This window comes from Coenobita brevimanus, chromosome 58, assembly GCF_032717465.1.
Source record: "Coenobita brevimanus isolate Jiangsu-jjx chromosome 58, ASM3271746v2, whole genome shotgun sequence".
Classification (NCBI taxonomy): Eukaryota; Metazoa; Arthropoda; class Malacostraca; order Decapoda; family Coenobitidae; genus Coenobita; species Coenobita brevimanus.
Genome location: NC_137011.1, coordinates 34,418,450 through 34,490,538, shown reverse-complemented (window position 1 = coordinate 34,490,538; position 72,089 = coordinate 34,418,450). Strand labels below are relative to the sequence as shown.

The window sequence follows — 72,089 nt, the reverse complement described above, 5'->3', positions numbered from 1 at the left end:
AATCGTTGGCGGGTTAATGCATTTTTACCACTCCATCCATCCAGCCAGTCTGACCCTCACCCCCTCTCCTCCTCCCCCCACCCACCTTCCTTGCCTGGCAACCCCCCCTCCCCTGCTCTGCCTCTCCCTCACCCTACCTGCCTTTCCCTCCTGCCTACTTCTTCGCCCTTTCTTTACCCCTCTTTCCCTTTTTTCTGCCATCATCCTTTGCCTCATTCCTCCAGTCTCCCTCCTTCCTCCCTGCTTTACCTCTCTCTCTCTCTCTCTCTCTCTCTCTCTCTCCCCCACTTCATCTCAACTGCTTTATCCGTTTTTCCTGTTTCTCTCCCTTCCTTACCTCTGTTACATCTCGTTATTTTTCCTTCCTCTCCTTCCATCCTCCCTCTCTACCCTTCTCCATGCCATCTACCTCTGCCCCTGACCTTATTCGTTGTATCTCTGTGTATCTGTTCCGATAGATGCCATTCTGTGTATCCATATCTCGCTCCCTTGTTACACCTGTTCTACTCACCTACCTCGACTGCCATGTCTCTCATCCCTCCCCTTCCCCCCATCTCTCTCCATTCTCTCTCACCCATACCTATCTCTCACCCTTTCCCTTTCGCCTCCCTCTCTTTTTTCTCTCCCCAGTCTCCCCCGTCCTAACGCTATATTATCTCTCCTTTTTATCCCCCGCTTCACCCGGCTGCTTCTTCCCACCCTCTCTCACCCCTTCCTACTTTTCGTTCCTCACCTCGCCTCACCTCAGCTCACATTACCTCAATTCACCTCTCCTCTTCTCCTCTATCTCCTCTCCTCGCATCGTACCCCTTCTTCCTCCCATACTTTATCCCTCGCTTCCTTTCCTCACTTCATCCCTTTTCTTCTTCCATCAAATCATCCCTCAGGTTCTACCGAATGTAGGACGTTTCGGCCACGGACGTTTCGGCCATGGGCCACCAACCTAGGACGTTTTGAAGAGTGAAGTGTTGTGATCCTAACCAAACCTAACCTAACCTAACCTATGCCCAAAACGTCTTAGGGTGGTGGCCCATGACTCAAACGTCCGTGGCCGAAACATCCGAGCACGGTTTCTACCCATACCTCACCCCCTCTCACACCATCCAACCTCACCCTGTATTTTCCTTTCCTATCCCCCTTCCTCACCCTCAATTACCTCTCCTACTTTACCCACTTTCACCCCTCCTGCCTCTCCTTCCCCACACCCATCTTTACTCCTCTCTCCTGCCTCTACTCCCTCCTTTCTTCCCCATTTCCATTGCAGCCCTTGTCTCCTCTGCCTCATTTTCCCTCCACCATCTCTCACTGTACCCTCCTATCATTCACTCATTCTCCTCTCGTATTCTCGCTCATCCTTTATCTCTTATTGCTCATGTTTTCCTCTACTTTCATTCATCCTGCACTATCGTCTTTCTCTAGCTCCTCTTCTGTTCTTTCCCATCCCTTATCTCCTCTACTCATTTTCTCTTCACCCTCTCACGGTCATTCTCTTATTGTGTTATTCTCTCATCGGTCATATAACTTTTGCCACATTTTTGTGTCATCTTCACCCATTCTCACCTGACTCACATTTCCTATCTTTTTCCCTGCTCTCTCTCTCTCTCTCTCTCTCTCTCTCTCTCTCTCTCTCTTTCACATTTTTCCTTCAGTCCTTCCTCACGTCTTTCCCTTTTGACTCTGTCTCATCTTTATTCTTCCTTCATTACTCGTACATTCATCTTTGTTACGTGTATTTATAGTTTTCCTTCCTTCCTTCCTTCCCCAGCGTTCCTCTTCCCTTTGCACACACCTTCCTCTCTCCTCCTTCCTACCTCCCCTCCTTCCTCCCTTCTTCACACATACCTCCCTACCTACTCCCTCCTTTCTTCCTCATTTCCATTCCATCCCTTGTCTCCTCTGCCTCATTCCCTCCACCATCTCTCACTGTACCCTCCTATCATTCACTCATTCTCCTCTCGTATTCTCGCTCATCCTTTATCTCTTATTGCTCATTTTTTCCTCTACTTTCATTCATCCTGCACTATCGTCTTTCTCTAGCTCCTCTTCTGTTCTTTCCCATCCCTTATCTCCTCTACTCATCTTCTCTTCACCCTCTCACGGTCATTCTCTTATTGTGTTATTCTCTCATCGGTCATATAACTTTTGCCACATTTTTGTGTCATCTTCACCCATTCTCACCTGACTCACACACCCCAGTCCCTCCTGCCTCCGACACACCCCAGTCTCTCTCTCTCTCTCTCTCTTTCCCCAGTCTCTCCTCACGTCTTTCCCTTTTGACTCTATCCCAGTCCCTCCTGCCTCCATTACCCCAGTACTCTGCTCCCTCCGACCCACCCCGGTCCCTCCTCCCTCCCACACACTCCAGTCCCTTCTCCCTCCCACACTCCCCAGTTCCTCCTCCCTCCCACACACCCCAGTCCCTCCTCCCTCCCACACACCCCAGTCTCTCCTCCCTCCCACACACCCCAGTCCCTCCTGCCTCCCACACACCCCAGTCCCTCCTGCCTCCCACACACCCCAGTCCCTCCTGCCTCCCACACACCCCAGTCCCTCCTGCCTCCCACACACCCCAGTCCCTCCTGCCTCCCACACACCCCAGTCCCTCCTGCCTCCCACGCATCCCAGTCCCTCCTGCCTCCCACGCATCCCAGTCCTTTCTCCCATCCACCCACAAAGTCCCCAACCCCTCAAAAAAAAAAGAAAAAAAGCTTGACCTGTAACCCTAACGGAAGCTTTTACACACACACACACACACACACACACACACACACACACACACACACACACACACACACACACACACACACAATCGTTCCATTGCTTGTGGTGTTATAGCAGTATTATTCCTCAACAAACGCACAAATTGTTGTGGTCCTGTTACCCTGTTTTTGACGTGTATTTTTTTTCCCGGCGTTCATTTCATAGCTGAGATCCCGGGTGCTGTGTGTGTGTGTGTGTGTGTGTGTGTGTGTGTGTGTGTGTGTGTGTGTGTGTGTGTGTGTGTGTGTGTGTGTGTGTGTGTGTGTGTGTGTGTGTGTGTGTGTGTGTGTGTGTGTGTGTGTGTGTGTACTAGAGAGAGAGAGAGAGAGAGAGAGAGAGAAGAGAGGGAGATTTTATTGAAGGAAGAAATACTTGCTGCAATATTACACATTTTGGCCGGATTAGAGAGGATTGGTAAATGGAATTCGCTGCAAATACATGTGTGATTTTTTCCGTGTTTGTTGATGTGTACTGGTGTTTGTTTTGTTTGATGGTGTTTTGGGTAAGTTTGGAAACACTTTTATAATTTGGAAATGTTCGTTAGTGATGATGTTTGAAATGTTTGTATATGCACTATTTACCCCAGGCTTTTTGGTGTATGAATGTATGTACTTTGTGTGTGTGTGTGTGTGTGTGTGTGTGTGTGTGTGTGTGTGTGTGTGTGTGTGTGTGTGTGTTTTGAGGAAATATTTTGTGTGATATTCATGTAAATACACCTGTCATTTGTCCTGTGTTTGACGATGTGTGTCTGTTTATTAAATGAGTCTCGTTAATGAAGTCTGCGCGGCATACTGTAAATGACTGTAACTGTAAAGCGGATTGTACCGGTAATTGGTCCTCCATGATTTATTGGTGATTTTGCCTCACTGTAGCCTATTTCCCGTAGCTCGGTGGCAGAATAACATAATACTGTTGCTTTACGCCCTTTCCCTTGCACATCTTCTTGACTAGCATCATACTCGTATTCTAATGTTAATATTTTTCTGCAGCTCGTTAGCTAAATATGAAAATACTTAGGTTCTACATCCTCTTCTGTACTGCTTCTTCGTGACAAGTGCCAATAATTTTTAGTGGTAATCTCTGCTGTAGCTCAGCATTCAGTATGGAGGCGTGGCGGTTATACCCGAATTGAAATTAAGTACAGTAGAGCTGATAAGCAGTTTACGACAACACTCGTTGATTTTATGTCAGTGTTGCTCCAACAGGCTATTTTGTTCGGCTTAGAATCAACCTCTAATAGTGACTGGGCTACATATAGTTTCAGTTAACACCTTCAGTACCACCTGTTTCAACTGGGATAAAAAAAAAAAAATCATATGATGGTAGCAAGATTAAATGAAAAAAAGACATCAAGATGTCTTCCTAAGCTGAATGCAAGCGTCTGATTGTAGCAAGAAAATTGTTACACACACACACACACACACACACACACACACACACACACACACACACACACACACACACACACACACACACACACATTTTAACCAATGCACTTTCGTTACTAACATGAATTTTGGCCTTATTCAGTAAGGATTTGACTGACGTTAGTAGTGGCATTGACAGGCAGATGAATCGAAATACAGTATATACCTAGTGGTAGTAAACCATGTTCCAGTGTGATCATTAGCAGTAGGTTTCATTGTTTAGGACACCAACAGAATTACGTATTGACTGAATACTACTGGAGGTATTGACTTTGTAAATGTCAAACTGGCAGTATTAACAGACTGACCGAAAAATGGCTTTTCAAACGAACTTGCAAAAATGTGCCCTTTGGGGAAGGCGTGGCTCAATCTATAGAGAGGTAGCCTGCAGTCCTACAGGACCCAGGTTCAAATCCCCGCTGGGGCAGGGAACAGTTTAAGGATTAGAATTTCATAATATCAGACTTTACTGATCTACCAGAAGTCCCGCCGACATGTCGTAAAAATACCCCTACTAATACCAATACACCAGTCCTGTATGAGACAGCCCTAGCATGTATTTAATATGGAAGGTGGGTGTTAGCGCCGAAGTGGTGACATGTAGAGGTGTATAATATGTAGGAGGACTACTGGGCCTTGGGAGCAGGCTGTGAAGCCTTTGCCCAGAGTCGGACACACACACACACACAAAAAAATCCTTCATCCCGAGGTGTTTTCCCTAACTTGAATGAAATCATCTGAGTCAGCCATTTTGGAATACAGAAATTACGTCCTCGGGGACAAGAGAATTATGGAGAGATTGTTTTTACCTCCTTCCTCCAAGGGGTCTCTCGTAAAGTGATTAAATTTTTCTGCCAGTAGCCAAAATAAAATACAAAATAAGTCTTCGGGCTCAAAGGATCTGCACCTTTGGTGCAGGAGAATAACTCATAGAAGTCTAAGGTCAGCACGAAGCAAGATTTCACGTATAGGCTAAAACCCGTACTGGCCTACTTCATGCAGAAAATGCAAAAGTGATTTTATGTCACAGATCTGCAACATTCTCTGCTTTTACCCTATCGTAAATCTTCTCCAGGAGCACATAGTACCCTCACACCGTCGCTTGCTGCAGGAAGAGCGGAAGGGACTGTGGTGCCATTTGTGTGTTGCCCAGCACATAAATACAGGGAGAACACAGACTCCCAGGCAAAAATACCGGCTTTAAGCCAATACACTGATGATGAAGCAAGCAGCGGGGTGAAGTTTTAATGCAGGATAGAAGGGAGAAAGAGAGGGCATTTGATTTTAATATTAACATTTTCTTTCATGCTTGCGTGCTTGCTTTCTTGCTTCTTTCTTTCTTTTCTTGTATGTAGGCTGTATATTTTTAATTAGGTCATTACAGACGGAATATATGGGAGCAACGTGTGCTTACCAACCATTCCAATCACCCAGTGCAGTGTGTTTGGCAGACAAGCGCTAGGGCTGGGGTGGCTTTCAGCACTGGTAGGGAGGTACTTCACGTTGGGGTGGTTAGTTAACGTGAACTCCAGGGCAAGTTTCCTGCACTGTCTCCCATTAAGCTCTTATCTAATTAGAGGTGCCAGAACTTGTGTTGTCACTCCTTTAAGTCCCTCCCAGTACTCTGACCAACCAGTGGGATGTGCCAGTGCCCGTGACGTCACATCCCACGGCTCCTTTCACTCTGATCAGCCATGAGGTGCCACAACTGGTAACATCATTCCTCTAAGCCTCGTCCGCTGTTTACACACACACACACACACACACACACACACACACACACACACGAGAGCAACTTCAACGTAGATTAGCGAGCCCAGGAAAGTGAGAAACAGAAAAGTGAAATACTGGGCGCATTTTTGTCCGCCACTGTACCTGGCTCGAAGATGACGGTGACAGTAGTGGGGAGATTCACGGCCGTATTATGAAAGTCGAGAAGGTGTAGGCCAGGCCCTAATGTAGGAGGGTTAGTTTCAAAACAGCTATGAAGATAAGTCGTGGTTAGGCAGCATTGCATTGTGCATACCATTGTCACCAACCAGGTGGATAGGCTAAGGTTACTTTATTGTCTTTTATAAGTGTCAACAGTATTGTAATAAAAAAATCGGGGTTTGTCTCTCCCTCCACCATCTCGGGTTCAGTAATATGTCCGTCAGGCTTCCAGAGACGGGGTTGGAATGTGATCCAGTTTCCAGGTCAAATGTCAGGTGGAGATGGGGAATTGTACGAGGAACGTGTGTTGCTTTGTGTGTGTGTGTGTGTGTGTGTGTGTGTGTGTGTGTGTGTGTGTGTGTGTGTGTGTGTGTGTGTGTGTGTGTGTGTGTGTGTGTGTGTGTGTGTGTGTGTGTGTGTGTGTGTGTGTGTGTGTGTGTGTGTGTGTGTGTGTGTGTGTGTGTGTGTGTGTTCGAGAGAGAGAGAGAGAGAGAGAGAGAGAGAGAGAGAGAGCAAAGAACGGGAAGAGAGAGAGAGAGGAAAGAAATAGGAGTTGGTGGTAGGAACGAGAACAGGAAGAGAATGAAGAGAGAAGGAAGCCATAGAGAGGAGGTGGAGGAGGAGGAGGAAGAGGATGCTGAGGGAGGAAGAAAGTCAAAGCCAGAGGAAGGAGGGCAAAGAGGAAACGAAGGAGAGACGTGTGAGAATAGACTTAAGAAGGAGAGAAGGAGAGAGAGAGAGACTGTGAGAAAATGAAAGAGAAAAGCAGGGAGAAGGAGAGACGATGAAACTAAGGTGGAAGAGAGTAGAGGAGAATGAAAGGGCAAGGAGAGAAGGAGAAAATGTAGAAGAAGAGAGTAGAGAAGAATGAAAGGGCAACGAGAGGAGGAGAAAAAGTAGGGATGATAGAGAGAGAGGTGGTTGATAGAAGAGAGGAAAGAGGAGGAGAGAAAGAAGAGGAGTAGGAAGAACATTTAGAGAAGCCGGTACACAAGAAACAACAGTATCAGCAACAATCATTATATTTACATAGGTTAATATATAACCCCTTCAGCGCGAGGACTTTTTTCTTTACTATTCTTGTCACATTCAGCCGATCAGTATTGTGTTCAGTGGAGACGTCTGGTAATGAAGGGATTAGTGGAAGCTGTGTCGAACTCTTCCAGTTCGGAAAGTCCCTCAGTAACTGAATGAAGTCGTCTGGAGGTGGAAAGAGTAAAATAGGTGAGTACACCATTGTGTCCACTAATTAACAGTAAACAGACGTAAAGCAACAACAAGAACAACAACAAGAACAAGTACGCAAGGATGAATATAGCGTTGCATATCAGTATTTTTGGATACTTAAACCAAACATGTCTTAACTTTCTTTGCTCGTTGGTTAGGCCCTGATAAGTCATAGCCTCTCCTTACAGAAGTTCAGAAACAGGAAGGCAAATGATAATAATAATAATAATAATAATAATAATTATAATTATAATAATAATTATAATAAAAATAATAATAATAATAATTATTATTATTATTATTATTATAATAAGAAGGAGAAGGAGGAGAGAAAGAAGAATGAAAGAAATATATAGAGGATATAAACACAGCAGAAATCATGAATAAACACTACTTCTTTTATTCGTCAAGTAAAGACAAAATAAATAAACGAGAAGTGACTTAGAAGAAAGGAGAAGCAGAAAATGAGTATGAGGTGAGAGAAATCAGAAAAGAAAGTGAAGGAGAAGGAGACAAAGAAATGGAATACAGAGGAACCTAAAATGTGAAAAAGCAGAAGGAAAAAGAGAACGAAGAGAGAGATATAAAACAAACGAGAAGAAGTGAATAAAGAAGGGGAAAAGAAAGAGAAATGGCAGAAGAGAGAAGACTTGATGAGAATTCCGAGAAACAAAAATGAGAGAAGAAAAGGGAAAAGAAAAAAGAAAGATCATCGAAGAAGGAAAAGAGAAAGAAGTGGAAGAAGCGAAAAGGATAGAAAGAAAAAGAGGAAGGAAGAGAGGAGAGAGAAATCGGAGAGAGAGAATGAAACAAGAAGCGGTGCCAAGGCACAGCAAACCCGTCTCAGGCAGTTATTTTAGTGCTGACGTATAAACACAACAAGATATCTAGTCAAAAGTGTCACATATCAGATTTGGAGTAAATCGGGTGAAAATTGAGTACAACTCTCATGTGTGGGGAGGCTACCCACATACAGCTCTTCTCAATAGGGTGGAGTCAAAGGCTTTTCGTCTCATCAGTTCTCCTTCTCTTACTGGCTCCCTTCAACCTCTGTCTCTTCACCGCACTGTTGAATCTTTATCGCTTTTTTATCGCTACTTCAATGGTCACTGCTCCTTTGAACTGTCTGCTTGCATCCCTCCACCTCTACGACGGGTGCTACGCACCCGTCTAGCAACAAATTTTCATCCTTTTTCTGTCCAGCTTTCTAATGCAAGAGTTAGCCGTTACTTCCAGTCCTTCATTTATGCAACAGGTCAGCTCTGGAACTGTCTCCCGCTGTGTGTATTTCATTCGTCCTATGATATCCAGTCATTCACACGCAGTGTGTCCAGGCATCTCGAAATGAACAGATCTTGAATTTGGCTCTCTTTTGTATTGTTTTTGTTTTTTCTTGGAAGGAACAGTTTGCGGGCTTGTGGCCTTTGGTTCCTTCTTTCTTGCAGAAAAAAAAAAGTGAAATTTTAGGCCCGACCTGCCAGACAATGACCCCCCCAACCGCTGACTAGGGGGTGACCCCCCTGACGTAATGAGGCATGTTACAGGATGCAGATTTGAATGATGCACCTTCAGGTTTTGGTTTCATGTCGATATGACGAATTTGAAAGGAGTTACGGTGAAAAAATGATTTTTACCTGTCCCCGTTTTTTACATTTGGGGGGCCTACAGCCTGTACCCTGGCTTAATTTGGCTCAAAATTCAATCAGGTGATCAGAAGGTCATAGCCCATCGTCTTTGTAATTTTAGTCAAATTGGCACCAGAAGTTTCCGCGTAAAGTTGTTCACAGACAGAAAAACAGACGGACAGACAGACAAACAAACCAAGTGAAAAAAAATACCCGTCCCCGAGCCCCTCCGGGGCGGGGACGGGTAACAAGATAAGGACAAAACAGTATCAGCGAAGAGGAAGAGCTGAGAAGTTAAAGAGGTAAAAAGAGAGGAAGAAAGAAGAATGTGTGGAAGGTGATGGCGGTAAGGGAGGTAAGGAAGTGTGTGGAGGGAGGAAGGAGTTAAGGAGGAGAGTTCCCAGACAGGTAGGAGTCCCAGGAGAGGTGGAAGGAGGGTGGGAAGGAAGGAAAGAAGGAAAATTAGGAAGTGGGAGAGAGGGAGGGGGAATGGGCAAGACAGACAGGGAGGATAGGTGTGAAAAAGAGCTGAAGATAGAAAGGCAGGGAAGGAGGGAAGGGACGCAGAGTTGTAGACAGGGAGGGAGAGAAATAGGGACCTGGAGGGAAGGAGAGAAAAGAGGGAGAGGGAGAGGGAGGAAGGGAATGAGAGCTGGAGACAGGGAGGAAGGGAATGAGAGCTGGAGACAGGGAGGAAGGCAAAAAGGGAGGGAAGAGATAGAGACCTTTAGAGAGAGAAAGGGAAAGGGGGAGGTTGAGAGGAAGAGTTGGAGACAAGGAGAAAGGGGGAGGAAGAGGAAGAGAGTTAGAGAAAGGGAGAGAGGAAGAACTGAATAAATGGAGACAGAGGGAGCAGGTGAAAGAGACAGAGGGTTAGTGAGAGAGAAGGGACGGAGGAATCAAGAGAAGGAGGGTGAGCTGGTGAGGGAGTAGGGAGGAAGGGTATGAGACAATATTAGAGAAGGAGAGAGGAGGGGAAGGATAAGGTGAATGAGTGGGGGTGAGTTTGAGAAAGAGGGAAGGAGGGGGTGAGGGAAAGGGGAAGAGGAAGGAAGGAATGAGGTCACATGCATAAGATTGTGTGTGTGTGTGTGTGTGTGTGTGTGTGTGTGTGTGTGTGTGTGTGTGTGTGTGAAAGAGAGAGAGAGAGAGCTAAGCCAGAAGGGAGAGGCGTCTCTGGGGAAACACTGGAGAAAAATGGGAAGTGGCAGGTCGAAGGAGGAAATGGAAGAGAAAGAGAGAGAGAGAGAGAGAGAGAGAGAAGGGGGCAGACTATTCCTGAAGCTCCCGAGGTTATGTTAGAATTTCTTTTTTCTTTATAATCACGTTAGTTAAGAGGAAAATTTAGTGGACTTTATAATTTAAGAGAAAAGAGGAGGAGAAAGGCTTGTAAGGTGGAAAGTGTGATGAAGACTCTCTCTCTCTCTCTCTCTCTCTCTCTCTCTCTCTCTCTCTCTCCCTCCATTTCCTTCTCTCCATTTCCTTCTCTTAATATTTTAAGTAACCCAGTCATTTTCTCTCTGTCATCACATACACTCCGCCTTCCTCATCCTTCTCTATACCCATTTTCCTCTCCCTTTTTCTATGTTTTTATGTACTTACTTTTGTCTGCATTCTACATTCCTTCCATATTGTTTGATTGTCTCTTATTCATTCTCCTTCACGTATACATTTCCCTCTTGCCATTCCGTAGTGCTGTGTCTGTGCCTTAACCCTCCCAGGTTCCGCACTTCTCTGCTGTTCTATTCCTGGTAACGCCACGCTGTTTTGTTCTGATTACGGTGGGTCCTGGGAGTCTGACATGCTTCAATATTGGTTTCCTTTTCCTTCCTCATTCTTTGCATTATTTTTCCTTCTTTCCTTCCTTTCTCTCATTTAACTCATTGTTTTGTACTAAATCAGTGTTTGCTCTTTATTTTCCCTCGTATTCCATTTGTATCACTCGTTCTTCAATCCCATGTTTTCTTCTTCCTTTCTGTCATCTCACTTTATTTTTCTCCTTCCTCATTTTCTTGTTCTTCTTTCTCCTCCCTCTTGTTTCCATCTTTTCAACATTTGTGAAAAAATCTCTTTTTGCCTTCCCTCATCCTCTGTCCTGCCGCCTACTGTATTTTCTCTGTCCTGTGTCCTTTTTTATTTCATCCATCTTCCATTTTCTTCCACTGCCTCCTTTCTTCTCTCTCTCATCCCCCCCCCCCAGTTGTTTTTTCTCCTTCATACCCTCTCGGACCCTCTCACCTTCTACCTTCCCCCGCATCCTTCCTTCCTTCTTCTCCTCCTCCTCCTCCTCCTCCTCCTCCTCTCTCTCTCTCTCTCTCTCTCTCTCTCCTCACTTTCTTTTTCCTTGTATTCAGTTCCATCCTTCACCTTTCCTCGCGCGATACTTTTTATTTCTTCCTATCATATTTTCTCCTTCATTCATATTCTCTCTCTCTCTCTCTCTCTCTCTCTCTCTCTCTCTCTCTCTCGCTCATCCTACCCTTTTTTCTCTTATTTAGATGATCATCTTTCTCCTTCATTTTCTTTCCCCACTTCTCCCCTCTCCTTCCATGTCTTCTTTCTTGTCCCGTTCTTTCATTTCTTTTTTTCTTCCTTCCACCTTTTTCTTTCTCTGTCCATCTCCCTCTTTTCCTTTTCTCTCTTTCTCCCCTGTTCTCCCTCCTCTTTTTTTTTTTTTTTTTCTGTCACTGTCGTTTTACTCCAGCTTTTGTCAGCATCCTCACGCTTCATCTCCCTTCCATATTTTTCCCTTTTCTCTCTCCCTTCTTTGTCCCTCACACTCCTCTCTTCTCTCCCTCCCTTCTCCCCCTCCCTTCTCCCTCCTCACATACACCTCCCCTCTTTTTCACTGGGTTCTCCCTTTGTCTTTTCACGTAATTCATTTTCTACCTTTTTCCCCTTCCCTCCACTCTCCGTTCCTTCTTTCTCTAACCTTCCTTTCTCCCATTTCTCTTCTCTTCCCTCTTCGCACTTGTCCTTTATTCTACGCTCATTTCTCTCCCTCCTTCCCCTTCCTCTCTGCTCCACTCCCCGCACCCTCATAGCATGGCCAAGCACTACTTCCTCACGCTAAGTGTCGCCATGCCCCCTCCCCCATCTCTCTCTCTCTATCTCTCTCTCTCTCTCTCTCTCATTTTCTTTTCTCCCTCTTCCTTTTCCTTCGTTCACATTCCCCTTTCCCCCCATTCCTTCCCTTCCCTGCTGCACCCCATTTCCCTCCTTTGCTCCTACCCATCCTTTCTATATTCTTTCCCTCTTATCATTTCCTTCTCTCCCCATTTCTTCCTCTCTTTGAGTCCTCCATCCCTCTTCCTTCCCCCTCTCAACTCTTTTTCCTTCTCTTCTTGTATACTCTTCCCTCTCGGCCTCCCTCCTCTCCGGCTCTCACTACCACACTGTACTCTCTTCATTCTCTTCAGTCTCCTATCTTTCCCCCCTGCACTCCATTTTTTTCTTCTCTTTCCCTCTCTTCTGCTTCCCTCACTTCCTCTCTATTTTTTCCATTCTCTGTTTATCATTCCATCGCTCTCCTTCTCCCTATTCCCCTTCTCCACCCCTAACAGGGTTGGAACAAATCACCGATTTTTTTAATAATAATTTTTTTTTTTAATTAAAATCGGATTTTTTAAAAATCAGATTTTTTTTAAATTGTGATTTTTTCCCCCCAACGTTGTTTGTGCCATTGGGAATTCCGTTAGAAGAGTACCATACTGGGTCTTTTTTTCCTCCCACTTGCTGCAATGCGTCCATTAGGCATGATTATATATCACTGTTCAAATAAACAGACTTACGAAATTGAAAATAATAAACGTGAATGGGAAGTGAGAGTAAGGCAGTGCATCACAGGCTAGCACTTCTTGGTATGGGGAAGGTTACTCACACTCAGGGTTGGAAAGAATGGCATATATATACAGTACAGTAGGTATATATATATATATATATATATATATATATATATATATATATATATATATATATATATATATATATATATATATATATATATATATATATATCATTCTTTAATATTTTATTTAGATCAGATTTTTAAATTTAAATTGATTGTTTTACTTAATTGGATTTTTTATTTTTTACTTTTATGAAGACTTTTTTTGTACTAAGCCTTTACCAATGTTAAATGAAATCATATTTTGGTATCATACATTTATTATCCAAAAGTTGGTATGCAACTTGAAAAGACATGATGCATTAAAGGCTTTCCTAACCGGAGCACTTATTATTATCAAGGAGCCTTCTTTCCTCTGTTTTGTAATATTTGCCTTGTAACAAAAGGTAATCGCTTGTGCCTGACTTGATCAAGATCAGTACAGGAAGAGTACAGGCCAAGCAGACTTGATGCGTCTGTACAATACACATCCATCACATTCTGTCGTCTTCATTTTTACTGTTTATATTAAAAAAATCAATTTTGATTTAAATCATGATTTTTTCACTCTAATTTAAATCATTTGATTTAAATCATAACATCCCGGACCCTTAATAATCCTTGCTGTGGAATTCAGTGCTGTGGTCAGACTTAGTACACTTATGGTGGGTCACATTGACGGGGCAGTACATTACAAGGTAAACACTGTGCTGCCATTTGATGTACTGCATCGGGGCATTACAACATAATTAGAGGGTGGAGGAAGGAAGGAAGGAAGGAAGGAAGGAAAGATGCAATGAACGAAGGAAAGCAGGAAGGAAGGAAGGATAGATGGAAGGAACGAAGGCAGAAAGGAAGGAAGGAAGAAGTAATAAAGAAGGAAGAAGGGAATGAACAATCAGCTGAAGCAAAAATAAATCAAGAAGGACGGAGGGAGGAGTGAGGAGAGAGGGGATTAAACGAAGGAGAGGAGAGGGGCAAGGGAAGAAGGGGTACAGCAAATGAAATACCAAAAAAGAAGAGAAGAAGGGAGAGGAAGAGAGGGAAGTGAAATAAGAAAGAAAAGAGAGGGAAAAGAGAATGAGGAAAAGGAGAGCTAAGGAAAGGAGTGGATAAAAAGACATGAAATGAAAGGGGGCAGGATGTGAGAGGCAGCGTGTAAGGGGGAAGAGAAAGAAACATGGAGAAAAATTAAGGAAATGAAAGAATGACCGAATGAATACGGGAAGAGAGAAAACAAAGGAATTAGAAGAGTAAGACTGAAAGAAAATAGAAAAGGTCAGGAAGGAAGGAAAGAAGGAGGGAAAGGATGTGAGAGTGGAAGGGAACAGGAGGAAAGACAGGAGAAATTGAACGATAAGTGATGGAAGGAATGGGAAGTGTGGAATAAAATAACAGGAAGCAAAGAGAAGCACAACAGGTACATATGGAAATAAGGGATAGATGGATGGAGTGAGAGGGAAAGAAAAGGAAAGGAAGAAGCTGGGGAGTAAAACAAAGAGGACGTTAGGGTGCGAGAGACGGGGGTGTTAGAGTGGCCATAATGGTGAGCTGGTAATCCTGATGCCGCAAGTTTGAAGCCCTGGGTATCAAGATGTTATTGAGATATAATTCCCTCCGACAAAGAGAGTATGTTTTCACCCCTGTTGGTTTGTTTGCTTGGCAGTTAGCAGGATTACTCAAAAACTAAAAGAGATTTGGACCAAAATTGATGGATAGATAGCCCATGTCCCAGGGAACAATCCATTAACTTTTGGGATCGATCCAGGTCGTATTGCACATTCCGGATCCGGAAAACGCTTTTTGAGAAAACCTAACCCATTATGAAGAGTAGTTTGGAAATTACGTGGCCCATGTCGAAGAGATGCGCTCCATTGAGTGCCCCTCTAGTTTATACTGTGACTGCTGCCTGGATCTTGCCTTACCCCATCTTTAAGTGATGATGATGATGATGGTGATGACACAGAGTACAAAGGAAAACAAACAACAAAAGACGTAATGGTCCATCGAGGCTGCAACAGTTGGTATCTGATGCAGTGAGTCAAGGATAGTAACTGACTCGAAGATAGGGACAGGGAAGCAAGAGGACTCCCCCCATCCACGAATCCCCCCAGCCGAAGCCTCCAGGAAAAAGTGAGAAGGATCATTATACACAGCGCAGAAAACGGACATTGAATTTCCTGTAAGACATACAGAATGGAAACCCACGATTGTAGCATGCATTACATTGATCTGTGTGGGATAATGTCATTAACTGCATAACAGTGTTGTGGTGTGCTTTATTCTTCATTAACTGAATAAGAGGGTAGCTGTTATGTATTTTTTAAAATTCAGTTGAGTGGGTTAGAGGAGTAAGAAAGGTGAGTAAGTGAATGAGGGAGTTAGTGCTGGTAGAGAGTGAATGAGAGGAGTGATGAGGTTAATGAATGAGGGAGGTGAGTGAATGAGGGAGGTGACTGACTGAAGAAGGCGAGTTAGTCAGTGAGGTGAGTGAATGAGGGAGGTGCATTATTGAGGGTGGTGAATAGGTGAGGGAGGTGAGTGAAAGAGGGAAGTGAGTGAGAGAGGGAGGTGAATGACAGAGGAAAGTTGAGGGAGGGAGGGAGGTGAATGAAAGAGGGAAGTGGGTAAGTGAGTGAGTGAAGTGGGTGAGTGAGTTTAGCGAGAAAGGTAGGTGAGTGAGTGAGTGAGGTTAGCAAATAAAGAAGTTAATGGAGGTGAGTGAGTAAGAGAAATTTGAAAGAGTAAGTTGAGTAAAGGCGGCGAATAAGGGAGATGAGCCAGGTGAGTAAGCTTTAGTTGGTGAAGTTGTATAATCCGTCCAAGTGCCTGGGACCAGTACCTTTGGGGAGTCAGGTGAGGTCCCTGCTCAGGTGATTAAACAAACTCACCTGCAGCCCACTTCTCCTGTCCTCACCTGCCTGCCTCACTGCCTGTCTTTCTGTTTGCCTGCCTGCTTACTTGTGTACCTGCTCTGCCTATCAGCCTTAGTCACTTGTCTGCCTGTCTTCCTATCTGCCTGTTTGCCTCCTTATCTACTGCCCGTCTGCCTATCTGATTGCCTACCTACTTCCTACTTGCTCATTTTCCTGTCAGCCTGCTTCTTCTGCTTGTTTCCCTGTCTCTCAGCCTAGTGTTTTACCTGTCTGTCTACCTAGTTGTTAACTTGTCTGTTTTTCTAGTTGTTTAGCTTCTTGGTTGTTTGCATGCCCGCTTGCCTGTCTGATTGTTTATCTGCTTGTCTGTTTACATGTCTGCCTAGTTGTGCCTGCCTGCCGTGCTGTTTACATGTCTGCCTAGTTGTGCCTGCCTGCCGTGCTGTTTACCTGCTTGTCTGTTTACATTCATGTCTGCCTTTCAGCTTAGGAGGGGGAAACAGTAACTTAGGTAGAAGGGAAGGTGAGGTGAAAATTGGAAGGAGGGTATGAGACAGGAAGGACAAAAGAAAGGAAAGAAGGAAGGAAGGCAGAAAGAAAGCAAGAAAGAAAGGAGTGGAGAAGAACGAAGCAAAGGGGCAGAAGTAACGATGTTGAGAGAGGAGGAAGGAGGACAGTCGTCGACGAAATGTATGGAGGACGGAAAGGAGAGGACGGAGGTTAGATGAGAAACAGAAGGAGGGGAGAGGGGAGGATAGGAGGGGAGTGAGGTGGGAGGAAGGAAGAAGTGGAAAGGAATGAGAGTGGAGAGGAGCAGATGTAAGAAAGAAGAAAACAAGAGAGGAGGAGAGAGGAAAGGAAAGGAAGAACGATATTGAAGGGGATGGAAAGAAAATTAGAGAGAAGCGAGAGTAAAGAGAAGCAGAGTAAGGAGTGATAGAGAGGAGGAAAGTGAAGAGAAAAGGAAGAAGGCTAGAAACACAACATAAGTAAGGAGGAAAGGAGAGGAGAAGATCAGAAGTGATGAGGCAGGGGAGTAGAGGAGAGGAAGGGAAGAAGAGAAAGGAGAGGAGAGAAACTGTGGAATGGGAGTGAAAGGAAAGAAGAGAAAAAAGAGAGAGGAGACAGCGGCGTGCGAGGGAGGAAGGATAAAGGAGAGAAAGGAGGGAAAAAGAATAAAGATTTGGGAGAGGAAAGAAGAAGAGAAAGGAAACTAGAAGAACAAGGCGTTGGAAGAGGAAGGAAGGAAGAAGGGAGGGAGGGTGTAGGCGAGGCCAGAAGGAAGGAAGAAGGAAAGAGGGGAAGGAGGGTGTAGGAGAGGCCGAAAGGAAGGAGGAGGGAGTGAGGATGGAGGTAATTTCCTGTAACGTGTATAATTTGTACAGTGGCACAAACGTCAGCACCAAATTGTGCTCGTAGAGATAAGGGGAAGAGACGACCACCTACAAGTTTTTTTTTTTTTTCCAAGGAAGAAGGAACCGAAGGCCATGAGCCTGTAAATTGTTCCCTCCAAGAAAAAAAAAAAAATAAGAGCCAAATTCAAGAACTTTTCATATCGAGATGCCTGGATACACTGCTTTTGAAGGACTGGAGATCATAGGCAGTAGGAAATACAGACTGAGGGAGACAGTACCAGAGTTGACCTGTTGCATACATGAAGGACTGGGAATAACGGTTAACTCTTGTCTTTGAGAGTTGGACAGAAAAGAGATGAGAGTTTGTTGCTAGACGGGTGCCCGTAGTAGAGAAGGGATGCAAGCAAACAGTTCAGAGGAGCTGTGACCATTCAGGTGGCGATAGAAGAGGTAAAGATGCAACAGTACGGCGAGGAGACAGAGGTTGAAGGGAGGCTGTAAGAGGAGGAGAGTTGAGACGGGTCTTTGACTCCACCTTGTTGGGAAGAGCTGTATATGGGGAGCCTCCCCACACATAAGAGTTGTGCTTTACACAGAGGCGAATAAAACCCGTGTATAAAGTCATCAACTGTGCAGGGGTAAAGAAGACACGAAGTCGACTTAGCACACCTAATCTCTTGGAAGCAGATTTTACAAGAGAGGTAACGTGTTCTTTCCAAAATAAATCCCGAGAGAATGAAACCCCAAGTGTGTTTAAAGATGATGCAGGATTAATGTGGATATTGTTAAAAATTAGAGGGTACTCCTGTGGGAGATTTTGTCGGGTTGACAGATGTAAGAAGTGAGCTTTTGGTGCAATAAAACAACAAGATTATTTTTACCCCAGTCAGAGATATGAGCTGAGTTAGACATTAGGTGTGCCATAGCCTGTCCCTTGGTTGTCGAAGTAACTGCTGAAGTGGACGCAATGGGAAGTGAATGGAAAGGTGAAGGGTGGAGTCATCAGCGTGTGAGTGGATAGGGTTAGATGTACTGCTCAGAAGGTCATTGATGAACAAAAGAAAGAGAGTTGGTGATAGGACAGAGCCCTGAGGAACACCACTATAGATAGCTCTAGGAGAAGAACATTAGCCTTCTACAGCAGCAGCTATAGAACGACCAGGAAGGAGACGAGATAAAGTCGCAGATAGGAGGATAGAAACGGTAAGAGGGCAGTTTGGAAATTAAAGATTTATGCCAGACTCGATCGAAAGCCTTCGAGATGAGAAGTACTCCTTGCGTGGCGCATAAATAGGGAAAATGAATGAGAGTTGTGTCGGAAGCCCTCCCCCCCCTCTCTCTCTCACACACACACACACACACACACACACACACACACACACACACACACACACACACACACACACACACACACACACACACACACACACACACACACACACGACCATGAAAGGGATAATGGTAACACCGTTAACTCCCAGACTCTTATGACTCCATATCAGGTAAATAAATTGCCTGGTGTCGGTTGGAATAACGTACGAGATAGGACAAGACGCTTTGGAGAGGGTAAATATATCAAAGAATGTCACTGGGAAACTTGGAAGACGAAAATACCGAAGAATTACACCCTAGTTTTCCCACGGCAAGTAGGCCTACCCACAAGTACCTGCTTGGCTGGCAAGAGTTTGGATCAGGTTGCGCCTCACCGTCTTTATCTGTTGTTGTCTGTGGTTTAGCTGTACGCAAACATATTACATCATGATGATGATCATCACCAGCCAATAGTGTGTTTCATGAATGAGAACCACATATGTTTTTAATCCATATAGATGCACATGTTCATTTAATGCAATGATCACTCGTGGCCAAAAATGAGACTCATTCGACAACGATAAGGGGTCCTGAGAAATCACATGTTTCATCTTAGAGCGCAGTCATCACTTCTTCACCTCATCCCCCTTCTGCTTCTTGAGAGGATCCTTCCCGTTCTTGAAAACTGCTTATCCAGTCGTACGTGACAGCCACATCCTGAGTAATGAGGGTCCTCGTCCACTTTCTCGGAGGGGGACATAGGCAGACGTGGAGGCTGCAAAGGAGGGATCATCATCATCAGATGGCGCCGCCGAGGACGAGGAGCTGTCTAAAGTGTAGCAGTTTCTGTAGCTGTTGGCTTACTCGTAGTCCCGGTCTCTTCTCTCCTCTTGCTGTTCCTCTCGATGCCTTTTCCTACTCTCCATTTGGGCCAACTTGAAGTCTAAGGTTGGCCTTATCAGATCAATGACGTATTTTCTGTTAAATTTTGTTATATTCAGGCGATTTTGTTCAGGTTAGGACAGCCTCTTTGATCCTGAGGGTTTAGTATAGCCATCATTACCCCTTCGCTGCTTCGGACTATCTGAGGGTGAATATAAATGTCGATACCAATAAATAAAATATGCCATAGTAATGAGGGGATTTAAATATTCGTCGTACTGATTCCGCTTTGTCTGAAAATAATAAAGTTTGTTTTGGATGGGTGGATGGATGCATACTTCATATATTATAAAACAATGTGAAAAAGTTGGAGGCTTGAGAATTTGATTAAAGTACTTACATAATTAATTTACTACCCCTCCCTCCCCCCCTCCCTCTGCTCCGTCCCTCCCTTACTCCCTTCATCCCTTCCCTCCTAAGTCCCCCTCTCTCCTCCTCCTCTCTTAATCTTTCCTCTTCCGTCTCTTCTTTAATCTTCCTCTCCTTTTTCTTACTTCTTACCCTTCTTTCCTGTTTCCTCTTCGTCTTTGTTTTGCATTCTCTTTCTCCTTCTTTCTCATTCCTCCTCATTTTCGCCTTTCTTACTCCTCTTTCCTTCCCCTCCTCTACTTTATTCTTCTTTCCTCATTTTTGTGTTTTAATATCCCTCCCTCTCCCTCTCTTCCTTCTCGCTCCTCTCTCCACATTTTCATCCTCTTCTCTCTCTTCTTTTAGATCATTTTCCTTCTTTCTCTTCCCACTCTCATCTTTCTCCCTGTTATCCTTCTCTTAGTACTTCCTCTACAACACTTTTTCCCACTTCCACTCTTCTTTCCAGTCATCTTGCTTTGTCTCCTCACAATCCAACTCCTCTCCCCTCACTCCCTTCTCACCATTCTCCATCACTCTCTAAAATCTTGACCCCTTTGTTTCCCTTCCTCGTTTCGTCCTCCTTTTTATTTTGCCCCTTTCACTCCATTCTCCTACTTTCCTCCTCCTCCTCCTCCTCCCCTTTCTACTACCTCTCCTCTTTTATACTGTTACTTTTGCTTCCCCATTTGTCATCTTCCTCCACTCACTCCCTATCTTTTCGTATATTCATGGCCTCCTCCTCCTCCTCCTCCTCCTCCTCCTCCTCCTCCTGTGTTTTATCTTTTCTAATTAGCGTGATTTTAATAACGTATTTTCCAGGAGGTGTCAGAAGAAGTTTGGCGGTATTTTAAGCGAAACTGATTAATGATAATGCGAAGAGAGAGAGAGAGAGAGAGAGAGGAGCAATACACAAGGGATTAGAGGAGAAAAGAGAGTTAGAGAGGAGAGCAATAAACAGAGAAGGCAATATGGACGGATAGTTGTAACTTGAAGGGAAGCGTAAAGAAGCAGAGGCAGGAAAAGAGAAGTGAAACGAGGAAAAGGAGAAACGCAAAAAGAATGAGACGAGAAAAAAAAGAAAATGAGAAAGAAAAGAGGAGACGATTTGAAAATATTAGAAAATGGGGAGAGCAAAGGAAATAGAGGTAAATGAAAACAAAAACGAAGCATAAAAGATATCAGTAACTTAGAATAGGGGAGAAGCAAAGAGAAAAATTTATCCTAAGGAGAAACGAGATTTAACACGACGGTTGAACTGTGACGCTTTTATGCACCGCGTGTTTATCGTTAAATTGCCTGAAAAATATTTGTGTGTAGAAGAGATGAGAGAGAGAGAGATACAAGAGGATATGAGAGAAAGATGAAAGAAACAGAAGAGAGGAAAAGAGAGATATTATAGCTATAGCAAGAGTATGAAGAGAACCAAATAGAAAGGAGAAGATGAAGATGAGGCATTAGGAATGAGGATGAAGGGAAGAGAGAAGAGAAGAGAACAGCAACTTGTGACTTTCTTCCGTCAGCCTTGAGGTGTTTCGGATAATTCGTCCTTATTGTAAATTTGTTTAAACATTGGTGCTGTTTAGAAGAGAAAGAAAAATAATACGAGAAGAAAAGAACTGAGAAGGGAACATGGATAAAGGAAGGGAAGAGGAGAGACAGCTGAGTTGACAACAAACTAAAGAGACATTGGGAAAAAAACAGAAAAGTAGAAGACAAGGGAAGAAACAGAGAAGAAAGAAGAAGAGGAAGAAAAAGGAAATAAGTGAAAGCAGGAGAAAAGAGACGAGAAGAAAAAAACAAGAAGATGAAAAGAGAGGATAAGAGTAGATGAGAAGAAAAGGTAAACACGAGAGGAGAGGAGCAGAGAAGAGACAAAGCCGTAACTTTCTTGCTTTAAGCCTTTGGCGTCTTTTAAGTATCGCATGTTCATTTCAAGTTGGTTAAATAATGGTCCTGTTTAGCCCTCGCGGTAACTCATATACCATGATGAGAGAGGCCAGTGGTGGTGGTAGTGGTGGTAGAGATTGTGGTGAGAGTCAGGGTGATTGTGGTGGGTGGTGTGTAGGTTGTGGTGAGAGTTGGATGTGGTGGTGATGAGAGTAGTGGAATGTGGCTTGTGGTGAAGGGTGTGGGGTTGATGGGTTTTGGTGACTGTTGTATGTGGTGGTGTGATGATGATGATGATGCCAGTAAGTAGTGGTGCATGATGCGTGGGTTGTTGTAGAGGTGCACTGGTGGTACTAAATGGAGGTGGTTGAGATTGTGGTGAAAGCAGAGATGATAGTGGTAAGTGATTTATGTGGTTGTGGTGAGAATGGTAGCTAGGTGAGTGGTTGTGAGTGTGGTATAGGAGTGTGGTTGATGGTGGTGTAGACACTGTGGTGAGTGAGAATGGGTTGTAATTTTGGAATATGGTGTATAGTTGTGTTGTGGTGAGAGTAGTAGGTGGTGAGAGTGGTGGAGTGTGGTGATTGTGGTAGGATGTAGTGTTGTGTGGTGAGTGGTGAGAGTGACTAGGTGTGGTATTGGTTGATGGTGAGGGTAGTGATGGTATGGCCTTTGGTGTGTGTGGATGGGTGGCTGACTGTGGTAGGTTGTGGCCACCCCCTCTGCAAGTAAGGTGTCTGCCTGTTGATACAGATAAAGGACTGCAAGTGGTGGAGTGATGGTGGTGCAGTAGCTGTGGAAGTGGATGATGGTGGTTATGAAGCTGAACTCTGTCACTACGGTTGCTACACCTGGGTACGTATTCAGGAGAACACCAGAGGATTTTGTATCACAGAATAATCTCAGCTGCCAGTAACATATAACGCATAAACTCTCTCGAGTAGCAGCTTATCTACTGCTGGGACGTCTAAGAATTTGTTTAGGACAACACCAGAAGATTTTGTGTAACTGAAAGAAGTTGGTGAGGTTGAGTAACAGCGGTGTACGGGGGTAGGTATAAATATAGTGTCTTTCTGAAGGTCTACGGCATTGCAAACCCATGTTTCAGTAAAAAAAAAAAATTTTTTTTTCTCTCTCTCTCTCGTTATATATTCATACATTCGTTTATATACTTCTATACTGTATATACATACATATAAACATACACACATACACATATATATACTGATACAGAGAGAGAGAGAGAGAGAGAGTGGTTTCTATCTCTGCCACGCCTACATCTTCATACGTTTTACAAAATGTAGCAACTTTCATTTTTGTTTCACTGATTTTAAAAATCCTTTGTGTTAGAAAATGGGTAGGGTTTTTGCAGGTTTTCAGGTTAGAGAAATATCGTAGTAGTGACTGAGTTGATGAAGGCCGTGAAAACAGTTCCCTTCCGTTAGAAAAGTCTCTTTTAATGTGAGTAAAATCATGTGGGGATAATTATAGGAGGGAGTACTAGAAGAGCACAACACCCTTGCCTTACAGTCAGTCTGCGACTGAATATTTGACGTGGCCCTCTGACCTTGATATTTGACCGAGTGTTTTCAAGCTTGAAATATTTTATCCCTGCGTGACCATCAACACTTCCACTACATATGGTCCAAACCGGAATTTACAAATGTTTAAGCTGACATTACCCCGTGACCTTAACCCTTCACCTGATGTTTTCGATGTAGAATCTGTTCATCTGTGGCAAATCTTAAACCTTCCTATCACATTTGATCCAGATCAAATATAAACTCATAGTTAAAGGGCCGAAACTTTGACCGTGTCGCGTGGCACACACCTTTGACCATTTGGTCTCAGAGTTGAATAACTTCACCTTTTGCTGACCCTCAACCCGCCCACCAAATTCGGTCACAATCTAATCAAAGCTACATAAAAACTGACCGGTTTCCCTACCTATTAGCCTTCCTTTGACGGTTATCGGTCAGTAGCACAGCCAGTGGCGAACACCCCTTTGTGAACAGAACAAGGGTGATCGGTTATGCATTTTTAGATACAGGCTGGTTTAAGAAATATGAATATGGAGATATCGTGGTTTTATAAAATTACGTTTTAGCGTTGTTTTGGGTACAGAAAAGCTTTTAGATTAAAACAACATGTTAATGGAGATATAATCCCTTATGTTAGGGAGTTATGTAGCGTTTGCTTGTTGAGGGTTATCGACGCGTCAGAGGCATCCCTTCATAGAGCATGTACCGATTTTCTGATATGCAAAACTGCGATGAAAGTCAGATATAAAGTTTGTCTGTTGGCCATCACAACCAAAATAACACGAACAGAATACCAAAAACCCGGAAAAAAGGGGGGAAAACAGAATAGAGTAAGCCTGAGAATAAAAGACAAGGTATCCAGTAATGAAATGTTGATAAAATGGGGTGAAAATACAACATTGAATCCGAAAAATGTAGGCTTAGGAAATGATGAGAGACGGAAAAGCGAGAAAGGCAGTCTCTCTACAGAAAAAAGTTAGTCAGAGATAAAATTTGTTTGAAAAAAAAAAAAAAAAAAAAAAAAAAAAAAAAAAACTTGGTCTGGGTTGGTGAATTGATACGAACGTCAGTCTGGAGTCGGGTCTTGATTAGAGAGTGGGTCTTTTACCTGCCTCGTTTAGTCTCTTGACGGTGAGAGAGAGAGAGAGAGAGAGAGAGAAGGAGTGAAATTAAATGAAGATGTTAAAAACAGAGAAAACGGATGAGTAAAAGCTAATATGGAAAGAAGATTGGTAGTGAACGAGGAGAGACAGGGAAGCTGAAGGTAGACTACGATGATAATGGGAGGAGGAGGAGGAGGAAGAGAGGGCAAGTTGATGAGAAAAAAATAGAGAGATATAGGGGTAATGAAGGAGAGGTTGTGAGTAGAAGGTAATGAAGAAGGAAAGCTGATGAGAGCAGGGAACAGGTGATGAGAGGGAGAGAGGAAGGAAATAATGAGGAAATTCTGAAGTGAGAGAAAGCACGATGAGAAATGGTGGAATAGGATAGGGAAAGGAGATTTGCGTTATCGTTGTATGAGAGAGAGAGAGAGAGAGAGAGAGAGAGAGAGAGAGAGAGAGAGAGAGAGAGAGAGGATGAAGCTGCAGACAGTCGAGGAAGGGGCAAGATGTAAGGGAATGGAAAACGAGAATGATGGAGAAGTGGTGAAACGAGACAGAGAAGAGAGAAGACGGATATGGGTGAGAGAAATTCAGGAGAGTAAGATAGATGAAGGAGCAGTAGGAGGGTGAGAAATTGAGAAACGAGAGATATGGAAGAGGGAGACAGGATTGATACGGTGAGACACAATGACAGAGGAGATGGATAAGGAAGAAAGATCTAGGAAAGAGAGGAGCAAGATAGAATCGCAGATAGAGGATGAGAAATGGAGAAGGGTGAGAGGTGGAAGAGAGGGAACTAGGAAGATGAAGGGAGACAAAAATGGATAGGTGAATGGTAAAGTCTAAAAAAAAATGAAAAGAGAATATGGGAAAGTAAAGGTGTATAAGGAAAGGAATAAAAGCATAATGACGACAGGACGCCTCCCTTCAGTTGAATAAAATCATCTGGTGAGAACAAGAACTGATAGGTGATACCCGTCAGTGTAAGAGAGTTAAAAAATATCAAACTTTATGACAAAAGAGGAGTATGAATGTAAACCAAATCGGTGCATGGTGGTTAGATGGGATGTACTAAAATGGTTTGGGCACATAGGACGTTTGGTTAATATAAGTTACGCTTTCAGTCCGATATGTTCATATTGTTGCTTCCCCACACGATTGTGTTTAGCTCAGGTGAGACTTTTTGAATTTGATGGCTTAGATATAACCTTCAGTAACCCGTTCATAACAAGAAATCTCCCCTAAGCTGAAAATGAAATGGAGTGAATTTAACAAGAATATACCAAAAATTACTTTATCGGACTGAGAAGGTTAACGAAAAGTGAAAAAGAATCGAAGGTAATGTTGAGGATAAGATGAACACCAAGAAAGAGATGGAAGGATACGGTGGAGTACATGAGGGAGGGTGGCTTGGAGTGGCAGGAGGGAGTGGTTAGGGGTTGTGACACGGGAGTTTGGCGGCCAGCCTAGATATATTTGGTAACGTAGCGACTGGAAAAAGTTAGATAGATAGGTAGATAGGTAAATAATTAGGTAGGGAGGTAGCGTGGTTGGTATGTAGGCAAACAGAAATGCAGTTAGATAAATACCAGCAGACTGAAAAGAAAGAAAGCGAAGCTAACAAGAGGCGGCAAACTGAAGAAAGGAAAGTTACTTTACGTTAAAGGAAAAAAAATCAGAAAGGACAGTGTTGGAAAAGCTTTAATGAAGGAGGAGAGAAGGGGAAGCAGGTGCTGGTATAATAAGAATGACGGAGAAGCTGAAAGGGAGTAAAATGCACTTAAACCACCAATAAAAAGTGTAGGAAATAAAGAGAGAGCAGCAAAAGTAAAACATTGTTGCAGATATTAGGAAAAACACCTGTAAAGTGATGTGAACTTATAATGATGAATGATGTGATGGGCGGAAGAGAAGGTTTGAAGTAATATGAATGATATATATTAGTGGGGGAAAGAATGATAAACAGGCGGAAAAGCAGAAAGTATTACACAAAGAAGGGAGAGGCAGTAAAGTTAGAATAACCAAAAAATGGAAAGAAGGCCGAATTGTTTAAAAGAAGACTGGGAGAGAACAAAGAACAAAGAAAAAGAAGTAATATTGGCGTTGATTAAGAGCATCATAGGAGAAATAAAAATAAGAGAATGTGTCATAAAGCCTTGCAGTTAATGGAGAAGAGCGGAGAATGGCAAGGAGAGAGAAAAGGGGAGGGAGGAAAAAGGGGGAAAAATAGGCTGAGGGAGGAAATTGTGTGTGTTCGTCAGTGCTTCTGTTTTGGAGGAGCTGGGGGAAGCAATCAGTGTAGGAGAGAGAGAGAGAGAGAGAGAGAGAGAGAGAGAGAGAGAGAGAGAGAGAGAGAGAGAGAGAGAGAGATGATACTACTAAACTACGTGATTTATTCCGTAGGAAGTGTGGTTATTCGAATGTTCGAATGTTAACTATTTTGAGCCAAGGTATAACTCCTTTGTTTTGAGGAAAGTGAACACATTTTAAAATATTTTTCTTGTCTTTATTATACTTATAACCTGAACCCATTCCCGTCCCTTTCAGTATGAGGATGGTTGGTTATTAAATTGTTTCACCGAGTTAGATTTTAAACGATTTTTAACTTTTTACTTTATTTTTCATATTTCTTCCCCCCCCCCCCCGCCCCGACACGAATCACTTAAAATATCAAATGTAGATTATTGGTTAGTGTGTGAGTTTTGGCAGTGTGTGTGTCGTGAATATGTACCTCCTCTGATGATATTTAGCGTTGACTAAATTTGCAGTTAGCAGTGTTTGCATATGTCCTTCTGTATGATGGCACTAGTACCATGTGTGAAGTGGCGCACAGATAGTTTACTGTTGTGTTAGTGAACATGCCTGGTATTGTGGTTCAGTGTTTTGTATATTACCCTTATACCTTTGCTGCTGTACCCCTTCCCACCTGCCTCCACATTTAACCTTCGACCTGCCATCTTTCCCACCTTCCACCTCCCCCAACCTACCATCTACCCTACTTCCCTCCTTCCTCCCACCACCCGTCATCACGCCACCTCCCATGTTTCCCATCTTCCATGTTCCCCATCTTCCGTCTTCCCCATCCCCTCACCCTACTTTCTCCTTTAAATTACCTACAATACCGTTCACCTCTCGCTATTCCCAGACTCCCCTATGTCCATCGTTTATCCCATCGTTAGCTACATTACTAATTCTCTTTTCCCACCTGCGTCCCCTTCTCGCCCTCCCCTCACATCCCCGCAACTGTAGTATCTCTGCCCATCTTTCTACCTCCCCTACTCACCCATCCTTCTGTCCTCTTCCCCACCGTAACATTTCTTGATCCCACCCTTCCTCTGTCCTGTCGTTTGGTTCATCTCTATATTTGCCTTCCATTTTACTGATCCCTCGCAGCCCAGTCTCCCCATCCCTCTCCATTTCATCCTTACCATCCATATTCCATCCCTCAAACCTCTCTCACTCCCCATCAGTCCCATTCTCCTCCTCCCAGCCCACTCCTATTTCCCATATCCCTCCTCCCCACCCCTCCCACAAAGAATGCCCCACTTCGCAAAACCCCCATATTCTCCCACCTCAAAAATCCCCCTCCCCATCCTCCCCCTATCGCCCCATCCCGTCATCACTTACCACCACGCTAAGCCCCAGCATTACCCTCTTTGTTTTAGCCTTTTTGATCGTAAAGACCCGGAGCCTATTACACGGTCCTCGCTTAATTACGGCCATATGGAATTAGTGGTCAATTATGCATTACTTAACTTACTCATTTATCTCAGGTTTATGTTACCTGTGTGTTAGGGGAGGGAATGTACTGTATGTGTGGGTGAGTTTTTTTTTTCATGTGATTATGTTTGCCTGTCTCTTTGTTCATATCTGTCTGTTTCAAAGTTTGCGCGCGCGCCCGTGTGCGTGTACGCGTGCTTGCGTGTGTGTGTGTGTGTGTGTGTGTGTGTGTGTGTGTGTGTGTGTGTGTATTAAGTACTCTAGAAGGTTAAGTGTTGTGTGGTGGAAGGTCGGAGGCTGTGTGTGTATTTAGTAGGCTGGAAAGGTGTTGTGTGGTGATAGAGGGGATTCTGTGTGTGTATAAATAAGATAGGCTTTGGCAGCTAATTTTAAAAGATGGGTGAAAGGTGGGGGGGAAAGTACTCGTAAGTTTAACCAGTTAATTCCAATGACATTGTTTTTTATCCTTGCAGGCCCCAGACGATTTTCCTCAGCTTAGGGCAGCTGTCAAATGGTAAAGGGATTAATGAAGGCTTTATCTAACCCCTCTGTTTTGAAAAGTTTATTTCATATTTACTTTCCTCCCTCTCTCCCCTGCCTCTTTTCATACTTTGCTATCTGCTCGTTTTTTCTACCGTCCTCCCTTCTCTTATCCGTCTTCTACTCTGATTTCCTCTCTTCATCTCCTCTCTTTCCTACTGTTTATGTTCATCCCTTCTTTCCACTCCTGTTCTTTCGTATCACCTTTTATTTCTCTCCTTATGCTTTTTCCTCTTCCTCTTCCTCTTCGTCCTCCTCTCCTTTCTTCCCATTCATTCTTATCTCCCTCCTACTTCACGCTTTCCGTTATTGTGTGTCTTCCTCTCCCTTCCATTATCGGTATTCCCCCTCTTCAGGAATCCTTATCATTCGTCTCACCCCTTTTCCTTCTCTCCATCTCTCCCCTCACCTTCTCTCTCTCACCTTCCTTCACAACCTGTTTTATTCATTTTCGTTCATATTTCTTTCTTCCTTCGTCTATCCTTTCATTTCTTTTCTCTGATTTTTTCTCTGCTTTCCGTTCAAAATTTTTTCCATATTTTTTCGTAGTGTTTTTTTTTTTTTTGTGTGTGTGTGTGTGTGTCCGACTCTGGGCATAGGCTTCATACCCTGCTCCCAAGGCCCAGTAGTCCTCCGACACACCATACACCTCTACATGTCACCACTTCGGCGCTAATACTCACCATCCATATTGAATACATGCTAGGACTGTCTCATACAGGACTGGTGTATTGGTATTAGCGGGGGTACTTTTATGACATGTCGGCTGGTCTTCTTTTAGATCAGTAGAGTCTGATTTTAGGAAATACAAATCCTTAAACTGTTCCCTGCCCCAGCGGGAATACGAATCTGGGTCCATTAGGACTGCAGATCACTTCTCTACCGATTCAGCCACCGCCTCCCGTCCTCCCTTCCTTCTTGTACTTATTTTTACTTCTTTCATTGTGCATTTGCTTCTTCTTCTCCTCCTCTTCTTTCTTCCTACATTCCTCCCTCCCGTTACTTTCCTTTTTTTTTTCGCCATTTTCTTCTCATTCTTTTGCCTTCTTTTATCCTTTTCACGTCTGCTCTGTTCATCCATCATTATTTTCCCGGCAATCCATCGTTCTATTCTTTTTTCAGTATCCTCAGTTTTATATTCCTTTACTCTAATTTTTCCCCTTATTTTACGTTTTTTCAGTGCTCCTCTAATCGTCCATCTCCTTTCTTCCTGCTTTATACATTTGTCCAATCTTCCTTCGGCAGTTTTTCACCCTTTCTTTTGCCTTCTCTCGATCCTGCTCTCAGCTTTCATTTACTCTTCCTCCTCTTTTTCCGTCTTCCTTCCTTCACTAGTCCTTCACCCTTCCTCCACTCCATTAAAATATTAGTTTGCTCTTTAATTAAAAAGTTGAATAAGGTGCGTTGTCTGGGGAAGGAAGGGAAGATGAGTGGATGGTTGGATAGATATAAGGGTCAAGGATGGAAGGAAAGGAAGGAAGGGAGGAACTAATTTACGATGAGTTAATGGGTGGATGGATGGATGGAATGGTCACTGAGTGGGTAAAGGCGATGGACGAATGAATGGATATATAGGAAGGTGAGTGGATGGGTTAATGAAGAAAAGAGGAAATGATGGACTAGTGAATGAAAGTGTCAGGGAAGGATATACAGTAATTTGGAAAAGAGGAAATAGGTGAAAGAGAGAAAGAATAATACTGGAATAAAAACAAAGCTTTTGCAAGGGTGGAAGGAAGATTGGAAGGAAAGATGAATGGATTAAGGAGTGGATTATAGATGAAATAAGTAAGTAGGAAGGTTAGTAAGTAAGGAAGTACATGGAGGAAAGGAGGAATGGAAGGAAGGAAGTTATGCATGAAAGGAAGGTGGATGGAAAGATTGAATATAGATGCAGGTAACGGTAAAGTGTTTTGGAAGAAAGTATGGAACGAAGAAAAGTGATAAATAGCCAAGATAAAGAAGGGAAGGAGGCAAGGAAGGAAGGACCAGTTAGTAAGGCATGAAGGGAGTGAGGAAGAAAAACAGGAAATAAGATTGGACAGATGCAAGAATAAAAAAGAAAGGAAGGAACGAAGGAATATTGGACGGGTGGATGAATGGATGGCTAGATATATGGACGATAAATAATCTCATGGGTGAATGGAAAGATGAAGAGAAAAAGGATGGACGACAAGGAGGATTGATAAATGCAGTAAGTAAGGAGGGGAAGAAGGAGGAAGGACAGATTATTAGCAAGAAAGGCAGGAAGGAAGAAAATAGTTGTAGCTGCATAGAAAAAGAATAAAGAAAAAGAAAGGAATGGAAAGAAAGAAGGGAGGACGGACAGATGGGTGGATGAAAAGATGGATGGAAGGATGAATGATGGAATGGATGGATGGATGGTGAAAACAATTTAAAGGAAGGACAGCTAAGAGGATGGATGCACACATTAACAAGAGATGGAAGGATAGGAGGAGGTAATTTATGAAGAGCAATATTAGGACAGATGGATGACGAAAAGAAGGTATATATAAAAAAGTGTTAAGGTGGTAGGAAGGAAGGAGAGGAGGACGAGGAGGAGGGGGGAGATAAATTGGAAGAAAATAGAGAGGTAAGAGGAAATTAAGGAGATACAATTAGTGGAGTGGAATAAACGGTGAGGGAGAGAAGACGTGAGGAAATTTAGGAAAAAAGACTACCAGGTGAGAGAGAGAGAGAGAGAGAGAGAGAGAGAGAGAGAGACAGACAGACAGACAGACAGAGAATGGTGCAAACTAATTCGGATTTTTTTTATATATTGTAACCTTGGCTTTCCCCTGCTCATACCTAATCTCACACACACACACACACACACACACACACACACACACACACACACACACACACACACACACACACACACACACAGTTATAAATCAGCCTCATAACATACAGGCATTGCGGGAGAAGAAAAAAAAAGTCAAATTTCTTCACATTTCTTGTAACATTTCTTACTGTTTACCGCAACTTCTGACACAGTTCAGTGTCTGTCTGTCTGTCTGTCTGTCTGTCTCTCTCTCTCTCTCTCTCTCTCTCTCTCTCTCTCTCACCCTTCAATATTCATCGTCGTATATATTTTCCCTACTGCACCCTCAATCCAACCATTATTCTGTTTGGCTCTTAAACTCCTGTAATCCTTCATATTCTGTACTGAAGGAACAAATCTTTCTCTGTATTAATACCGGATCACCAATAATAGATGGTAATGTGTGTATGATGTGTAAGTGTTATTAACTGTGACATGTAACTTGAGTCTTGTGTCCATGTATGTCATGTGTTGCTCTGTTGTCCAGTCATATATGAATTGATCCATCTTTCCTGCTGTGTCCCTTGTTGGCCAAACCTTACATGTTCATCCATTTGTCCAACACTACCTCACATTTATAAATTAACTGTATTCACTCTTCTTTGTCTCTATGCATCTCTATCTATTTATTTATCCATGATTTAATATCATTAAGTGACTGTCTGTCTGTCTGTCTGTTTATATTAATATGTACGGTATCTGTATCTACGTGTACTCTTTCTTTTGACAAAAGAAGAAAAAAAGCCTGGATGATGATGATCTTGATGTTTTATATACGTAAAACTGTTTGTGTACATAATACTAAGCATGGCCACATTCATCTACAATATATCTGTATGTCTGGCTGTCTGCCTGTCTGTCTGTGGTCTGTCGGTCTGTCTTTTCATCCATCAGTACTGAGTCTATCTTTATCTAACTTAGTCAGTCCTTATCTGACTCTACATTTGTCTGCCAGTCTATCTATCTGTATTTTTATCTATCTATTTATCTATCTGTCTGCCTATTAGCCAATCCTCTCTCAGTATCCCTTCTAAGAAGACCATGAGAGTATATCACATTTCTCAAACCCGCACCAACTTCTTCCCCTCCCAGCAATGTCGGACCAGACGAGGAGAGAGAGAGAGAGAGAGAGAGAGAGAGAGAGAGAGATTGGATAGAATGGAAAATTAGAGGGAGAGACAGTAGGAAGTGGAGTTAGAGGGAGGGAAAATGTGAGGGCAGGACAATGGGTGGGAGAGAGAGGGGTGGTAGTAGGAAGAAAATGGGACTGGAAGGGATGGGGGAGCGGGAGGAAGAGAGAGGGAATGAAAAGGAGGGAGAGAGAGAGGATAGGAAGGGGAGTAGGAGGAAGAGAGTGAGTGAGTGAGTGATTGGGAGGCAGAGGGGAGAGAGGGCGGGGGAGGGGGGGACGAAAAGAGTTAACTACCAGACCCCAGTTAGTGCTTTCTTGTTTATATTGTTGTTTATTTTCCAGCAGATAAACCAGCGGCCCAGCAGAGCACCCAGCCTCGCCCCCAGCCTGGTGAGTGTTGAACCTTGTTTGTCTTGTTTGATACAGAAATTCCTTACATATTCTGTGTGTGTGTGTGTGTGTGTGTGTGTGTTTACAACTTCATGCTTGTCCCAAAGCATTATCCTGAATAGGTACCTATTTGTTTATTCCCAGTTAGTAGTGTTTTATTGAGTTCTTGTTTAATACTGGTACTTGTTTGACTGGATTGTTGGCGCTGTTCTTTTTTAGTCTTACGAATAAATTGTTTGTGTGTGTGTGAGAGATGAATATAGTATCTGCCGCTCTCTCTCTTTATATATCTATCTATCTATATATTTATATATATATATATATATATATATATATATATCATCAGCCGTTTGAGTATCCACTGCAAGACCGGCCTATCCCGACCGAAGTCGGGACGTTACAGCCAATGTATCTCTACCAAGTGGCTAAGGCTGTCTGGTAGAGATTGTATGTAGGGTGAGAAGTGCTTGTAAGTGTAATTGTGGTGTTGGAGTGGCTTTGGATGTGTGTGTAGTCTGTGAACCAAGTGTAATCGGCCCGCGCAAGCCGACTGGGTGCAAGCATACAGTAAACGACACTGGTTCAACCACAGCACCCCTTGTGTTCGCCAATGCAGTACGTGACCAGGTAAACACTCCCAAAGTTTATTACCCTGGCGGGGGGCGAACCCTGGCCCACCCGTGTACGAAACGCACACTTTACCACTGTACCACAGAGGCTCCATATATATATATATATATATATATATATATATATATATAGATAGATAGATAGATAGATATATACTGTATATCTATCTATCTATCTATCTATATAGATATAGATATATATATAATATATATATATACTGTGTATCTATCTATCTATCCATTTATCTATCTCTACTGTATGTATCTATATATAGATATATATATACTGTATATCTATCTATCTATCTATCTATCAATCTATATATATATATATATATATATATATATATATATATATATATATATATGGGAGACGTGGAAGGTGTGTGTAGAATATTTACAGAAGAAATATGTGCAGCATGTGATGTGGTGTGTGGAAGGAAGAGAAGACGGAGGGGGGTGCAAGGAACAGCGTGGTGGACTGAAGAGGTGAAATAGGCTGTGGCACAAAAGAAGAAAGCATACAATGAATGGATGAGAAATAGGGGCGTGGAAGAGGTTGAGAGGCGGAAGAGAGAGTTATATGTAGAAAGGAAGAGAGAGGTGAAAAGATTAGTAAGAGAGAGTAAGAAGAGAGTGGATGAGGAATTTGGAAGAAATTTGAGTGTAAAGTGGAGGGACTGTAAGAAAATGTTCTGGAGAGAGGTGAAAAGAGTAAGACAGGGTGGAAGTGAAGTTAGCAGGGGAGTGAAAGATAAAAATGGTAGATTACTAGTGGAGAAGGGAGAAAAAGTGAGCAGATGGAGAGAACACTTTAAGGAATTGTTGAACGTAGAGGATGGAAGTAATGCGAGTATAAGTGGCTGGGGAATGGCTGGGAGAAGGAGGGAGGTGAGAAGACAGGAAGAAATCAGTAGGATAGAAGTTGTGGAAGCAATGAAGAAAGTTAAATCGGGGAAAGCCCCAGGAATTGATGGAGTGTGTGGTGAAATGCTGAAGCATGGGGGAGAGATAGTAGTAGAATGGATGTGGAAGATGTGCAGATTGGCCTGGGAGGAAGGTAGAGTCCCGGAGGATTGGAAGTCAGGTATAATTATTCCCTTGTACAAAGGAAAAGGGGAAAAAGAAGTGTGTGGTAACCATAGGGGCATTTGTCTTCTTAGTATAATAGGAAAAGTGTATGGTAGGATACTTATTGACAGAGTTAGAGAAAGAACAGAGATATTAGTTGGAGAAGAACAGGGAGGCTTTAGGAAGGGAAGAGGTTGTGTAGATCAGATATTCATTCTCAGATCTTTAGTGGAAAAGTTTCTAGAGAAGGGAAAGAAGTTGTATGCGGCATTCATGGATTTGGAGAAAGCATATGACAGGGTGGATAGACAAGGATTGTGGAAAGTGTTAAGAATATATGGAGTAGATGGAAAGTTGTTGAATGCTGTGAAGAGTATGTACGATGGTGCGAAGGCTGCAGTGCGTGTGGATGGTGATCTAAGTAAATTTTTCTCTTTGAAGGTTGGGTTGAAACAGGGATGTGTCATGTCTCCATGGTTGTTCAATCTGTACATGGAAGGAGTAATAAAAGAGGTACAAGGTAGGGTAGTGGATGTTGGAGTGGCCATGGTGAGAGAGGATAGTGTTTGGAAACTCCCTGTACTGTTGTTTGCAGATGATACTGTGTTATTGAGTGAAGACGAAGGAGAGCTGCAAGGCTTGGTGGATGAGTTTGGGAGAGTGTAAGAAACGGAATCTAAAGGTGAATGTAGGGAAGAGTAAAGTGATGGTCTTTGAGAGAGGTGAAGTCAGTGAATGTACAGCGAGGTTGGATGGTGAGGAATTGGAAAGTGTGAGTACGTTTAAGTACTTGGGTAGTGTGATGAGTAAGGATGGAGGTTTGGAGGGTGAAGTGCTTGAAAGGGTACAGCAGGGAAGAAAGGTTGCTGGTTCCTTGAAAACAGTGATAAGAAACAGGGAAGTGAGCATGGAAGTGAAAAAGTTACTACATGACAGTATTGTGATACCAACTCTAACGTACGGAAGTGAAGCTTGGACGTTGTTGGAAGGACACAAGTCAAGAGTGAGAGCAGTGGAAATGAGTTATTTAAGAGGAGCCTGTGGAGTCACATGGAGAGACAGGCTGACGAATGAGGATATAAAGGAGCGTTGTGGTGTTGATGTGGATGTGATAGGAAGCGTTATGAGGAACACACTGAGGTAGTTTGGCCATGAGGAGAGGATGGAGAGTGAAAGACTGACGAAGAGAGTGTATGTGAGTGAGGTGGAGGGGGAAAGAGGGAGGGGGAGGCCGAGGATGAGATGGAGGGATGGGGTGGAGAGGTATATGAGAGAGGGGGTGTTAGCTGGGAGCAGGGGAGTGAAATGGCGGGGGACAGGGCGACTTGGAGGCGATTTGTTTGTGGCCACCCCAAACGGGATTGAGGCGTCTGGCAATAGATAGATAGATAGATAGACATATATATATATATATATATATAGAGAGAGAGAGAGAGAGAGAGAGAGAGAGAGAGAGTATATATATATATATATATATAGAGAGAGAGAGAGAGAGAGAGAGAGAGAGAGAGAGTATATATATATATATATATATATATATATATATATATATATATATATATATATATGTATATATATATGTATATATATATGTATATATATATGTATATATATATATATATATATATATATATATATATATATATATGTCAGTCCGCCTATCTGGCTCCATGTCTTCCAGTATATTTATCAGTTTTTCGTTATCAGTCTCTCTCTCTCTCTCTCTCTCTCTCTCTCTCTCTCTCTCTCCATGTATATAGATAGATAGATAGATATCAGTTTACCCTTTTAACTTTGTATCTGTCAGTCTGTTTATCTTTCTATATCTTTCAACCTGCCTGTCAGTTTGTCTGATAGGTGTAAGGGTTTTCTCTTCTTTTTTATGTCACCATCATGTTCATCATCACCATTTTCATCACCATCCTGTGCTGCAGTACTTCTTCACGTGTTCTCCACTCTGACCCACCAGTGTTTAGTCTTGTTCATCCCAGGCCAGGAATACTACGAACTTCCAGCTGTCCTTTGTTACCCAGCCTGCCTCTTCCTCTCACTGGGTCTCTGGTTTGCCTCTACCATACCCTTTACCATATTGGTTTTTACTAGGCGCAGATTTTCCTCCCTTTGCACCTTTATTTCTTGTAGATTAGTGGTTCAGTAAAGCAATGCTTCGATTCAGCATCCTTTATTTGGCACTTCTTCGAGACTAGTTTCATATTCTTACGTTCATCATGTGTTACAAGTTAGCTTTCAAGATTGAGAGATGAGTTTTACAAGTAGTTAAAGTGAACACAGTATAGTTATTCCATACATGGTTATTCTTATCTCTCGTTATCAGTGTAGAGATTATTACTTGTAGACTGCATAATCTTCTATGTGCCTATTTCTTATCTACCCTATGCGTGACTAGGCTAGAGACAAAGGTGGCAGTGTTACCTGTCTGGTGGATAGGGTAGACGTTTGTTTATATTTAACCACACTAAATAGGAACGAGGGGAACAGGGAAACACACACACACACACACACACACACACACACACACACACACACACACACAAAGCCAGATTGACGAGTATACGTAAATAAACAATGAAAACTGAAAAGGAGACACAGTGAAGTAGTATTATATATTTGAAAAGACAAAGATAGTGTAGGAAATGCGTGATATGAGACAGTTTGAGCATATGAGAATATTCTACATCCAAAAATTCCCAGAAGTATACTTTTGTCCTTTTACATAATAGTACCATTCGAACCAGTGAATACGTATGATTCCATGTACCACAGGGGAGTATGTCTCAGAATTCATCCAGGCTTTAGATATATACCGTGTATACACCCTATGAATGTCTTGCCTAACAGTTGTATGCATATGAACACATTAAATCTCCCCACATGAATAGTGAAGGCTTTAGTTTTATCAGTATGAATGTCTCTGTTCTCGGGTGAACACACATGACCAGCACTGCCAACAGATACTGTATATACATAAATACCACCCAGTATCATGAATAATGGAGGCAGCAGGTGAATAAAATTAATATCCCTGCCAAGAGGTGAATTCATATGAATACTTCGATCAGCAGGTGCATGCATATGACTACCACCCCACAGCAGGTATATTATACTTTAATACCGTCATACAGCAGGTGTATAGTAATCGTATGAATACCGCCTTACAGCAGGTGTATACATATATATACCGCCTCACAGCTGGTATATACATATGAATACCACCACACAGCAGATGTATACATATGGAGACCTGGACCCTGTGTGAGTATACTTTGCGGGTGGGGAAAGACGACAGCCAGGGACACTGGAGAATCGGCCTGAGAATTGTCTTGGAATAGTGGTGAGGTGGGAAAACTCTGGGGGAAAAGAGAGGGAGAGAGGGAAGAGAATGGAGGGAGAGAGAGGGAAGAGTTGGAGGAGAGGGATGAAGGGAGAAGTGGAAGAACAGATGCGGAGAGGGAGAAGGAGAGAGGAGGGGGAGAGAGGGAGGATTTGGAGAATAGAGAGGAAGAGAAATGGAAAAGACTTTGGAACGAGTTGGGTAGGGAAAGGGTAAAAGGAGAGGAGGGAGAGAAAAGGGAGGTTTGGAGAAGTGAGAGGAAGAGAGAAAAGGAAGACTTTGGCTGGGGTCTGTTAGATAGAGGGGGGGAAAGCGAGAAGGGAGAGAGAGAGGACGATTTAGGTAAGAAAGGAAATGAGAAGGGGAAGACATTGGAAGGGGTGAGAGAGAGAGAGAGAGAGAGAGAGAGAGAGAGAGAGAGAGAGAGAGGACGTGGGGTGGGGAGGATGTTTGGTGTAAAATAGAGGCCTAATGAAGAGGACCTTGTAAGGGTTTAGATAATTATAGCGTTCATTCACCCTTTCACATCCAGGGTACTCTCGTAAGCAGAATAAAATCGTCTGATGTAGTTCTTTTACATTAACTGGGCCCAGATTTACGTCGTTTGGCAGCTTGTTCCATGTAGTTCTGTGGCAGGAAGAGTCACTACTACAGCTCTACGTCCTCTCCACAGTATTTCATTGTGACCAGCATTATATTCCTGTCTTAATCAAATGTTACAACTCAACATTTAAGAGGGAAATATGGTAGCTCTTGGCCAAATTAGTTTTAAAATGTATAGCAGAAGGAATTATATAACAATGGCGTCCTGTGACTGAAGAAGTACCTCTCTTTATATAGGATTATTATGTTCTGTTACAGACTACGGTAATTAAGTCAGGGAGAAAAAAGCATACTCGTTGGATTGATTCTGGCTGACAGGGTGGTATAAAGCGCCTAAGGGTAGATGTTTGTGCCCGTGGGATGGAGTCAGGATTCCGGGGGCTTGAATGGTGAGTGAATGGGAATGTGACCAATTTGTCAGGAGAGTTTTTGGTTAGTTTCTTCTGTCATTTTTTCCCTTTTTGTCTGGAGCATACCTCACAACATCATGAGAGAAAGAAAAGGTTTGGATGAAGATGATGATTATGATTGTGGAGAGAGAGAGAGAGAGAGAGAGAGAGAGAGAGAGAGAGAGAGAGAGAGAGAGAGAGAGAGAGAGAGAGAGAGAGAGAAATGATAAAAATGAATAAGATGGGAGGGGAACTTGATAACTTAAAATGGTCATGAAGAGGACATTGTTAGGAATGGAAATAATTAAAGTGAGATAGTAATACCGGGATGAAGAGGGGAGAAGAGAAAAACGAAGAAAGGAGGAAGAGATGTGAATGAGGAAGAAACAGGGAAGCAGATTAAGGGAAGGAGAGTTATATAAGGAAGTAGTAAAAGAATGAGAATTACTGAGGATATAGAAGTAAACCAGACAAGGAAGAGGGAAGGGAGAATCTTGAATAAAAATAAAATAGGACGAAAGCGGGAAGACATAGGGATAATGATAAAGAATGCTACAAAAGAAGAGAGAGAGAGAGAGAGAGAGAGAGAGAGAGAGAGAGAGAGAGAGAGAGAGAGAGAGAGATGGAACAGGACATATGGAGAAGTAAATAAGAGAGAAGGAAAAGAAAGAAGGGAGGTATGCGGACGCGTGAAAATATAAGAGGATAAGAGAAAATGGAAAATGAAAATGATGAAGCCTATATTTAAAGAAAGGAAAAAAGAAGGGGACGACGAGGGAAAATGAAAAAAACAAAAAAAAGAAGAAATAACAGGATCTATGAAAATTGAGGAGATAAACCCATGCGGAGGGAGAACAGTGATAATGAAAAGGGGCAGTATCTGAGAAGGATATGATTAATGAAAATGGATAAACTGAACTCAGAGAACAAAACGTGGAGGAAAAATACATGGAAAATGCAATAAATAATGAATCTGTAAAAAGGGACCAGAAATGAGTGAAAAGCCGAGAAAGTATGATTAAGTTTTGTTTACACTCTTTAGCTTTAAAAAGTCACAAACAGTTCTTGTATTTCGCAAACGATGAAATTTTTCTGGCTAAGCATTTTCCATGTAAAACCTTCTTGAAAAGGCAGCTAGCTTAGTTTTTATTTAATATCACCATCATCGTCGTCGTCGTCGTCTTCATGATTTTTCCACCAAGGATGGAATGTGATGCTAGGTGTCCACGGAAGCCCACACACTTATTTGCTTCTTGGCCTACAACAAGTTGAGGTTCAATTATAGTTTAGTTTTCATATAATAATATATAACTGAGAAAAATAACTGTGATTATCAGTTAAAATATACTGCTTAAATCACAGGTCATCCCTAAGTATGCACGGGAGAGGGTAGAGGAGTAGGATGATAAACAAATGGAACAATAAATTGAACAGGCAGAATCAGGAAAACATGTCTGAATGAATGGTTTAAAAAATAACAGAAGGACTTTGTGAATGGAGGAAAAAGGAAAACGGAACATGAAGAAAAATGAGAAAGCGGGAAAAAAAATGATTACAAAAACTGAAAAAGTGAAATGGGAATTACACAGAATAAGGCGGCGACGAGACAAAGGGAGGAATGAAAAATATTTATAAAAATTGTGAAAAAAAAATCATGATAAAAGGAAAAATAGGAGTAAAAAAAATTAAGAAATGAGAGAGGATGATAAAATAGAGAATTGTAGAACGGAGGCGACAGGACAAAGAAAAGGCAGGCTGGCGGGGAAGAAAATTGTGCCTTCAAGTTTCAGGTGAGGGGGAACTTGTGTGTGTGGAGAGAGAGAGAGAGAGAGAGAGAGAGAGAGAGAGAGAGAGAGAGAGAAATTGGTATGGCGGTGATTAAGTAAAAAGAAAGTACAGGGTGAAAGGGGAAAATATAAAGAAAGAGAGGATGGTGAGGAAAAAGTAGAGATAAAGGAAAAGAGAGAGCTGAAAGTTAAGGGGAGAAAGAAAAAAGAGAGTAATAAGAGGGAGGAAAGAAGGTAGAGAGCGATAGAAAAGAGGGAAAGGGGAAGAAGGAGAGGTAGGAGAAAGGTGTTGAGGGGGAGAGGATGAGAGAAAGAAAAAGGGAAGAGGATGATTAAGGGGACGGTGGGGAAGGTGCCGATTGATGGAAGGAAGAGGAAAGAGAAATTGGGGAAAATGGAAGGAGTGGTGATGATGGGGAGGAAATGAGGGAGGAGATTAATGGGAAGAAGGGGGGTTTTGGTGACTGACAACAGCCTGCTAAGTGGATTAACGGAGATATTTTGTAACTTTTTCTTTAATAGAAGCCTCCGTCAGTCGGAATAAAATTGTCTGATAGTAACAACAATAAAATGAAGCAGATGTTCTCGTACTGAAGATGTGAAGGGCATGGAGGTGAGAAAGATGCTACTTCTGGGGAGCGTGAGGGAGGATTTTATGTCCTACATCGGGAAATGAGAAAGAGTTGCCAACTGTACTGTTGACCACCTTACCTCCCACTCTTGGTTTACATAGTGTAGAATATGATTTCAATTCATACTTTCTTGTGAAGTTGCCATCATAAGTTTTCTATGCTGCACGGTATTCCTTTTCACTTTTCCGGGCGGAGGGCATGGTGAGTGGGGTAGCTTTCCTGTGTTGCCCTTCATGTCTCTAACTCGCAGAATGAGTACTTGACTTAATAATCTACCGTACACAAAACAAACTCGAAAGAGCCAATAGATCTGCTGCTGTTTTTCTTTTGTACCGCTTTGCACTCCTATGCACAGGGGAGGGAGGGGGAAATTGTCAATGCTGGGAACGCTATTGATGAAAAGTAGCGGCACTCCCATTCCCCTTACTAGCTCGAAAAAGTAGTGGCGTTACTAGTTTCGCTACTTGATACGAAATGTAGCGGCGCTCCCATTCCCGTTACTAGCTCGAAAAAGTAGTGGCGTTACTGGTTTCGCTACTTGATACGAAATGTAGCGACGCTCCCGCTACTTCGGATAAGAAAAGGGTAGACGAAGGAAAGGTTAACAAAAATCTGTGATATAGCAATACACTATATACTGTTTTCGATAATATTAGTCAGTCTGAGTGGTTATGTAGTGTATCAGTAATGTCAGTATATACTAATATTGAAAAAAAAAAAAAAAAAAACATACATGTCGGTGTCACTTTAATGAAGCTTAGAGCCGAAGGTACAGGAAAAAGCTATTTACTGTATAATGTAACAAATGTTCTTTTACATTGTTACCTAGAATACCTACTGAAAGTAACATACGTATATTAAAGGCAAAAAAATGTGGCCTATCATTGATACATATTGTATAGATTTATTATATTTTCAATGATACCTATTTAAGATACGTAAGAAAACGAATGTAAAAATGAACTGGGGCTTTCTTTTAAAGGCTATTTGTACAATAGCAATGTTTTTTTTTCCATTACTTAAAACTGAAGGTAACATACTGTTACGAAATAATAACGTTGTGAGTAAGAATTAGTCTGATAGAGTGAGGGAGAGAGCGAGAGTTAGAGACGGGGATAGTTAGAGGTGTGTGTGTGTGTGTGTTGCCTACATCTAGCTGACATCCTTATTTATCTTTACAATTTAAATGATCGATAATTAACTAGCAAATTCCTGTTTAATTATTGCACATTACCAATAAATAATAATGAATAAATTACTGATGTAATGTAGAACAAACATCATTAATTGACAGAATTGACGAAAGTATTATTTTTCGTCATTAATAAATACAACCATACCGTCGGCATATCTATATGTACTCACCGACTCCGGACCTGTATTCGTCGCGTGAGTAGCGAGGAGCGCGGTAACGCGTGAGTACGGCCAAAAAGTAGCGGCTCTCTCAGTTCCGCTGCTGGCTAAAAAAAGTAATGACGTTATCACCATCGCTATTAAAATAGTAGCGTCGATATGTAGCGACGCTACTAATAGCGGCGCTATTCCCAGCTTTGGAAATTGTAAATTCTGATGGCAATGGTGGGGAAGGAATGCCCACTTTCTAGGGAGGATTACACTGTGTAGTGTTGCTGATACTGTGACGGCAGGATGGAAAGGGGTTTATACAGAGTGGGAAGTTGAATTAACGGTCGTTTTCTCAGTAGCATAGAGGAGTTCGTAACACCTCTTCCTCAGCGATTTGTTTTCCACATACTCTCCTTATTTCCTGTTCTTATAATTTTTTAATATTGAATCAGTTGCATCAGTATCCTTCAGGAGGTTTGTAGCCCTCCATTGTCTGAACAAATTTAATATTCCATTGCAGCTAACGCTAGACGACTTTATTCAGCAAAGTGAAGCTACAAGAGGTTGAGAGTATTAGTACTGTCACTATTAGACCTTTCATGATCGGGACAACTTTGTCATTCATTTCCTGCATATACCAAGCAGTTTTATTCATCTGAGAGTAAGATAAGCCTTAGAGTGATGAGATGTGCCAAAACAAACTACGTCGCTGACGGAAAGATGTTACTAAATCTTCAGAGCCAACGAGAATGCGGCTCTGAGAATGTTACTGTTCATTTGTGAGGGGAGAGCCGGAGTGATGACTAGTCATGTAAGGGGAGCTGGGGAGGGGGCGACGCTGGTAGATAAGAAGATAGTGGGGGTGAGGGGACAGTGAGGGGTGAGGGCACAAAGAGGGATGAGGGCACAGTGAGGGGTGAGGGGGGTAGGCGGGATGTGGTGTGTCGGGTAAATTCTGCCCCCTGTGTTGGTCATCAATAAAACTTGTGAGGCAGGACACAAATAAGTTCAGATTTTTGACGCAGCGTATTGGTGCGGCACGTTTCAGTAGTTTAGAATTTTGAAAAATTGCGTTATATCAGAATTTCCTGACAGGCTTTCAACCACACCCAGGCCAGATGTTGAGCCTGTCCGCCACTGACACTGGCACGATACATGGATGACGCCGTACATCAACAGTTGCACATGATGCGGCGCACTTTTTTCAACAGCAGTTTTACATGATTGTCGATTTAGATGATTCACTGCGAAGTAGATAGCATTAATACCTTAAGCCAGAGAATGTCCTTTTTTTCCTTACTGCCAACATACGGTTTTTCTCATATAAGAAGAGCTGCTTGGCAGCGAAGTGGTTGATGAAGCTGTAATCTAACCCGCTCATTTCAGAAGTGTCATCCCTAAGCTGAACAAAAACGTCTTTATAGAAGCTAGACCAAAATGTCATTATAAGAAGTAAATTATCTGGCTGAAATGGTTAAGTAACTGACTCAGCTGTATTATGGAAGAATTAAATACAAATGAATCAAGACATTTACAGTATTTTACAATTTCAGCATTGTTACAGCTCAGTACAAATTAGTCAAGACATGTATAGTATTTTGCAGTTTCAACATTTTTATGATTCATCTTGTACATTTAGTGTGTATATATCTATCTCTCTCTCTCTGTCTATCTAATATATATATATATATATATATATATATATATATATATATATATATATATATATATATATATATATATATATATATCGTGGTAGGTGGGGGCGCTCCTCATCCACTCACTCGTAGTGCTACTTTCGGGTGTCTGTCTTCTCCTCTTCTCCATCCTTCTTTCTTTCCATCCTCTTCTGTCTTTCTTTCCGTCATTCTTTCCTCGTCCTTCTGCCTGAGGGTGACTGTACACTTCCTCTTCTGTCGTTCTTTCCTTCATTCTTTCCTCTTCTTTCTGCCTGTGGGTGACTCTACACTGAGTGACAAGCCAAATGGTTTCATGTACACCAGGAAACCATTTACTACGCTGGGAGGTAAACATATAACCAAATTTTGGCGCCTGGTGGTTTAGAGGTTAATTACGGCGCTCCAGTCGGGTTTAGCCGGTGAAGATTTATATTCAAGGGGTTGTTGAGGTTTATTGCTCACGTATTGCCACTGAGGGATGAGTGAGGCTGGTCACTGTCATCTTAAATGTCAAGACCAACTTGCCTAGCCCCGGGCTTCTCCACTCCTCATGGGGCAACGTAGGATTGGATGATGGATATATATATATATATATATATATATATATATATATATATATATATATATATATATATATATATATATATGTACACACACACACACACACACACACACACACACACACACACACACACACACACACAGTCTTTTAAAGATTTTTGGCAGTGTGCTGGGGAGGGCGAGGGGACATTTTCTTGTCTTACATTTTTAAGATTTCTGGGTGGTTGGAAGACGTCGAAAAAAGTTTGTGAATAAGAAATTTGATACCGGGGGCTGGTCCATGCCTGCCGGCGTCTCTAAGCGATTTGGAGCCAAGTTTTCCCGATATTCCTTAGCCATGTCGCTGCTGTAGGTGAATTTAGGCATTGTATTCAGGCTAACAGTGGAAGATCATTGACTCAGCTCACAGAAATCCTAGGAGCGAAGGGCTTCAAAGTAATCGAGCCCTTTGAAAAATTATGGCGAAAGAATCCTTTTTATTCCACTGGTATACGCATGATATTATTTAGACTAACATCAGACGTTTTTGTTCAATCACGAGAAATGCCAGCAGAGAGTTGAACTACAGGATGTGAGGAATTATCGTGCAGTGTTTTGGTTATTAACCTTTTTCGTACGGTAGAGATGTAATGACTGTATTCCTGGTACCGCTGGATATTCTTTACCTGTCATTTCGCAAGGTTTTCTGCTTGCTACCCTTAGACGATATTAATGCTTGTTACGGCCATATTATGTATTGAACTTAGAATTTAAGAACTTAGGAGGACAATGGAGCAAGTCGGTTATAAATCAACTACCTGACTATGACAAGGGTAACAAACAGAAGGCTCTCCTTACCCACTTCATAGCAGTGGTCGAAACGACAGAGAACAGTGAAAGGGAAAGTAACACGATGCAGCAACGAAAAACTGGCTTGGAAATGTACTGTAGAAGATGGTTTGACGATTCTCTTTTCCTGTGATGTTTCCAACATAGCTTTTGCAGCACCCACAGGGATAGCCAAATATAATGCTTGTCTCTTACTGTGTCACTCCCTCCCTCTCTGCCTCCCTCCCTCCCTGATTTACTATACGTTCTTGAACAATGGGGTCCAGGCCTTCTGGGAGCAGTGTTAAGGAAACGAATTTTTGCGCAGTGGTAGACCTTACGCCGGGCCAGGTATCAGGCAGGGTGCGACCCCGGCGGCCCCTGGGCGTTCCACCCAAGACCGTTACTGACACGACCATTTTTTTTGTTTGTTTAACTTAGGATCACGAGTTTTTGCACAGTGGCAGTTTCACCCACACCAAGTTATAAGCTTGGTGGGACCCCTTAGGGCTTTCCCTCACACAGGAGGGAGGTGCGGTCCCCTGTGGTCACGGCCGTTAAGTCGTTATGTACGGCCAAGGTTTTTAACTGATGAACATGAAATCTTGCATATTGGTAGATGTTCACCTCGGCATTATGGGGAAGCGTGATGCGTCGAGTGTCGCCCCTCAGGGGAGAGGGGGCGGCTCCTGGTGGTTCCTGGCAAAACCATTATGCATGGCCATAGTTTTCAACATATATTCGTAGGCACGGAATGTTGCATAGTGGTAGGCGTTTACTCAGGCTACGTTTTAGGAACTCACCACCACCCATTACGGGCGGAGGGCGGGGGGGGGGGATCAGTAAAGGGGGACAGGCCATAGTTTTTTTTTTTTTTTTTTTTTACCTAAGAACAGGAAAATTTTCACAACGGTATAGCTTTCCTGGGGCCACATTTTAGGTAGGGTGAGACCTCCAAAGGCCATACCCTACGGGGGGATGGCGGCCGCCGAGGATCCTGGCTAAAACCTAATGCACGGCCATTGTTTTTAACCCTGGTGCACGAAAATTTACCTGCTGGTTGACATTCACCCCGGCCACTTTTTAGGCAGGATGGATTTGCCGACGACCCCTCCCCACGGAGAGACTTTCCCAAGTGGAGACAAAGCCATAGTTTTTAGTACGCATACGAAATTTTTGCATAGTAGCCTAGTAGACCTTCACCCGGCCCAAGTTCATTGAGGTTGGGACCCCTGGGGTTCACTCTTCGTCGCCCCCGTAAGTAATAGTATTTTCTCATCGCAGTATTGCAGAGGTGGGTGGGGCTGTCATAGGTTTCCTTTGTCTGGTTCTGTGTTGCATGGTGCTTCTCACTTTTTCCTGCTGGATATGGCTGAGAGGATTGTTAGGTAGGGGAGCCTTTATTTTTACTAACCTTATATTTATCTATGCCAACGGCCATACCACGTTGAGTACACCGCTTCCCGTTCGATCAGCGAAGTTAAGCAACGTTGGGTCTGGTTAGTACTTGGATGGGTGACCGCCTGGGAACACCAGATGCTGTTGGCATAACGTTCTCCCTACGTGTCAAGTGGGGTTGGTGGAGGATTAGTGCCCCTCCCTGTAAAACAATTAACTCTAAGCCGTTGGCCACCCCGTTTGGGATACATAGCGTCTGGCAATGAATGATGATGAATATTTATCTCAGAGAAAAATAGCATAGCCATAGTCTTCTCTGTAACAAGCAACTTCAGATGAAGCAGTAGGTCTTTTAATGTTTTCAGTGCTTTGTTTGTTTGTTTTTACGTACGTCAGCTTTTCTAGGAAACGACAACGGAACAACAAATACTTTGGCACTGAATTTCGAAAGTAATAGTAGATAATTATTATTTGTCCTGAGCGCCTTAGTGATTAGGAGGAGTCTTGTACTCTACCCTTTCCACTCGTATACCCATGTAGTCGGTTACTGAGAGTATTTTTGAACCGTTACTTACTACATGCCAAAGTGTAGCATTCATTAACGACCAGCATTACCCTTATCATCTCGAGGCTCAGCCTTACTCTTAGCAGTTGCCCAGTATCTGCACTTTTCATCCTCTTATATTCGTAGCTCCATCTCTACGATGATGTATTTTGCAATTTATATTTTGCAGGCATAAGACGATTTTATTCAGATAAATAGAGGTCTGTAGTAGTGAATGGGTTATTGAAGGCTGTGTCTAACATCTCCAGTTTGAACATTTAAGCAAAATTAAGTCGTCATGGAAGCAGTTTTTAATACAAGCGACACCCGCGAAGGGGTTATGAATTTTAAAAGAAAATCTAAATGGGTTTCTGACTAAAAAATGCAGATTCTATGTGACTTAAAGATTGGCATATTATTTTAGCGTGAAAGAAAGGAAAGGGTACTTTGCATACTTAGCATAAAAGTCGCGTTATTAGACAATGCTTTTTTACTGTGTTTTCCTGCACTTTTCAGACATTTGCAGGAGAGAGAGAGAGGGGGGGGGGGAGGCTGCTGGATTTGCATGAGGCGGAGCGGTAATAATCGGGACAATCTTGGGAACTTTTTGCTGTCTTCAGCTTGCTTCCTTTTACCTCCATTTTCCTGACTTGTTCCTCTTGCATTTAATCCAGACTTCCCTCTCTGTGCGGTGTTGTTGTTGTTGCTGTTCTTTATGGTTTCCTGTTTCTCATTAATCTTTTCATTCCGAGGACGAATTGCAGTGGTTAAAGCTTTTTTTTTTCTGGCAGACGATTTTATTCCGCATAGAAGGTCCCCCTAGTACTGGAGGGGTTAATGAGCGTTATATATAAGCTCACGGGAGTAAACATGTCTTCCTGTTCCAAGTGAAATGTAAATAACAAGAGTAATTGTTGAAGTACGTCATTACATGATTATGGTTAAGTTTTGTCTCCCCTTCTTGGTGTTCATAATTGTTATCTTCAGGTTCATTTTTTCGTTTGTGGTAGATGGGGACGCCCACCATCCACTCACTTATTGACCGGATCCTTCAGGTGAATCTGAACTAAATAACAGTCCAAAATTGCTTACCGTAACCCAGGGAACCATTTACTACGCTGGGTGTTAACCATATAACCAGGTAGACGCCTGGTAAAGGATTTACATACGAGGGATGGGGTTTATTGCTCACTTGATGCAACTTAGGGATGGTGACTACTTTTAAACTAACTTGGCCTAACACTACTATCTCTCCGTCTTGAATTCTGAGCTGTAGTTATAGACTGGCACATGAATATGATGCTAGTCACAAGGAAGTGCTACGGAAAGTATGTAGAGCAGCAGTATTGTCTCTTTCTGACACAGAGCTACGTGAAATAAGCAACAAAATGACGAAAATCTGAGGCAAGTTATAATAAAAACAGTGTAGTTACTGCCTCCTGCCATGTCGGGACTTGTAGTTCGGCCCCCGTGCCCCTACACTGCTGATGGGGCAGTACAGGAGTGGATGGTGCATGGTTCTGACTCGCCTGATTACTCATTTTTTATTAGTGCTCTCTCTCTCTCTCTCTCTCTCTCTCTCTCTCTCTCTCTCTCTCTCTCTCTCTCTCTCTCTCATCTGCTTTCTTTTATCGGTTCACTGAGAGAGAGAGAAAGAAAGAAAGAAAGAAAGAAAGAAAGCAGGCACCATTATTGTCCAGTTGTAAAAATACATTTACATTTCTTTAGTCAGAACTCCAGTCCATTAATAGTACTGCAACCAAAGGCATATCTAGTTTTATTGATATATTTTTAGCGACACGAGTTTTTTATGTAAACCATTAGCAATTTGAGAGCAACATGTTAAAAATAATTGCTAAATGTTGTAGGGAAATACGCGTGATGTTTTATATGTGATGCTGAGGGTGTAGGACAAGACCATACAGGGCACACCCATATCAGGACATGTTTCGTACGTGTAACGCTCAGTACCGGTAGCACAGTTAACTAGCGAACGTTTGCAAGTATAGGGCAGGGTAGTTATATCGACAGTCCTACTCGGCAACACCAAACACGACATATAGAGCAACACTAAACATAACACTGAGCACAAGAGAGCACAGAACAGAGCAGCAGTTACCATTATACACAGCACATAATACAGCACTAGACACAGCACCAAATACAACACATACCTCATTACATAGTGCATTGCACGGCACATTACATAAAATATAACGCAGCACAAATCATGTCACCTAACACAACACATAACACAACACTAAACCAACATACACAGCATATAACACCCTGAAGCAGTACCTAACACAGCACAGTCACACAACACAGCAGCAAGCACAGCACAAAACCGAGCAGCGAAGTCTTCGTCTTGGCCTGTAAAATTCTGTTGTTATATATGTTAATGGTCGCGATGTTGGTAAAGCTGGAGTCGGCTGGCTGGCTGGCTGGCTGTTTGGCTGCTGGCTGGCCGGCTCCTGTTGTTGCTGATGTTGATTCAAGTGGGCTGGCTGGCTGGCTGGCTCCTGCTGTTGCTTATATTGATGCAAGTGGTCTTACTGTTAAGGTTAGTGGTCTTTGGGTTGTTGGTGTTACAGTCGACTAGTTTTCATCTCCGTGTGATCCGTAACTCCTGTCGGCTCACTTGACCAGGTAAAGTGATTGGAGGATAAATTCGGCTAGTAATCACGGAGACTTATTCCTGTCTCATAATTAATGCTCTCAGAATTTCGTGTAACCACTACTGAGTTTTCAGGCTGTGAGATTGGCTCAGTTCCTTTAGATGAAATAAAAGTGGCTGTAGTAGTAGTAGTACTGGTAGTAGTAGTAGTTGTAGTAGTAGTAGTAGTAGTAATAAAAATGGTGATGATGATGATAAACGTACTGTACTGGGATGAGACATAACACGAAACTAACGAGACGTCATGGCAACGCGGAAGGACTGAGGTCTTGAAGATAAAAGAAAATAACGAAAAGCAACGAGAGTTTTGACAGCGTAAGAAGAAGAGGAAATAAATTCAGTATAATGGGATTGTCTCTCTTACTCCCGCCATTTTAGCAAGATTGGGTGAGGCTCAGAGGTTCTTAGTAGTGTTTGTTGTCAATTAGAGAGAGAGAGAGAGAGAGAGAGAGAGGTGAAAGAACACACACACACACACTCACACACACACACACACACACACACACACACACACACACACACACACACACACACACACACACACACACACACACCTTACATTAGAGACGTCACCCTAAGAACTGTACTACCGCTCCACCCCCCCTCCTCCCTCACACCACCCCTCTCAGCTTCTTTCATTGATATCAGTTACTGACGGCTCGTGTTCATCTGTAAACCACTCCACGACCCTCGCCACCCCCTCCTCTCTCTCTCTCTCTCTCTCTCTCTCTCTCTCTCTCTCTCTCACTTTTAATCTGTATTCAGTTTTCCTTCCACATTGGCCTTCCTGGAGTATCTCGTCTCTAGTAGGGTTTTTCTGGTTCAGTTTATTCTTCTTGTTTGTTCTGTGTTTACTGTCCCTGTTTCTGTATTTAACACTATCCAATCTTGCCGCCATTTTGCAACAGCCTTCAATTCGCAGCTTCTCTTCCTCCTTCACGTATTATATATCTCTTTCTTTCTGCCTTTTCTTTCGTTCTTGGCTTTCTATTTCTCGTGTTACATTTCTGTATTAACGCCTTCAGTCCGATAACGTATGTTTTGTTTTATCCTTGCTACTGCCAGACAGCCTTATTCAATTAACGGGTGAGTGTAGCAGTTGGAGGGGTTCGGTATAAGTCTAACCATCATTAACCCCGTTCACTGCCAGACATAATTCTGGATATAATCGTCTGGGGCAGCAGGAATAATAATACTTCATCGTTGTAAACGGTTCTGGTACCCCCGGCTGTTGTTCCCTTCTTTGTTCCACTTCTGTACATGTTCATTTTTTGCCTTTCGGTATTTATTATCAATTTCTGCTATTTGTTTTCGTACATATGATGGCTGCAAAGATTTTCTGTGATACAGGTCTATATGTCTCAGTCAACATTCATTGCAGTTTTCCTGTGTTACAGCAGAATAGCGTATAGCATTATGATCGCCATACAGGACGTGAAGTATGCACTTTATTGGAAGAATACTAGTCATGAGTGAGAGGAGTGAAACTCAGTTATTTCAAGAGCTTGTGGAGTTAGGTGGAGAGATGGACGGACAAATGATAAGTTCGTGAATGTTGTGGTGTTGCTATGGATGTGCTGTCAAGTGGTAGGAGGAATACCCAGAGATAGTTTGGCCATGTGGAGGGAATGGAGAAAGAGAGACTGACGAGGAAAGTGTGAATAGGGTGGAGGGAGAGAGAGGAAGAGGGAGCCCTAAGGTCAGGTGGAAAGACGGAGTGGAGAGATACTTGAATGAGCAATTTGAAATTATTGCGGAGGCCAGAACGATGTGCTGTATAGGCGATTTGTTCATGGTCAGGTTTAAGGCATCTGGCTATAGATAGATGATAATTTAGAAGTAAATATTGATTGATAGGTAATGGAATGGGTTCAGTGTAATCTTAAGCGTAGTAATACAAAAATAGACGAATAAATTTGGAAGCAACAGAGAGAGAGAGAGAGAGAGAGAGAGAGAGAGAATGTTGAAAAAATGAAGACTCCAACATGGTGAATAGTTTTAGGAGTAGGGTAACAGGGAAAAAGAAAAAAGAAGAAATGTTGAAAATGATGTAACTCCTCGTCTGCTTCGGCTCTCAGTCTGACCTGAAGACATTTCTTCAGGAATATTTCAACTAAAACTTTTGCAAAAATGTGTGTAAAGTGTGAAGTTTGTGCAACGAGGGGAAAAATGGACGAGGAAGGGAGTGAAAGGAGGGGATGGGGTGGTGAGAGGAGAGGGCAGGGAGGATGGATAATGAGAGGCGAGAGGAAAGGCTGGTTAAGGAGAGGTTAGAGTGGACTGTGATGAGGGAGAAATACATGAATCTGTCAGCTCAACCTGGATCCACTGCAGGACACACACACACACACACACACACACACACACACACACACACACACACACACACACACACACACACACACACACACACACACACACGCACACGCACGCACGCACGTACACACACACACACACACACACACACACACACACACACACACACACACACACACACACACACACACACACACACACACACACACACACACACACAATTATATATTACTTTATAGAGAAATATATTGTAAAAGACACACATACCGTGAGGTAGTAATTACTCAAAAGGAAACGACATGTACGCACGCATTCTCTCTCTCTCTCTCTCTCTCTCTCGAGGTGTGTATTGGAAGTACCATTTGCGAGATAAAGCCGAGAGTCTAAGTGGGAGGAGGAATATTAGTCATACTCTTCTTCCTTCCTTCCTTCCTTATCCTCCTTTTTCCCCCCGCCCATCTTTCTTATCTCTCTCCGCCTGTTTCATCTTTTTCCCCTTGCTTTTTCGCTCTTTATACGTTTTCCTGCCTTCATGTTTAGCGTTCTCTAGTTTTCGTCTACTTCTCATGCCTTTCATCCTCCTTACTGCTCCTTCTTCCTTCTTTTGTCTTTCAGGCTTGTCTTTCTGTTTTCTTCCATCCTGTTTCCTTCCTTCCTTCCTGTCCATCCCATTTCCTCCCCTCGTCTTTCACTCACTTCTTCCGGTTCGGTTTTTAACTTGCTCCCCATGTGTTTCCGTTTTTCCTCTTCTCTTTCGTCTCCTTTCCCCGTCCCATATATTTCCCCCCCTTTCTTCTGTCCACTTTCCTCTCCCCCTCTTCCTGTACCCCTTCTTGTTCCTTACATATCTTTCTCTCTGTCTCATGTTTCCCCTCTCCCACTTCGTTTCCTCTACTTTGTTTCTTCTTTCCTCCTTCCTCGCTTTTCTTTCTTCTGCTTCCTGCTTCCACCTTTTATCCTCCTCCCAGCCCAATATTTCCTCCTTTATTCGGCATCCTTTTCTCCATCCTAACTCGACCAATATTTCCGTCCTGCTTCCTCCCTTCTCTTCATTCTGTTTCCTCCCTTCTTGTCGTCATTTTTCTTCTCATTTTCTCTTCCTTCTTCGCGTTTCCTCCCTCTTTCCTCGTTCGGCTCTTTCCTTTCATCTTTTTCTTGTTTTCCCTTCATCCTTGTTCCTTCCTTTTCTTTCTCCCAACTTGCCTTCCTCTTCTTCCTCCTACGTATTTTCTTCATTCCTCTTCCATGATTATCTTCTTTCACCTTCCTCTACACTTTTCTCTCCTCGTCTTCCCCCATGCGTCTTTCCTCCTTCACAGTCTTTCCATATCTTTCTCCACCCCTCCTTTCTTCTTATTCCCTCCTTGTCTTCCCAATCCATTGATCTGATTTTCATTATCATCCCCCACCCTTCTCCCTCCTTTCTTTTCTTTCTGTTCTTTTATTTTCCTTCATTCCTCCTCCGTCTTCTTCCTACTGTCTCCTTTTTTCCTTCACACCATCTCCCACCTGTCTTTTCGTCCTGTTCCCTCTTTATCTTCCTCCATCCCTCTTGCTTTCATTTATATTTCCTCCTCCTCATACTGACATGGTAACTCCCAGATATTCCCCCACACTTCTACAGACTACCGTCAAATTTACAATTCAGGTTCCTATTTCAATTATTGATACGGACAGGCTGGTGTAAAGAGACCTTGCCTGATGATCTCGTGGACGGCCCAGGAATCGAACCCGGAATCTCGCAGTTGCTGGCCGATTACACCACTGACATCCCCTCTTCAGTCCCTACATCCTTCCTTTTTTCTCTCTCTTTTAATGCCGCCTTCCTTCTCCCTACGTACCGTACCTCACTTATGTTCTCTCTTCATTCCTTCTTCTTATCTCCGTGTCTTCCTCTTCCCCTCCCTCTCTTCCTCTCAGTTTCCCACATTCCTTTCTCCGTCATTTTATTCCACATTCATTCTTTCGGTCTCCATGCACTTTTAATTAAGGAATGTTTGAGACTGTAGTTTTTAACATGGGAAATTTCTCTTGGACAGACTGGCGTGTGTTTGTCTATTTAAGGGGATTAAATTTACTATATGTTCACTTTAGTTTGGAAAACACACACACACACACACACACACACACACACACACACACACACACACACACACACACACACACACACACACACACACACACACACACACACACACACACACACACACACACACACACACACACACACACACAAAGCCTATACTCTTGTGCAGAGCAAAGCTTGGATTTTTACGAGAGCATTATAACTAAATGATCTTACACTGTTGAAGAAAATATTTGATGACTTGAATATATATTTATAATAATTTGGAAAAGTTTGAGTCTATGCCAGTTTACTCACTCGTTAACCTGTTGGTGGCGGGGATATCTCGAAAAGGAGTAATGTCATGTGGTTTACGTCACAGTTAAATGCATAAGTGCAACAATACTATTGCTGGTTGAGTAACCCTGTCGTTACGGAAGATCTGTGTGATACTGGATAATATCTCCTGGTGATAGCAAAAGTAAATATAGAAAAGATACGATTACACTGACTGGGTTAATGGAGAATTTTTAATCCCTTCACTCCGAAGGAGCTGAACAACAGTATCTATACCTCATACCAAGTAATCTGGCCAGGCATGTATGGCAACACTGTTCCTGCTGAGATTCTGATTGGCTGGAGGTGTTAGCTCGATTTCGTTGTTGCTTAAACCGATACTTTCTTTATTATCAGATGTGATACTGAGTTTGTCGACAATACAATCGTCAAAAGCAATAGGAAATTCGTTATATACTTAACAACAATGAAATTTTGGTTGGAAGATAGAGATATGAGTCAACAAAGTATTATAACAGTCCAAGTCAATGCCAGCATTCGAACAGTTCCTTTAAATCTCTGACACTCCGTAATATAACAGAAAATTAAGGAAACCTGCTTAATCTGAGCGTTGGTATAACACATTTAAATTATAAGATCAATCCGTACTGTGATAATAGAGGAGATATAATGAAATAGTTTTCCTTTAGCCTGCTTTGATTTTCGTGATTTTTTCAAACCTTCCTCCCCGCAGAACTCATCTTTTCATTAGAATTTTTAATTATTCAGGGTTGTGGCACGATTTAAGGGTGCGGACTGATCTTATAATTTAAATGTGTGTTTTACCAACGCTTAGATTAAGCAGGTTTCCTTAATTTTCTTTTATTTTTCGGAGTGTCGGAAATTTAAAGGAATTGTTCGAATGCTGACCTTGACTTGGACTGTTATAATACTTTGTTGACGCATATCTCTATCTTCCAACGAAAATTTCATTGTTGTTAAGTATATATCGGATTTCTTATTGCTTTTGACGATTTTATTGTTGACAAACTCAGTATCACATCTCATAATAAAGAAAGTATCGGTTTAAGTAACAACGAAATCGAACAAACACCTCCAGCCAATCAGAATCTCGGCAGGAAAGTGTTGCCATAAATGACTGGCCAGATTAATTGGTATGAGGTATAGTGATAGCAAAATTGAAATACAAACGATGTACTGGGTGGCTAATTGTACAGTACAGGTTGATGAGGAACACTGGAGCCTTAGGTGGTGTTCAGTCCCACCCGGGAATAATCCTGTCGATGTTCCCTCGATAACTTATGAAGTATCAAACTCGCTAACATAACCACTCCAACAATACTAATTTTCACATACACTTCCACCACACACTCAAAAAGCTGTCCACACCTACACCCGTGTGTGAACCAGTGGGTAGAGCTGGGTTACTTCTGCTGTGACAAAGTGGTGATCCTCGGCGCTACGGAACAATTACCCTTCAGGACCCGTAGAACACTGCTTGAACCTGTGTAGTAAATTTGCCCACCCATATCAGATGTGTGCATATCAACCACTACAACACCCTACAGACCATACAGAACAACGCCTTAAAAATAATCACAGGCCTCACAGCTGCTACACCCACAGGCCACCTACACCAAGAAACCAAAGTCCTCAAAGTCAAGGATCGTCTAGACATGAGAGGCACACAAATCCTTGTCGCAGCCTCCACAAACCCACATCATCCACTACACTACATGGCAGCACATCCACACACACCAAGGAACATCAAAACAACACCCAGCACACAATATCATACACAAATACTGTCATCTTTCCCTCCTCGCCCGCCTCAAACCAGCTTCCAGAGGCATATCCATACTCAAATCAGTCGCCGCTCCATTCAGTCACTTAAAGACAACACACAGCTGCATGCACGGCCTCCTGATATCCACCCTTCTGAATCCTATCTCCCTCGTGAGGACAGGGTCCACCTGGCCAAGGCCACAATATGGGCATCATCCAGCCCTCTTAAGTTATCAGAAGAGGCTGGATGATTCCGTTGCTGATGCCTGTCCAGGATGCAGCACAGCACCCCATACTATTAAGCACATTATGGAAGACTGCATTGCACACAATCACCTACGCCAGCAACACAACATACACTCTTTGAGAGCTCTGTGGGAAAGCCCGGTCTCGGCCGAGGCCTTCCTTAGGGACTCGAGGCTGTTCGGCCAGACTGCCAAGGGGACAGCAGCTACTATGGCTACTATTACTACACATGCCATGCATGGGGAACATTTAAATATCCTTATGCCTCCTCTTTATACAACAGAAAGTAGGTGGTGGCAGCACAGGGGGAAAAAATTAATGGAAAGATCAAAACAGGACTGCAGGCACGGCTTTCAAAAATTAGTTAAAGTGACCCGGCAAATAAATTGGAGTAAATATGTAAAGGGAATTGAGCAACAAAAGGACTGGGCAAGTTTTGATGAAATTGATTAGCGTGTGCGTTTGGCCTGGAGGGAGTGCACGTCAGGGATGAGGCTTGTAGGTCAGGGGTCAAGATGTATTACCCCCCTCCACACACAAACATACTATACTTCTGTACTCCACATCTAATACAAGTCACTGATTTTCTTAGCCAATTCACCCTGTGTAGCCTGTTTTCTTTTATCAGTCAGCCAACGCAACCCACCTTTATTTGAAAATTCTCTGTTCTTATTCCCATCTGCATCCACCTTGTGTTGTTTTCCTTTTCAACATAATTCATGCTCTCTGATCTCCCTCTTTCCTACATTTTCTCAGTGCCCCATCCCTTCTCTCGTTCTGTTCTTTGTCTTTTCTTTTCTTCTCTCCCCCATCCTTCCTACCACTTCCACTTCCCCTCCTCCTTTTCTTAGTATTCCTTCCATTCTCACTTCTTATCCTCTTTCTTTCTCTCTCCATCTCTCATCTCATCCCCTCTCCTCACCCATCACCTCTTCCTTTCCTCCTCTTAAACTGTCTTCCTACCGTATCCATCTTTCCTTCTTCCTTCCCTTTCTCTGCTCTGCCCTCGTCCCTTCACTATCCCGCTCGTCCTCCGTCCCGCCCTTCACCCACCATCGCTCCTTTCCCCCCCTCCCCCCCCTCCCGTTTCACTATCAGCCCCACCATTCATTGGCCGTAAGCTATACTTGGCACTTCATCTTTCCTCACACGTTTCCTCCCTCCCTTCCCTCTGCCATCTCTTCCTTCTTTTCTTCTCCCCATCTCTAATGCCTTTGCTTTACTCCTCCTGTTTCATCCCTTCTCAATTCCTCCTCCCTCCACCATCTCTCTCTCTCTCTCTCTCTCTCTCTCTCTCTCAGTATCCCCCTCCCTCCCCATTTTCCCTCCCTCTCCATTGCCGTCACCCTTTCTCTCATTTTCCTTAGGTCATTCTTCCACTTCCACTTAAGGTAGATTATTAAGTGTGATGGTGGGAGGAAAAATGAGTGGCAGAGAACAGAGCACCTATACTTATAAATTTCTGTTTACCTCCTTCCCCGCTTCTTCTCACTACCATCCCAACTCTCCTCTTTCATCCTCTTCTTCACTCACCTCCGTTCCCTCTTTTCCTTCCTTCTTCTTTTACTCTCTCTCATCCCCTATGCCTCCCTCTGTTTTCTCTGTTCCTCTTTCCCCTTCCTTCCCTTCGCTTCTCTCCTTCATTCCTTCTTTCCCCTCCTCTCCCCTTCCCTTCCCTTCCCTTCTCTTCTTTCTTGTTCTTCCACTCCTTCCTCTCCCAGTCCTTTCCCCCCCCCTCTCCTTCCTCTCACTCTTTGTCTTTCCCTTTCCCTTCTCCTCTTGTTCTCTTTTCCTCCTTTTCGCTCTAATCTCCCTCCTATACCATCACTCTTTCTGTCGTCTCATTTTCCTCTACCCTGCCTTCCTCTTTACAATCTCTCTTCCTCCCTCTTCCCCCCGTCTCCCTTTTCTCCCCTCGTCCCTTCTCCCCTCCACCGCTTTTCTCCCTTCCTCTCCTCTTTTCCTCTCCCCTCCTCTCTTCCTATCCCCTCCTCTATTCCCCTTCCGTCCTGTCCTTCCCTACTGCATTTCTCCTCACTCTTCCACGCCCCCCCTCCCTTCCATCTTTCGTTCTCCTCTTCCCTCCTCTGTCCTTCTCTTCTCCCCTCCCCTCTCCACACTGTCCACCCTTTTTTCTTCCTTCCACTCCCGTCCTCTCCCCTCCCCTACCCTCCCCACTCCACCCTATCCACTTTTCTTCCTTCCACTCCTCTCCCTTCCCCTAGCTTCTCTCATTCTTCCTTCCCCTCCCCTCCCCTCCCCTCCACTAGCTTCTCTCAATCTCCCTTCCCCTCCCCCATTCATATTACACTCCTCTTCTCCCACTCAGCCTCCCTTCTCCTTCCCACCCATCTCTTCCTCTTTCCTCACCTTCCGTGCCCTCTTACCTTTTATTTCCCGCTTCCCACCTCATGTCCCGTCCTTCCTTCCGCCCCTCCCTCCCTCACGTCCCCTTCTCCCTCACTATCTGACCCACCACTCATTGGCCGTAAGCCATACTTGGCACTTCATTTTCTCCCTTTAGCCTTCCCCTTTCCACTCGCCTTCCCCACTCTCCCTTCCCTCCCTCTGTCTCCCACTTTCCCTCCGTCTCTCCAGCCTCTCACGAGACCTCCATAACTCGTCACAATATCTGTCCCTATTATCTGCTCTCCTGGCTTAGTGGATATGAGTCTCTCTCTCTCTCTCTCATAAGTTACCTGTCTGTGTATATATATATATATATATATATATATATATATATATATATATATATATATATATATATGTGTGTGTGTGTGTGTGTGTGTGTGTGTGTGTGTGTGTGTGTGTGTGTTAACAAGGCAATAAGTTACCTGCGTCAGTCATTTGCCACATATACATGGGTTGTGCAGCAGGTTGGCACCAAAATACGCTCCTGATTGCACACCAACACATGTGCAGATGAATCGCCTTAAATAATGCACCAGTGTCCGCCAGTACCAACACACACAACACTACATCTTCAGGCCTTAAATAATGCACCAGTGGCCGCCAGTACCAACACACACAACACTACATCTTCAGGCCTTAAATAATGCACCAGTGTCCGCCAGTATCAACACACACAACACTACATCTTCAGGCCTTAAATAATGCACCAGTGTCCGCCAGTATCAACACACACAACACTACGTCTTCAGGCCGACCACGTACTTTGCCAGTTTACTTTTGTTAGCCACAGATTCTTTTAGGGGGGGGGGGTTGAACTGAGGGAGTTACTACAGCCTCGATTTTCTTTCAGTTCAGGGTCGCTTTCCCAAACTGAATCAAATCATCAGAAGGCAGGATGGACAGGATGTAAAACACGTCGTAGTACTGAATAGATGAACTTTTTGGTGGTGATGATTTAGTTTGTGTCATTGTGAATGCCCGGCTGTATTGCCAATAGTGCTCGACAAGTAGTGCTGCCAGTTTAGCGTTTTTTTTTTTTACGCTAGCTGTAGAGGTATTTACTTCCAATTAGATACAATTTTTTGCACCTGGCGGAAGAAATCAAGCCATTTTCTAGACGTGCCAAGTTTTTGCGGGTATTCCAGTGATTTTTGACCTTTTTCTAACGATTTTCTAGAGATGTCTGTATTGTGCGATATTCCAGTATTTCTTGGAATAAGTACCGTATAGCTGTATCTGTGGCTTGGGCTTGGCAGCCATAATTAGATGCCTGCAGTGTTGTACCACGACTGAGTTTGATATTTTGATGTACTGTGCAACAGCTTCTTGATGTGAAGCTTATTAGTGAGCATACGTGGGTGGATTGCTCATGGAATAAAAATAATAAATCCCTGTAAATGAAAGAGATTAGAAAAGGCGTCATGGTACTGAGGTCGAAGAAATAGGGGTAAAAATAGAGAAAGTAGAGGGAGAGAAGAAAAAAATTGCAGGTATGGGAGGAAAGATTGTGGAGAGGAGGACGGATAAGGGGAGGCGTGAGGAACATTTATCACCCTGAGGAGGGAAGGAGACAGGGAGGAAAAGAGGAGAGGAAAGATTGGAGAGAAGGGAGTGATGGATTGAAGGCAGGGAGGGATAAAAATGGAGGACTGGAAAAACGGAGAAGTAGAATAATCCGAGGAAGAGAGAGAGGGGCAGAACCATCCAGTTTGATAAGTCTGGCGGATGCTAAATTAAATCATCTGGGTTGGCAATAGAAAGAAAAATACGTCATGCTGGTGAAATGAGTAAAGTCAAGAAGGAAATATGAAAGGGGGGAAAGTGAAAACATGCAAGGAGAGAAGGAAGGCAATGAGGGAAAAAAGGAGAGAGAAAAGAAGAGATGGAGGGATGGAAGCAGAAAAGAGAGGTGTGAGACATGTAAATGTACCTGTACAAGGAGAGAAGGACGAAGAGGAGGAAGAGAACAAGAGGAAGGGAGGGGAGAAGAGAAAAGGAGACTGGATATGTCATAGTACAAAGAGAGAGAGAGATCGGAGGAAGAGAAGAGGGGGAGTGACAGAAGGGAAGGGGAAGGCAGGAAAAAATTTTGTATAAAGAATGAAAAGGAAACGGAAAATTAAAAAATATAAGAAATATAGGATGGAAAAAGACAGGAGATGAAAGGAAGAGGTTGAACAGGAGAGGAATAAAGAAAAAAGAAATGGAAGAGACGATGAATGGAAAGTTGATATGAAATTTAAAAATGTAAAAGGGAGAGAGAGAGAGAGAGAGAGGGAAATGAAATTTTGAAGGAAGAAAAAAAAAAGGAAGAGATTAAAAGATAGACGAGAGAGAAAGAGAGAGAGAGGGGGGGGGGGAGTATGAAAGGAGATACAAATGGATATCATTCCTCCTACCCTAACATCTTTTCCCCATCCCATTTCCCTTCCACCTTAGTAAGCTCTCCCTCCCTTCGTCCACACCTCTGTTCGTTGTCTGTCTCTCTGTGCCTGTTTGTCATAATTTCTCATTCTCGTCATCTTAACTTCCTTCCCATTCCTCCTTGCTGCCACCTCATCAGCGCGCCTGTTTTCATTCTTTGTTCTTCTCTTTCTGTCCTTCGTCCATCTTTTTCTTTTCTTCCTTTCTTTCGTCCTTCCTGCTTTTTCCTTTTCTCCTTCTCTCTTTCCTTCTCCCTCTCCCTCCACATCCTTTCTTCTCTCCTGCCTGTACTCCCCTTCCTTGCCTTCTTCCTCCTCCCATTCTTCCTTCCTTTTCTCTTCTTCGTTCTCCGCCGTAAACCTCTCCCTCCCTTTCTCCTTCCCTCCCTTTCTCCCTTCCTCCCTCACGCCCTCCTCTATAGCTACATCTCCCTTTTTCGTGCCCCCTCGCCCCCCTCCTGTCTGTCTGTCTGTCTGTCTGTCTGTCTGTCTGTCTGTCTGTCTGTCTGTCTGTCTCTCTGTCTGTCTGTCTGTCTCTCTCTCTCTCTCTCTCTTTCTTTCTTTCTCTCTCTCTCTCTCTCTCTCTCTCTCTCTCTCTCTCCACAGCTTTCAGAACCTCTCACTCCATCTTTTTAATTTTTACCCATTTGTCCTCCTATCGTTTTTCGTCCCCTCCCTCCGTTTTCTTCCCTCTCCACTGCCGTCATCCTTTGTCTCTCATTTCTTAAAAATCATCTCCACTTCCACTTCAGTGAGGTTATTAAGTGTGATGGTGGAAGGGAGAGGTGTAGTATGGAGTAGAGTATCCATACTTCTGTAGTACAACTTGTGAAGGTAAAAAGCTTAGTTGAAAGTATATGTCATCTATTATGTACAGGTTTCAGTCCCTTCAAATGTTATGTCTTATTATATATTACTTCGGCTTCCTGATAGTTGTATTAAGCATAAGAAAGATATACAGAAATAAATAAGTTAACGAAGGCCTTATGTAGCTCCTCCAGTGCGAAATATCTATCCCAAGTCGAATAAAATCGAAAGTAGCAAGAATATCCATCGTCATGATTCATTCCCTTTCTGCCCCGTCAGGAGTGAGGGTGTCCGGGGCTAGGCTACTCACTTCCGACATTGGGGCGAGGGTGGCGACATTGCACTTCTCTGAGTGGCATTATGTGACTCCAACCACCCCTAGGACCCTATCAGGCTGAGGCGCCTTAACCACTAGGCCACCAAGAATTACTAAAGAATAAGAAAAGCCAGGTACAGAGGAGGCATACAGACTTATTCGAGGATAGAGTACTTATAAATTACACTTTTGGTAGGATTTGAATGATGAGTGGATGGAACTGTGACACAATTTTCAGCACACTCTGTGTTTCTTGCATACCTGCTTCTGGATCCCACACACTGCCACACATAGAAAAGTCCCTCTTAAATCGATTATGGGGCAGCTCCACCGCCCGTTTATATCAATGCCACCACGTGAAGGCGTCCCCCTGGAGTACCATGTGCAAATATATAAACGGTCAAAGCACTGAATGGTAGTGTGTGCATCGTATTTACCCAGGGCGTTGGGGTTGGAAGAAGTGTCTGCATGAGGTTGTATATGTAAATGGTGTGTGTGTGTGTGTGTGTGTGTGTGTGTGTGTGTGTGTGTGTGAGAAGAGAGAGAGAGAATCTTGCCTTGGGCGACGTATGGTGTGTGGCAACGGGCAAGCTTTTATGTAATGGCAGCAAAGGTATCAAGTCATGATGGAGAGTGGGGGAAGGTATGTTATAAATTGAAGTCGGCATGGTTAAAATATTTCATTGACCAACACAAACATACCTTTTGACAATCACTGTCACACAGTACCGCATTAGATAGGCATCACGGAGTGCGGTAGCACTCCTTATGTAGGAATGGCGCAGGTTCAGCCTCTTGTCCCCTACTATAGGGTATAGGAGCATTAGCGCGAAAACTGTCGCAAAGCATAGTTCTAAGCTTATAAACTAAAAGACCTTCGCTATTCAAGCGCAAAACTGCTCGCAGAGTCTTGCTAATTAACCTTCGTAGGAGTCTCTAAATCGAACAGCAAAAATATCGATTTTGTTCTTTCTTGCATTCTTCTCCATCAGTAATGACTTAAAACACGCGAGCGTGTTATACACCAAAACGCTGGTTGCCAAGTGTAGATGTTTCCTTTCATGTTCAGAAAAGCATTCAGGCTACGGTTCGCGAGTTACGGCCTGAAAACCGCATCGCGGTCATCCGTAAATACGCCATTTTGCCCAGCATTGGTTAGCTACAGCTCGCTTTCAGTTAAAGAACGTACCAAAACACTTCTCTTCACGGGAAGGCACCCTCGTTTTAGTCATTCAGTATGCCATACATGTAGCAATCCAAATCTAACATTGCTTTTTGCATAATTATACTTCCACAAACAGATCATCTACTAGAAAACAAAATTTTCTAAAATGATTAAGAAGTAGGAATGGCAAAACTGCACAGATCAGAGATGAAAAAAGTACAGAGACAAGAGAGCATTCAGAATGGGAGGAGATTTGGAGACCTATACCCATTACTACATTCCACCTGCTACAAGCCTGTGGTTAAAGTGTGGAATGTAGTAATGGGTATAGGTCTCCAAATATCCTCCCATCCCGAATGGTCTCTTGTTTCTGGGTTTTTTCATTTCTTATGTGTGCACTTTTACCATTCCTATTTCTTAACAATCATTTAAGAAGAAAATTTTCGTTTTCTAGAAAAATAGCCAACCAAATGGAGTCCTCTTGGAACGGAACGTCACGAGGAATATAAACACCACCTTATTCAGCTGCACTGTTAGTGATGGAACAGAGCCCTCTGGAATACAACGTCACGAGGTGGATAAAAGACATCCCGAGAGATGGATAGATATGAAACTGACTGACCGAAGAGTCCAGTGCAGTGTCACGGGATAGATAGATAGACACCCTTGTAGTCAGACAAATAAAAAACTTAATAATGGAATAGAGCACTGTGGCAATACAGTCACGATGTAGAGAAATAGACATCAGTGTTGCTAGATATAAAACTGACGGATCAAATTGGCTAAAAAGATCTGTATTCCCGTGGCAGAGGTAACTTTGTTGCACTTCTTTGGTGATTCTTTTTGTATTTCACACAGTAATATCCACTGTATGTATTTTCATCATAATTAAAATGCCGATATGCTGCAGTGCATATCAGTAATATGAGAATATAAAGGGGTAATAAGCAAAATCAATAATATAGGTAGCTTTATGAAAGTTCCTTAAGTGAACAAGATGCACCTCAGTGTACATATAATGTACATCTCAGTGTATTGTATATATATAGACACCCCGATATATATATATACAGTAGAGAGAGAGAGAGAGAGAGAGAGAGAGAGAGAGAGAGAGAGAGAGAGAGAGAGATTTACAGGCAGATGTAAAATAACTCTTTCGGGGTGCCATTTAACGTACTTGCTTATACAAACTGTGCATGTGTTCAGGGTTGGTTGGTGTTGTCAGTCTGCCATCACACGATCGTATTACTGACGAATTCCATGCATTTGTTTTTACACAGCGGTGTATGGTGAATTAAATCGGTATGAAGAAGGCAAGCTGCCAGAGTTTGACGATGTTTTGTAGAGAAGGTAACGAAGAATGAACATCTTGGGTGTCTCTGCATACTTACTGTCGTCACTCTGTGTTTCCAGATGCAGGACTTAATAACCAGACGCATTCCCTAACTATCTATCTACTATCTATCTACTGCCAGACGCCATAATCCCGTAAGGGGTGGCCATTTGACTTTGAGTTAGTTGTTTTACGGAGAGGGGCACTAACCCTCCACCAACCCACTTGTTAACACGTAGGCAGCACGTATGGTTTGGTTATATGGTTCCCTAACTGTCCCTCAGTATTTAAGGGCTTACCTTACACTTGCCGACTTCAGGTTTCTTGTTGATTTTCTTTAAAAGGTTAATTGTGTGTGTGTGTGTGTGTGTGTGTGTGTGTGTGTGTGTGTGTGTCTTCGTGAGGGCTCGTCTACAGTATCACTCAATGTTCACCTGGCCTGTGGTATCCAAGCCAGGGTTACCTTTTCGTGGATATCGTCTACTAATGTGGACGACGGACCTAGACGTGGCAGAGATGGACGTGGAAGAGACGGACGTGTTTCCACACCAGTGTGCAAAATTTCCACGCTACCCATTTATGCTGTTTTTGTGCTATAAAGGAGATTTTGACATGGTTAGGAGGCATTAACATATATTGTTACTTGTATCTATCATAGTTAAGTGATTGAAAATGTATCGTTTGTGCATAATACACACATATAAAAGAAGGAAGAGTACGTTGTGGACCACTGTCTACCTGCACCCGGCCGGCATTATTGTAGCTAATATACAGTAGTATTTAGCAAATTATTTACAAGGCAAATGCCAAACACTTGCAGTCATACTTAAAAGTATTCAGGGACAGCAAAAGGATTTCTCAGTAAATCATGTACCTGAACTGCCAACGAGTTTGGCATAGTATGATGGCCATCAGTGACGTCACGGATTACATGATTTATAATAGGAGTGCCGAAACAGCTGTTTTATTACTGACTGTGGATAAACTGATACAAATATGTGGTTGGTTGCCTGTGTATATTCTTGTATCGTGGAGGGATAGACTAATGAATAATAGTTACCGTATATGGCTTGTTTCATTTTATTATCTGTCGGATGTGAATGTCTCTTGTTTCGTTACTTTTCAACATGTAATAAAGATTTATTTTGGTGTATTAGCCATTTAACTTCCGTGCACATCAATCAGGATATGTTTAAATTCATTATTCATATCTACACCTACAATAATCATATCTAATATATACCAGTATCATTTTAGTTGTACCAACATCACGTTTCCTGTCATCCTGGCCACTAAACGAGAACGTGTGGAAAAATGGCGTCAGAAGCAGTGTGAATTTACGGCAACACTGATCCATGTACGCTGTTCATCAGTCTCGAAGCATAGTAATGAAACACGCTGTAGGCACTCGCTCAGCAGCAGTGATGGTGCTTCAGTGTATCACTTCTACTCCATCATCCTCCACACATCCTTCACCACCAAATACAAACACCACAGATGCCCAGTGATCTCGTAGACAAGCCCATAACATCCATTGTGTGTTGGTCTCTGTCTTTTTCCACGTGCTTGCTCACGCATGGCTTGTAAGAGCTCCAGTGTTTCAGGCTGGTTAACACGAACTCCACCCGGTTGATGCTGACGCGGTGAGTGAAAATTTGAGTAAGCGTGTGTTTCGGAGGCAGCAGTATACGACAGGCCATGAGGCATTGCTTATTATATTTATTACTTATTTTTTGCCTAAAGAACCTAATAATTATCTGCTTCAGCAAACCAGAAATACCTTAATGACCGATTGAAATAAAAATACGACACAGAAGCTGAATGACTTTGAGGTAGAATAGAAATGAACGATAATTTAAGCAAATTTACGTGGGTCCGCTTACTGGCCGAATCGTATGACGTACTGCACCAAGCCCCGCCCACGCAGGTGTGACTCCATTCCAGACCCAGTCGGTCTTCATCTGTGGTTGTGGATGTTGCGCAAGTGATTTCGGTTATTTTATTGCATTTTGTGATGTTTTATGGTGCTTTATCGGCGGTGGACGTGGGGGAGATGTGAAATCGGATTAGTGACTGGAAAAAGGAAGAGGGACCGAAGAGCCAAAATAACAACACAGTGAAGCAAGGTAAGGGTTTCAACCACGTAATCGACATGATGCTTAAAATGTCTCCTTAGCGTATCTCAAGAAATCTGCCAGGAAGCATGAGGTGACGACTTGCTTTAATTAACATAGGTTCTTGAATAAAGTACGGATAAGTGTGAGGAAAGTAGACTGTCTGACCGGTGTGTTGAAGAATAAAATGGAAGACTCGGTTACGTAAGGATACGGTAATTAAGCTATACTAAATATTCTCTTATTACTCAACAAGTCACCAGATAATACTGCATGAATGCCTTGTCCTAATTGATGTAAATATTTTAGGTGAAGAATATTTAGGTTTGGGGAGTATTGAGTGGTTGTTGAAATATAGGATATAAGTGAAGCCTTACTATGCGTTTCAGGGGCCTTGACCCATGGTTTTTCGCAAATATCTGCGACACAAACAGTCGGATCAGTATGGCATATTACCACGGCCTGTTTCACACCCTGCCCTAATTTTAGGCACTGTAGTGCATTGCCAAATGTACTTGATTACGGCGTTTACTCTTGACTGTGATAACGTCGTATCCTTCAGCCGACACGGCATTCGAACAGGTGAGGCGTGACTCAGTTGTGACGTCACCAAATACACTACCCCTTCTTCCCCACCCTCCCCCCTCCTCTCTCTCTCTCTCTCTCTTTTCGATTCACATAATAACTGAAAATTGTATATGACCCTCCTTTCGGATACGATGGACGTCTGGTGGGATGGGGCAGGAGAGGCTTGGTCATTTATACAAGATAGCGTAAGAATCGGAAAGGGCTAGGGTGCGAATAGGGCGAGGATTCAAAGGTGATGTAGGGTAAGAACGGAAAGAAACTTGCAACTGAACAATATATTATAATTTCAATGAATACCAGCTTCAGGAGAGGAGACTGCACAGCAAGTGTAGATAAGATGGGTTGAAGAAGTTATGCAAACAACTGAACATGCGTTTTATTTCAGTCCGTAGCACTATCGACACACAAATCGTCCTCGTCATCGCTGTCGATGGTGATGATGACGGGATCCACACCTTCATGTATATTATCCGCTGACCAGTACTCTTCCTCGAACGCTCTGGAGCTTCTCACAGCACCCGCCCACACCTCCCCGGTTGCGATAAGCTTTGCTTCCTGTAGTCTGGCCTGTAGATCTGTCCGGATGAACCGCTGTAACGAGGAGCGCACATGTCGCTTCATACAGCCCCACACTCGCTCGATGGCGTTGAGCTCAGGAGGAGCGTGTGGCAGGCGGACGACCTCATGACCCCATGAGCGGATAATGTCGTCCACCGTGTACCGCGGTTCTGGCCGGTTCTCCTTGCAGATCAGCAGCAGCTCAGGGCGTGTGGCGTGTGGTGGGAATGGTATCCTGCGGCACTCCAGCCATTTGACGATCTCCGCTTTCGTGGTGGCAGTGGTGGGGCAGCGGCTCTCCTCCGTCAGCTGGCTGTGGCAGGGCGCATTGTCCAGCACCAGTACCGATGCTTCAGCGAACACCGGCAGGAGCTGCGACGTCAGCCAGCGGATAAATAGGGCGCTGTTCATTTCGCCGTGGTAGTCTCCGCTTTTGTTCTTGGCAGGGAAGCACAAAAATGAATCATCGATGAAACCGTCCCCGATGCCACCTGCTACTACCACAAACCGCTCACCTTCTCCGGGAGGCACCTGACGACTGAAGGTGGCACTGGTGGTAGGCTGTGATGTGTCCACCCACTCTTTACTGTGGTGCATTCGGGTAGTAAACCACGTCTCGTCGACGTAAACCACCTGTCTCCCCTCCTCCCGATGTGTCTTGAGTGCTCGAAGAGCGTTAATACGGCGACACAAAACATCTAAGGATTCCTTCCTCACGTACATTTTCCTCTGTGAGGTCTTAAACCTGAACTCCATATTGTGAAGTAATCGCCACACCGCCGTCTCTGAGGTTTCCCCCGGGATGATGTCTGCCCTCTTTAACTCTTCACTCAAAGTACCAATAGTGAAGGTTTGCTTGGCAGCAAACTTGCCATGTACATGGCGGCGAATGGCACCAGCGGTGAAATTGTCAAAGACGGGTGGTGTGGCGAGGGGTGTCGGTGTCCCAGGCGGTGTTGTCGAGGGAGTGGCTGTCCCGGGCGGTGTTGATGACCCAGAACGCGAGCTCATGCTGCGCTTCACCATCATCCGTACAGCATTCACTGTCATCCCCGTGGCCTCTGCAACACGATCACAGGGCCTGTGTGGAAAAGGCAGACCTTTACATGAAATATTTGGGTTCTTATAATTTTCCGTTTGTAATTATCGATTTAATGTTTCCCATGCAGGCATTAAAGGGATGCCATTGAAACGCTTTTATTGAAAACATGTTGATACGAAATATAGGCATGAATTCTTACCTATCCAAACTGATCCGTAGTTTTTTGGCTGCTTTCTCTCGGCTGAACACCTGGAAAAGTCATAATGCAATTGCGGTTTTACAACCACAACGACAACGTAACATGTTGGACATGGCAGTGACGAGGCAAGTTTCTTCATAGAATGCGGGAATAAGCCTAATGCTGCCCACTGCCCGTGGCTCACCATGTTAACGTATACCGTACGTGGAGGAAAGAGGGAGGAGGGTGGGGAAGAAGGGGTAGTGTATTTGGTGACGTCACAACTGAGTCACGCCTCACCTGTTCGAATGCCGTGGCGACTGAAGGATACGACGTTATCACAGTCAAGAGTAAACGCCGTAATCAAGTACATTTGGCAATGCACTGTTGAAACAGGCCGTGGTAATATGCCATACTGATCCGACTGTTTGTTTCGAAGATATTTGCGAAAAACGATGGGTCAAGGCCCCTGAAATGCATAGTAAATATCTGAGAAATGAAGACGCGGTGATGTTACGGGCCACGCGGCGAACGTGACGTCATGGCCTCCCTATCATCCTTATGGTTAATGGAAAGAATGGTTGTTTTTTGTACAGTTTGCTTCCTGTTTGGCTTTATTTATTTAATTATTATTATTATTATTTTTTTTTAAGAGGTTGACACTTGTGTGGTGAATGAAAATTAACCTGACACTTGCATTATGGATCTGGGCAATTAAGACAGTAACTAGGATGTAAGGCATAGTTTTCAACCACCACCATCTTTGTTTAAACAGCTTAGTTGAATTGGTACTAGAAATTCTCTCTCTCTCTCTCTCTCTCTCTCTCTCTGTTTCCCACTTCCTGTTTTACCTTTCCCTTCTTCCTTTTGTCTCCTCTCCTCCTTGCTTCCTTTTCTCCCTCCCCTGTTCTTTCTTTTTGTACCTCCTTTTTTTTTCCTCTCTCTCTCATCCTCCCTATTGCTTTCTCTCCATCTTAGCTCTAACTTCAACTTGTGTCCCTATCTTTTCCTTTCCTTCCTTTTCTCTCATCTTCCCTTCCATCTCTCACCTTCCTTGATGTCACATTTCTTTCCCCCCTCCCTGCATTCCATTCTCTTCCATTTCCGTGTATAGACTCCCTTCCTCCCCTCCTCCGTCTCTCCATTTATTTCTCTGTCCTTCACTTCCTCCCTTTCCGTTTCCTTCTTTATGTCTCTACTGGTGTTTCCCTCTTCCTCCCTACTTTTCTCCACTTTCTGTATACTGTCCTTTCTTTCGTCTGTCCTTCCTACCCTCATTTCATTTATTTCGTTTTTCCTTTCCTCCCTTCCTCGCCTTCTTCTTCCTACAAATCTATTTTTCACTCCCTCCTACCGTCACCCTCACCCTGCGGTTCCTCCTTTCCCTCTCCCTCCTCCTCCTCCTCTTGTTCCTTCCCTCTCTCGGTTCTCCCATCTTCCGTCTGTCCGCTTCCTCCGGCTCTCCTCCTTCCCTACATCTATTTCTTGTGCTTCCTCTCCCTACCTCACAGCTTTTCCCATCAAACCATGAAGCTAAATTAGTACCGGTACCATTCACTGTTGTAAAGGTTTCTCTCTCTCTCTCTCGATTGTTATATATTTTTACACGCATAATTCCCGCAAATTTTTGCCCTTGTCTTATCTTCTTCCTGTATTCTCCATCCTTTTCTCCTTCATCAGCTCAGTTATCTATTTTTATCAGTAACACTAATTCCCGTCATCACCAATTTTTTCTTTCTCCTCCCTCGTCCCTTTCTCCTCTGACCATCGTTTAACTTTACTTCTTTTATAAATTGACACGCACATAAATTATGTAAACACACACGCGCATGTCTGCCACACACACACACACACACACACACACACACACACACACACACACACACACACACACACACACACACACACACACACACACACACACACACACACACACACACACACACACACACACACACACACACACACACACACACACACACACACACACACACACACACAGTCTACCTGCTTGCCAATTAACCAACAACCCAACTAACCAATTTTTCTTCCTGCCTATCTGCCAACCTGCCAACCAACTTACCTACCTACCTGCCTACATACATACAGTCATGCAGTAAGCCCACAGGCAAATGGTACACA

General features: G+C 43.2%; 1 non-coding gene across 1 annotated transcript; it reads left to right on the top strand.

The window, feature by feature from the left end:
* Positions 1–47,112: 47,112 nt before the first annotated feature.
* Positions 47,113–47,231, top strand: LOC145402754 (5S ribosomal RNA). The gene has a single exon (XR_013897869.1). It is a non-coding gene; the product is annotated as a 5S ribosomal RNA (ribosomal RNA).
* The last annotated feature ends 24,858 nt before the right edge of the window (positions 47,232–72,089 follow it).